Below are 71,733 nucleotides of genomic sequence, written 5' to 3' on the forward strand. Positions count from 1 at the left end.
TACCACTCTGTTGTGAGATGCTGGTCCTGGGGGAGGCTGGGTAGACAGAGGGACTTGGGAAGCATGGAGCTTCTGCTCAGTTTTGATGTGGTTTTAAAACTACTCTAAAACAAAACAAACAAACAAACAAATTCCAGTCTATGTTAAAAAACAAAACAAAACAAAACAAAACATAAGGGCAGGCTTCCAGGTCTAATGTTGGTTTCTCCTTCTGTTTACCAGGGAGTCCTTGCTTCCCAGAATGCTGAAGTATATCTCCAGAGAGGCCCATGGAGGCAAGGGGAGGGGGGACAGAGGAAGGTGATGAGCCCAGCCTAATTCCATCTTAAGATTAGGAGCCACCTCATCACAAAGACATGAAAAGGTCATTTCTGTTTTACTATAAATTACTGTGATATCTAAACTTGCTTGGAATGCCTGCCTTGCCTGGAACTCACCCATGCCTGGCTTTCCCTAACCAGATAACAACCCTCTCTGAAACCTTAGTGGGGCCTCATAAATTCTGGCGTTGGGATCTAAATTTACTCCCTAACTTGAAATGTTGAGCTATGTGCATCATTAACCTACTACCTGCCTTTGTATTATGCTTGTCAAAATCCTGTAATCTGTAAGTTTCAATACCCCCCCCCCTTTGCAACTTTTTGTGCTATAAAACCTTGTTCCTAGAGAGCTGGGGCAGTGTCCTCTAACCCATGGGTATCCAGAGAGAGTCCAGGCCGGCCAGAATTACAAGCTTGCTTTAAGTTGATTTAAAATTGGAGTTGGGGTCTTCTCTGCATCGTGGTTTAACAGAAGGCTTTATTAAAGGACAGCAGAAATGACTTCCCCCCAGAGGAAGAAGGGGACCCAAAAGGCAGAATCTGTGGAAGGGGGGGTCTCCCTTTTTTTATAGCTAAGGTCTTCTTTTAGTCCTCTCACACCCCTGTCCTTTGTTTCCCTCCATCCTGCAGTGGTGGGGGATGCAGGAGGGAAGGCCAAAAGGTGGGAAATAGGTGGAGGGATGGGCCAGGGAGGAGCAAGGGGAGGAGTGATCTGGGCAGTAAGGGCCTGGGGTGGTTTGATTAGCACCTCCCTGTTTGCTGGGAGTTACCTCCTGAACAGTTCTCTAGGATGCACCCCACACCTTGGGGACTTTAACATTCAATAACCCAGGTGTTGTTCAGGTTTCCCAGGCTCAGATTGGACACCCTCTTCTTCCATTCCCACTATGGTCTCCATTTTCTTTATGGAACTTGATATTTGACCCAATTTACCTAACTACACTAACTACCTGTCCTTAAAATCTGACTTTGCTTCTCCTCCTCCTTCCTCCTCCTCTTCTTTCTTTTCTTCTGGTAATGGGAATTGAACCCTGGGGCACTTCACATTGAGCCACATCCCCAGTCCCCTCCTTTTGAGAACTGAATTGGGGCCATTTTACCTTTGAACAACATCCCTGGTCCACCCTCTCTGCCCTGACTTTGTTGTTGTTTGTTTTAATTTTAACACAGGTTCTCTCCAACTTGTTCAGGGCCTTGCCATATTGGGGAGGTTGACTTTGAACTTGGGATCTCCCTGCCTCAGCCTCCAGAGTTGCTGGGATGACAGGCATGAGCCACCATGCCCAGGTAACATTTTACTATACTGAATGCTTATTTAAAGAAATAAATCTCACTCATTTATGTCTAAAATTATGTTTTTAAATTTTGTTTGTCTTGAGAGAACAAATCAAGTTAGACATTTATTTTAAATATCCTGCTATAGTATTTGAAAGGACTTCTTATGGTTTGGATCTAGAAATGTTCCCCTGAAAGCTCACGTTTTGAAAAAAAAAAAACAAAACACATGATCCCCAGTGCAGCAAGGTCAGAGGTGGGGCTTAGGCAGTGAGGGCTGTAACCCCTCAGTGTTTAATCTACTGGAGAACCTAACAATTTGAGTGGGTTACTGAGCTGTAACTGTAAGGGAGGGGGCGTGCCTGGAGCAGGTAGGTCACTAGGAGGCTGGCCCCTGGGGGTTGTGTCTTGTTGCTGACCTCTTTCTTGCTTCCTCTGCTTTCTGGTTTCCAGGAGCTGAGCAGCTCTGCTCCACCAGGCCCTTGGGCCATGTTGTTCTGCGTCACTCAGGGGCCAGAACAGTGGAGCTGGCTAACCCTGCCTGAGGCTCTCCAGCTGTGAGCCAAAAGAAATCTTCTGCTTTGTTTTTTTTTTTTTTTCCTGGCACTGAAGATTGAACCCAGGGGTTCCTCTACCATTGAGCTACTCCACAGTCCATTTTAATTTTATTTTTTAAATTTTGAGACAGGATTTCACTAAGGTTTCAAGCTGGCTTGGAACTTGTGATCCTCCTGCCTCAACCTTCTGGGTTCACAGATGGGCACTTTCATGCCCATTGCAATTTTTTTTTTTTTTTTTTTTTTTTTTTGTGGTGGAGATCCAGGTATTCAACTCAGGGGCACTCAGCCACTGAGTCACATCCACAGCCCTATTTTGTATTTTAGAGACAGGGTCTCACTGAGTTGCTTAGTGCCTCACTTTTACTGAGGCTGGCTTTGAAGTAGTGATCCTCCTGTCTTAGCCTCCTGAACTGCTGGGATTACAGGTGTGTGCCACCCTGCCCAGCTCTCTGTTTTAAGTTCTTTATGTCAGGCATTTTGGTTACAATAACAAAAAACTAACCCAGTACTAAATTTCTTTTACAGTTTTGAAATCAATTAATATGCACATTATTTAAATATCACAGCACAAATGTTTATACTCAAACATCATTTTACAGTACTGGGTTTTGAAAAATACCACTCAAAAATAGTCAATGATAGTTATGCTTATAAAAACTCATGCCACGACTTCTGAGCTACCAGCAGGTGGAGTGTGAAATCTACTACTTGGAAAAGTTTATCTTGAGATTACTGCAGGTAAACAGTGCTCCCCAAATCCACCCTCTTCTGGATGCTGAACACTAATTTTCCTTAAAACTTTATTTGTTTATTCCTTTTTGGTACTGGAGACTGAACCCAAGGATAGTTAATCACTGAGCCACATCCCTAGCTCTCTGTAATTTTTATTTTGAGATAAGGTCTTGCTAAATTTCTTAAGGCATCACTGAGTTGCTGAGGCTGGACCTGAACTTTGAATCCTCCTGCCTCAGCTTCCTGAGCTGCCAGGATTACAGTCATGTGTCACCATGCCCAGTCCATTTATTCATCTTTCATTCATTTTTGTGGTCCAGGGGAATGAACCCAGAGGCTCTCTACTACTGATCTATATCCCCAGCCCTTTAATTTTTACTTTTAAACAATTTTTGAAAATTTTTTTTCTTTAGATTTAACAGCACCATCTCCAAGTGTATACACAATATGATTATGACTTGGCACAGTTCTTAAAGGTGAAAAGGCTAGTTGCTAGTTCTATAATAAAAGATCTGGTACATAAAAGGAGCTGTATTCTACCTGCTACAGACTGCATTTTACACCTCCTTTTAGGACAGAAACAAGCCACAAGGAGGGAATACCCACCCAAATTAATACTGAAAAGAACTAAATTTCACTTCTTATGATGCTTATAATTGCTTCGCCTGGAATTAGAATATAAACTAAGGACAACTAACATAGTGCATCAAGCAATAAAATAATCATTTTGCTGATATTCCATAAAATCGTCAGTTTTAAGCTCAGTTCAGAGGCTATTAAAAAATATACTAGACCTAGTAAAGTGCTTCCATTCATAAAACGACACACCCAAGATTAGAGATAATTTCATAGCGACTCTAGGTCGACGTATACAGTAAATAAACAGCGTCTCTCGGCTGCCATATTCAATTAGTGAAATACACATCCAGCCTTCTTCGCAGTCCTGGATGTGTGCAAACTAGAAACACAGTCCCCCTCATCCATCCCCCTCCAAAAAAAAGAAAAAAAAAATCAGCGTCTAGTCTCAATCTGCTTGACAGAAGTACTCTGCACAGCCGATTTCATGATGTTCCAGGTTGAGCCTGTGCTGACAGCTCCGCATCTCCCCAATAAACAGGGAAAGATCTTTCGCAGAACAAAATGGAGGGCAGGCAGCGAATGCAGTAGCGTCAGGTGCCATCAGACTGGATGCAGAGCCCTCAGCGCAGCTTCCTGCCTGGCAGATTGTCCCTAGCGCCACGTGGCGGCGGACGCCCAGCTGTCGGTGCTGGCACTTTGGAGAGTGGACAATACTTGATGGTGTGCGCATTGTCGCCGCTGGCGCCATACGGGGGCACGTGTAGCGACGCAGAACCGGGCACAACACTCTCCCGTCGGGGCCCTTCAGGATGTGGGTGGTGTAGAGAGCCACCGCCTCCTTGTTGTTCCAGCAGAACACGCACACCTGCAGCTCGGGTTTGAGCAGCCGGGCAGTGGCCATCCCCGAGGTAGCTTCCAGTCGGGGCTCAGCCGCCCACGCCGGGGCCCGCTCCTCTCGCGGCGTCACCTCGAGGGTGGTGGCGTCGGCGGGCACGCAGCCCAGCAGCACCGTGGCTGCGCAACCTGCGAACGGGATCAGCTCTGTGAAGCGCTCCTCCAGCAGACCATTTTCGGCGGGGCATGCGCATAGCTCCAGCGCGGATAGCTCCAGCGAGCCCCCCAGGAAGAGGCCCCGGACCCGGCTCCTCGTTGTCGTCGTCTTCATCGTCCTAGTAGTAGTTGGCTGGCCCCAGCGCCCGGGCCCGGTCCCCGTGTGGGGGAAGCAACAGGACCAGGACGACGAAGAGGGCGGAGAGCCGCTACCGCCATTCTCGCCATGGGCGCTGCAGGAAGCGCGGTTCGCCATCCACCGCCTTGGTGATGAGCGTAGCGAGCCCCAGGTAGTCGTTCCACCAGCTGAAGGGCTGCGGGTGCGCCTGACCCTGGGCACTCACGTAGCGGGCACTGGGCACTACCTCCACGGGCGCGGGGGCGCGGCCACTGCGGGGCTAGCGGGGCGTCCAGGAAAAAGCCTCCATGGGCTGGCGGCGGGCTGCGGGCTTCACACCGCCTCCCCCGCCAGCCAGATGGAAGGGACACGCCAAGCCTGCCCGTCGGCCAGCCGCTTAAACAAATTTTTGATACTAGGGATGAAACTCAGGGGTGCTCTACCACTGAGCCACATCCCTAGCCCTCAATTTTTTTCATTTTCAGACAGGTTCTCACTAAGTTGCTGAGGGCCTGGCTAACTTATTGAGGCTGTGAATGCAGCTCAGGGGTAGTATGTTCACTTAGCCAGCAGGAAGGCCAAATTCTATTCCCACCCCAGGAAGCAGGGAATCCTTCACCTCAGTCTTTTCCCAGCTACCCTGAAGCCAGGGTTCTGTGTCCTCTGAATTTGCAGCTACATGCTAAGTTTCATCTCTAAGTGCCCAGAGGAAAGCTTTTCCTATGCATCTGACTGGGAAGGCACATAGTACCAGCACAGCTGCTTCCTGACAGGGACATGGGCCATGAAACATCCAGTTGCACCAGGTTAAAGGGCACCTGTCTACCCAGTAAGCACAGGAGGGGGCACAGATCCAGATGTTCAGGGGAGTCCTAATGTCCCTCAGTATCCCCATCAGCTTAACGCGAAGCTGGACAAACCACCAACGTGGAGAGTAGGACACTGATTGGTCTCCAGAGGGGCGGGGCACACGCTCTAGGCTTAACCGGCTCAGCCTGGCACAGTGCAGCAGGTGGTTCTCCAGGACTGACCTGGGGAGGCGCCATAGAACCTGAACATGGTGAGCTGGGAGCAGTGGCTCAGGGAAGGGAGGTGGCATGGAGCTGTGAGTCCATGACCTCACAGTCTGCAATTCCAAGGTCTGCAGAGTAGCTACGACTTTCTGTAGCAGAACTTGGAGGGGCACAAGACTTAACCTGGACAACTTTTGGAGGAAGGGGGACTGGGAATTGAACCCAGGGGTGCTCTAACACAGACCTACATCCCCAGTCCACTTCCTTTTTTATTTTGAGACAGGGTCTTGCCAAGTTGTTGAGGATCTAAGTCACTGGGGCTAGTTTGGAACTTCTGATCCTCCTACCACAGCCTTGTGAGCCACTAGGAGTAGAGGTGTTCGCCACCACACCTGGCTTTAAATTTTGATGCCACAAAGATCCATGTGATTCAGCTGACTGATATCCAGGCCCAGGGACAGATGCTTCAACTCTGATTCTAAGTACAGTGAGTTAGTAATTGAGAGGGTCTGGTGGGAATGTTGCTTAAGGAGACACCAGGCAGTTAGTTCTGAGGAGCAAAGACAAGGTGGGAGAAGACAAACTGGCCCAAGCCCAAGGTCACCCTGACCCCTGATGATGGTCAACACCCAGGATTCTGCCTGTTGCAGAATCTGCTCATTCACATCACCCATTTCAGGGTAAGCCTTACACCAGGTAGGTCCACCATCTGCAAGGCCTCCATCCCTGCTCCTCACCCTCAAGTTCAAATCACCACATGATGCTCAGAGCAGCCTTCCCCAGGGGGGGCATTGGAGGTGGCTCTCTGCTCCCTGCTGGAGAGCACAGAGCTTCCCTGTTACAAGGTGCAGGTGTGGAGACTTCCCTCCTTCAGCACCCTCCCCTCTACCCTGCTTCTCCCCATCTTTGCTGGACATGCCTCCCAGGGAAGGAACCTCACACCCACCTCACTAGCTCCTCTCCCCACCACCTGGCTTCCCAGAAGAGTTCTGCTTCCCAGACCACAGACCCCTGTTTAGCCCTCTGCTTTTGTGTGGGTGGTGATGAGTCCATTCTTCAGGACTAAACAGGGGACCAGACCCTGAGGTCACTCGGTCACTCTCCAGCATCTCCTTCTCTGACATCACCAGTGGCCTGGGTATAGCAAGTACAGTTTATTTGTTTATTTATGGTGCTGGGGATGGAACCCAGGGGTGCACTACCACTGAGTCACATTCCCAGCCCTTTTTATTTTTTGAGGCAGGGTCTCCCTAAATTGTTGCAGCTGGCCTTGAACTTATGATCCTCTTGCCTCAGCCTCCTGAGTTGCTGGGCTTTTAGTTCTGTGCCATTGTGTCCAGCAGCTCAGGCAATTGACCCTACCTCAAAATAAAATTATTAAAAGGACTGAGGTGTATTTCAGTGGTAGAGAGCCTCAGGGTTCCATCCCAAGTACTGAAAAAAACTTTTAGAGAGAAATTATAAAAGCTGGGTTACAATATCATAGAGGATTTGAATCTTAGAGATGGAAGGGAAACCTCTTAATTATCTCAGTTCTGGGTTTAGGGAGACCTGGGATGTCTTTTCTTCTTCAGGTAAGAGGGAAATTTCCTGCATAATCACAGCATAACCTAAGTAATAGAGTTTTTTCTTTATTTCTTTGTGTTTTTTTTTGGGGGGGGGTATTGGGATTTCACTCAGGGGTACTGGACCACTGAGCCACATCCCCAGCCTTATTTTGTATTTTATTTAGAGACAGGGTCTCACTGAGTTGCTTAGTGCCTCACTTTTTGCTGAGACTGGCTTTGAACCTGCTATCCCTCTGCCTCAGCCTCCTGAGCTCTGGGATTACAAGCATGTGGCACTGCTCCAGGCATAATGGATTTCTTCTTTAGAGAACTCAACTTTATCCAAGGAGGTCTTATGGCTCTCATTTGCCACCTACTGTTAAAGGTGAAGAAAAACTATTTTAGAATCCTGTGCGGTAGGAGACCATAAAACAAATCATTTGCAAATTGAGTGAGAGGCATTTCTAGGACATTATATTGTTGAGAGGTCTTGGCGTGATGCCTGAGAGGGGTGATGTGGGGTTTCAGGGCACACATGTAGATTCCCAGTCTGGGTTTATTGCTGATTTTTCAGAAGGCAACAGTGTTGGCTCTGCTTATCACCTGGGTACCAGAGACAGCAGAGTGAACGTGTCTGCTATGAACCATTTGGAGTCTGCAGGCCCATTAGATGATAGGTGCTGGGGTTTGGAATTGCAGGAAATCTTGGATTTATAATTTTATCTATTGCACCTAACTGTTGGGTACATGTCCAACCTCGCTTTAGGTTTCTTGACGGATGAGTTGTTAAATTGTACAAGGATTTAAAGTTGTATTCTATGAAGTTCTCTACAGTAGTAGGGCACCCTTGGGTTCAATCCCCAACACACACACAGACACACACACACACACACACACACACACACACACGAAGACTCAGACTATTTTTCCCTGAACCTCAGCCCTTGGGGATACAGCTGTGGTCCACTATGACCTGAATAACTCAGATGGAAGTCTTCTCAGATAAACTCCTTTGGAGAGCAGGTTAGTGTTCTCAGTTCCGTGGGCAACCACAGGCGCATTACCCCATCGAACAGCCACATGCATCAGAACGAATGTCACCCAGAGAGAAGTAAAGAATGGAGGGTATACTCAGAATGGCCCTGCACTATTGTGATGCCATGAGGTCCTCGGCTCCAGTGTCACTGATCAGCACTGGTCAGCCACTGGGTTAGCTTCCTGACCTTTAAGGTGAAACCCCTGGAGGACAGCAGAGGATCTGCCACAAGTTCCCCAAGTGGCTCATTTGCAAGTCACTCATTTGCAACCATCCATGCAGGGGTCATGCCCTGTGTACCTCTCAGCACAAATGTACTTCCAGAAATTCAGATTCCTGTTTCTGACTCCTAAGACACATGTCCCCATCGGTTCCAAGTCTCCCAATGGGAACCAAGCCTCTGTGACCCAGGCCTCCTGCATCAGCTTTTCTGTACCTACTCATGTTAAGCAGTGCCCTGGTATCCTGTTTCTAGTTCCCCTTGGAGAGACACTGGTGTCTTACCTTTATTTTCAAGTGCACAGGAGAACATTTCTCATATATGCATCCCACTAGGCAGGCAGCCAACAGTGACATGGACTGGAGGGCAGGTTATAGATAAACCAGTTGCCACATCTATGGCAGGGTTTAGTATAGAAAAGGACGTTCTTTGGCTCTCTCACATCCCTCAGTATCTCCATCAGCTCATCGATGAGTTGGAAAAGTCTCCCTGGGTGGATGGCACCCTGGGCATCATAGCTCTCCAGAGGGGCAGGATACTTCTCTAGGCTCAACAGGGTCAGCCTGGAAGTGTGAAGCAGCAGATTGCTCAGGACTGACATGGAGATGTCATTCCCATTGAAGCTCAAGACCCTGAGCTGGGAGCAGCAGCTCAGGACAGGTAGGATGGCCTGGAGCTGGGAGTTGGTGATCCCACAGTCCTGCAAGTTTAGGGTCTCAAGGGTGGCTGCAGCATTCTCTAGCAGAATTACAAGTGGCTCAGGACTGAAACTCGTCAATTTGCTGCCCCACAGCGTCAGGTGTATTAGTTGGTCGAGGTTTGGAGACCCTGACAGATCATTCCAGTCTGGATCTGAGAGTAGGCAGCCGGTTATTGAGAGGGTCTCCAGGGGGGTCTTCAGGAGCCTAAGCAAAGATCAAGCAGTTAGTTCTGAGGAGTGATGTCAAGGTAGGAGAAGACAAATTGGCCTAAGCCCAAGGTCACCCTGGCCTTCTGATGATGGTCTCCACTCAGGACTCTGCCTGTTGAAGAATCGACTCATTTGCGTCACCCTGTTTCATGCTGAGCCTTTCACCCCCACTTGACGGATCAGGTGGGTCCATCATCTCTAAGGCACCCCTCCTCACTCACAAGCAGAAAGCCACAGCTGTAGCAGAGGAGGTCAGGGTGAGACATGCACAAATAACAAACCCAGGAAAGATGGAGCCGCACAAACTGGGGTGGCCCTCCTGCGGGGCTCACACCTGTACCCTCCACCCCTGCTCCTCACCCTCCAGTCCAGAATCACCACCCAGAGCTCAGAGCAGCCTTCCCCAGGGGGGCATTGGAGGCAGCTACTCTGCTCCCCGCTGGAGAGCACAGAGCTTCTCTGTTGAAAGGTGCAGGTGTGGGGGCTTCCTTCCTCCAGCGCCCTCCCCTCTACCCTGCTTCTCCCCACCTTTGCTGGACAGGCCTCCCAAGGAAGGAACCTCACACCCACTCACTAGCTCCTCTCCCTCCACCGGGCTCCCCAGCAGAGTTCTGCTCCCCAGACCACGGACCCCTGTTTAGGATTCTGCTTCTGTGTGGGGGTTTATGTGAGACCTGACTTCACGACAGAGTGAAACAAACACTTCATTGACTTTCTAACATCTCCATCAATGTTAAGTCACCGTGGCTGGCACACAGCAGGTGCCCGCTGAAGTTTCATGTGACAAAGAGTTTGCTCTGATGTCCTAGGACAGTTCCCTCTGCTTCCTCACCTGAGCACCTGGCACAGACGGCCTTCTAGGAGGAAGATACCATCCAGGTACAGCCTCCGGAGGCTGTCCATCTTGGCAAACTGTGAGGTAATGTCATCCATCAACTGATCTTTCTCCTCCTGGGAAGCATAGGCAGACACATAGACGTGGGAGAAGAAGAGCTTCCTCAGGTTGCTCATCTGGCCCCAATAGGTAGCAAAAGTAGCCAAGGTGGACAGTCTCCAGAAACTCTGCACATCCAACTGCTGGATAAAGTCCAGATCCAACCTCTCCAAGATCCTCTCGATGCTATGGACGGGCAAAGAGCACATCTGCAGCTTCTTGCAGCACAGCTGTATCAGACCCTTCCTCTCATTAACCCAGTGAAAGAGAAAGGAGTGGAATGCATTCAGGGATCTTTGCTGAAAGCACAGGTTTACTAACACCTTCAAGGGCAGAGTGGGCCCTGTGTCTGGAGAGGCCTTCACTGTTTCCCTCTCCTTCATGACTCCTGGTGAGCAGGCATCGACCACGGCTCCAGACCATGTCCTCCAGAAGTTCCCATGAACCTTCCGCAAATCCAAACACCTGCAGTTTCCACCTCCTGCGGGGACCACAGGAGAGTCTCAGCCCTGAGGCCCCTTCCTTCACCTCTCAGCTGCTGCTCTCTGCTCCACCTCTTCCTTCTGTCTCACTTTTCTCTACCCACTTCCCTGCAATTCAGCCTGGTGCCCCCACCTGTACCAGCTGAGGGAGGGTCAGGCGCAACCTCCTTCAGGGATCATGGCAGCTGCCACAAGCACCTCCACATCTGGAAGCCCCTCCCAGGTGAGGCTCAGCATGGCCAAGGCCTCTCCACCCCTCCTTGCTGGCAGCACAGGAAGCCTCTTGAGCACACTTCAGCACCTACTCTCCCTGCCCACAGCCATCACTTCCCTGGACACCCAGGCGCTGCCTTCCAGGGTCCCCCTCACCTGGGGCAATCCTTCTGGGCAGCCAGCATGTCCAGCCCATCCAGTGCCACTCGGATCATCCCCATCTGTGGCTTCTTCATCAGGGCCCCCAGTGGCAGGCAGGTGAAGGGCCAGGCCTGCACCATTTTCTTCAGGACCTCAGTGTGTCCCCCGCTGAAGGCCTCAATGAAGAGTGGTGGGAAGAGCTGTATGGGCAGGTCCTCCAGAGCTAGGATGGCCCTGGACTTGTCCTTCAGGAGGCTGCGCCCTGCCAGCTCCTGCAGTGTGGGTGAGGTCCACTGCTCATCCTTTGGAGTCTGCATGGAAGGATCCTGGAGGATGCCCTGCCCAAACACATCAATTACAGCCAAGCTACATAGCTCTACCTAATACCCACCCCGAGGAAACCACTCAGCCAAGTGGATGCTTTGGCAATCAGTTGATCCAATTTCACTCTTTGGGTGGCAAACCAGTCCTGGTGGTTGAGGCCTATAACCCCATGGCTTGGGAGACTGAGGCAGGAGGATCACAAATTCCAGACCAGCCTAGAACTTAGTGAGACCATGTATCAAAATGAAAAATAAAATAGAGTTGGGGATGTAGCTCAGTAGTAGAGTGCCCCTGAGTTCAATCCATAGCTTCAGTAAATAAATAACTAAAGTGGGTGTCATTGGTTTTCATTTTTAAAATGAGCAATTTTTAAATTAATTTACTTACTTGTACTTTTCTTTTTTTGGTGATACTAAGGATTGAAGCAAGGGATAGCTTATCACTGAGCTACACCCTTACCCCTTTTGGTTTGTATTTATTCACTTTGTGCCACAGGATTAAATCAGGGTGCTTTGCCTCTGAGCTACATCCCCAGCCCTGTTTGTTTTTGATACCAAAGATTGAACTCAGTGTACTTAACCACTGAACCACATCCTCAGCTCTTTATTGAGGCTGCTTAGGGCCTTGCTAATTTGCTGTGGCTGGCTTTGAACTTTCGATCCTTCTGCCTCAGCCTCCCAAGCTACTGGTATGACAGACACCCATCACCACACTTGGCTCCCAACCCTGTTTTATTTTGAGACAGGATCTCATAAAGTTGTCTAGATAAGTCTCAAACTCATGATCTTCCTGCCTCAGCCTCTTGAATAGCTGGATTACAGACAGGTACCACCATGAACAGTTTAAATGTAAGCAATGCTAAAAGCCACATATAGTATTTGAGAGCATTTGGAAGTAAGAGATGGAAAATGCTAACTCTGAGATGAGGCTCAATTGTCACATATATCTTGTACATGTGACAGCATGCCACTTTGGAGTGGAGTGATGGGAAAGAAACAGATCAGAATAGAGTGCATCCTATGAAAAATATTGTGTGGTTCCAGAAAAAAAAATATTCTAAGTGAAGGCAACTAAGCCCAAGCATGAGAGTGTAAAGAAACTTTGAGGTACTGAGTGGCTGAATGTTAAATAAGAACATCAGTGCTTTGCTCTGAATAAGGCTTTCCTTACTCTTCATTCATTTAACAGATATATACTGAAATGCCTGTTCCAGTCCAGCCACCATTGAAGATGTTGTGTTGAATTATTTAAGAAGAGACTTGTCTTAAGAGTATCAGACCCAGAGAGAAGGAAGGACAATTATGTTTGGAAAACTGCAGTAGCCATTCCTTTGAGTCCCATCTACTTTTTTGAGTCTGTTTCTCTAACTGGAATCAAAGTTACCATGAAGATGCAAAGGAAGAAGTATTTTGAAATTAAAGTTGATAAATAGGTGGAAATTCATCTAAAAAAAAAAGAAAAACAGAAGAAATTTAATATGACCTAAACCAAAGCAGAAATCAAAATTATTGGGATGAAGGCAAAACTGCATTTAGAATCAAGAAATGCAGACATCTGGTCCTTTGGAGAGACAGAATGATATTCTTTTTGCCATCACAAACTACATGTCACCATTTTTTGTTTCTTTTTTGGTATTGGGGACTGAACCCAGTGGTCTTCTAACACCAAGCTACATCTCCAGCTCCTTTTATTTTTTTATTTGGAGACAGGATCTTGCTTAATTGCTGAGGCTGGTCTCCAACTTGTGCTTCTCTTGCCTCAGCCTCCAGAGTTGCTGGGTTTACAGACATGTGCTATCTCTCCTAGGCTCTAGGTCACTGGGTAAGACTGGCTGAGAGTAGACCCCATAGAGGTTCTGTTTTGAGTTCAGTTGCCCAAGCTGGTCTTGAACTCATGGGCTCAAGCAATCCTCCTGCCTCAGCCGCCCGAGTAGCTGGGACTAAAGGTGTATGCCACCAGGCAGCCTGAATGGGGTCTCCATGGGGTTTGGTGACTTACCAGAGCTGGATGATTGGCAGGGAGTTCTGAATCCTAGCATTGCCAGACAGTGACACAGGTTCCAGGCTTCTGTGCTTCTATGGCTCCTTGAATCTTTTATGGGGTCTTTCTAATTCCCCCTCCTCTTTTCAACTCCTAGCTCCAATCAGAGTTATCTGGTTAAATAGTTGAATCTCCACCCACTTAATCCCACTGAACTTCTTCTTTTTTTCCCAAAATTAACTGATTTAATCAAAAGTCCATACCTGAAAGGGAATACCTGAAGAGTAGGGCCTCAATGAAGGACACATTAATTGTTCACTCTATATTATTGATTGACTTTTATTAGTATTTGACTTTTATAGTCCTGAGTGTGATACAGGAAAGGGTTAAATCTGTTTTTGGTCTTAGGGAAAATCAACTGAATGCATCATTCTTGGGATTTCTTTGGCCATGCCCTCCTATCTGTCTCTCTATATATACACAGAAATGATTTTTTTTGGTACTGGGGATTGAACCTTGGGACACTTTACCACTGATCTTCATCTCCAGCTCCTCGTATTTTTTTCCTGGAAACAGGGTCTCACTCAGTTGCCAAGGCTGTCCTTGAACCTGCCATCCTCTTGCCTCAGTCTCCTGAGTTATCAGGATTATAGGCATGCCCCACCATCCCAATGGGCCACATTGAATTTACACACATATGTCAGAGTTACTCAGTGTACTAACTGTCACATGGGTTTTATGTTTCCTAACATACCAGTTCATGTGCCCACTCAGGCAGGGAGAGAGGAACCCCTGAGGATACGACTGATCTTCAAAACTTGAGTCTAGAGGATTAGGCCACAGCTATAATGGGAGCAGAGCTGGGGCCTGGGCTGCTGAGGCTGCTGTGTGTGGACGCTGGAACTCTGGATCACCAAGGCAGTGGGAAGTACATGCAGCTATTTTTTGGTGCCTGCCTGGGGCTTTGTTTTGACATGGTGCAGTTCTCTTGGGTGGTGAGCGTGGAAAGATTAAAATATCTGTTTTTGAAAGATTAAAATATCTGTTTTAGAAGGAGTTTAGAGGTCAGAAGGGAAGGAGCTACAAGAGGGACAACAGAGACCCTTCAATCTCAGTGCTGTCCTTGAGGTCAGGGAGGGAGATGCCTTCTTAGATTCCCCAAGAAAGAAAAGGGGAGTCTCCATTAGGGATCAGCACAGTCAACCTGCTGGACAAGATTACCTCCAAAAAAGTGAATTGACACAGAAAGCCAGAGAACAGGTTAAGGGTCAGAACCAGGGGTTGAGAGTCTAGACAAAAATCCACTGAGAGCCAGGCATAGTGACCCACACCTGTAATTCCAGCAACTCAGGAGGCCGAGACAGGAGAATTGTGTTTGAGGCCAGCCTGGGCAGCTTAGAAAGGTTGTGCCTCAAGATAAAAAATGAAAGGGACTGGGCATGGAGCTCAGTGGTAGAGCACTAACCTAGAGATCCTGGGTTCCATCCCCTGTACTGAGACAGGCAGGAAGGAAGGAAAGAAAGATAGACCTGAGTGAACACCAGGAGTGAATGGGGGGCTCTTAGGAACACGAGATGGCTCTGGTTAGCAGGCAGTTGTGGTCCAGGATGCCCACTTCCTAGCACCCTGTCAGCCTGTTGTGTTGGAATGGTGTCATTTTGATGGAAAACTTTCACCATTAGCTTCACCTGTAAGTACACAGGAGTTCACGGCTGATAGACATCCTCAGCAAGGACAAAACAGTGTTGGTTTTCTTGAGTTGTCTGGAACTGATGGCAGTAGTTTGGAGTGTGTATGATTGTAGGAAAGTGTTTAAAACTCTTTAAAACCAGGAAACAATCATGGGAACTATAAAAGGACCACTGGCCAGTGGCCTAGGGATAGGTATGCTCATCCTGCTTTCTCGCTTATTTATTTATTTTTTGTACCAAAGATTGAACCCAGGGGTGCTCTACCACTGGATGTCAAAAGTTCTGTCCTTGTCCCTGATAACAATCCAGTAACAAGGACACAGTTTTGAGAAAACCGAAAAAGAATGTTTATTACTTTGCTCACAAAGGAGGAACCCAGGGGACCTGTCCTAAAGGCTGTGATTCTTCCAATCAGCAGGAACAGGTTTTTTTAAAGAGGTTTTTCAGAGATAATGAGATTAGACAGAAACCAGGAAGGAGATCAGGGAGGACAAGGTTAGGGAGGAGATTTGGGAAAAAAAAATATATAAGTTTCAAAGCCACAAGGGATATAGTCAAAGCGTCAAGGGAACCCCTGTTCTGCACAGAACCACATCTCCAAATCCCACATTTTGGAGGAACTGGGGGTTGGATGCAGGGTTGTTGGACCACTGAGCCACATCCCCAGCCCTTTTCATGTTTTAATTTCAGACAGTGTCTCGCTAACTTGCCCAGGCTGTCCTTGAACTTGCAATCCACCTGCTCAGCTCCTGAGTTGGTGGATTTAGGGTGTGTGCCACTGTGTCCACTACAATCCACATTTTTTAACCCCCCACAAATTTTGTTCAGTAAAAGAACAAAGTACCACTCATCAGTTTTTCTTTTTCTTTTCTTTTTTTTTTTTTTTTTTTTTTTTGGTACCAGGTGATGAACCCAGGGACAGTGAACTGCTGAGCCACATTTCCAGCCTTTTTTTTTTCCTTTCTTTCTTTTCATTCAATAAATACAACCTAAAGGAAAAAAAATAGTTTAATTATAGAGTGTGATAGGCAATTAGGCCTCTCCTATTATTCAGTCCCCTGATTTCTGAAGCTTATTGCTTTGAGGTAAGATGAAACATTGGACTGATCCATTGAAAAATTAATAGAGACACAATTCCCTGCATTACTGAAACCTAGGCACCGAATGAACTTTACCAGCTTCATTCTTACTAACTTATTTCTCAGAAATGTCCTTAGTGGCCCCAGGGGTGTAGGTCTCTCTATGCCGACACCAAGCAGATGGCAGACCTGTGGTACTTCTAATTCTCGAGGCTGCTCTTCCTGGTTCTTTGTCGTCTTCTGTAACTGATGTCTCTGTTTGCTTCTGCTCTGCTCACACTTCCATGCTACTGCATCTCTCATCTGGGCTCTGAGGCTGTAGGGTCTGAATCCTTGGACTCAATCAGCCTTGCATTGAACATGGTTGAAAATAAGTGCATCTGGGCTGAATGTGTAGAGACTTTTTCTTGTCATTATTCTCTAAGCACATTGTAAACCGCTATGTAATTTGCCCATTGTATGCAGTGACATAAGGAAGGCTGAGGTGACTTAAAGCACACAGGAGCATGTGCATAGGTTAGGTCCATAGCAGGAGGAACCCCCGGGCAGTTACAAAGCATGGGGATTCTTCAGCGTGCTCCCCAACAACCAATGGGTCATTGAGGAAATCAAAAAGAAAGTGTAAAATGCCTGCAGACCAATGAACAGGGCCACACAAGATATTCAAACCTGTGGACACAACAAAAGTAATTCTAAGTGGGAAGTTTCCAGCAAGAAATACCTACATTAGGAAAAAATCTCAAATAAATGGCCCAGTACTGCATGTCAAGGGACTGGAAAATATAAGCACGGACTATGCCCCCAATTAGTAAAATTGGGAGAAGATACGAGTTAATTAACTTTACAAGTAGCTGAATTCCAGACATGTGCCACTTGAACCAGATTTTCCTACTTGTTATTGTCTTGGGGACCAGGCATTGCACCCAAGGGTGCTTTGCCACTGAGCCACACCCTCAGAAGGCATTTTGAGACAGGGTCTCACAAACTTGCTTACAACCTCACTAAATTGATGAGGCTGGCTTTGAACTCACCACCCTCCTGCCTCAGCCTCCTGGGCTGCTGGAAATACAGCTGAGTACCACCAAGCCGGTTTTTGCAGTTGTTTTTGGAAAAGAATCTTTGAGGACATCAATTTGACCTACCTGTCCAGACCAATTAAAGAATGCATTCCATTGTTTTCATGTGGGTTCTGGTTCTTTCTTTTTGAATATTTCTACCAGGTGGATAGCTCTATTCCAATTAAACCTTCCCAATATGGTCACATCATTTTTGGATTTATTTATTTGTTTACTTATTTCTGTGATGCCTTGGATGGAACCCAGGCCCTTCCACATGCTAGCAAGTGCTCTGCCACGGAGCAATGTTGCCAGCTCCCTGAATTAGCTTTGATGAAGTTCACTCATTTCTCTAGAAAAGCATGGGTTCTGGGTTCCTAGACTGTACAGGTGAAATTGGCCAGTGTTCCAGAAGGGGTTCTATACTGTTTTGATGCAGATGCACAAAGGACTCTGCATCTTTCAGTAGCCGCTCCAAGTGTTATAGTTAAAGAATCCCCCTGGGGTTTCACAGATTGACTTCTAGACCACTCACATGTAATTGAATCAAGCCTTTATTGAAGCACACAGATGGTGACTGACCACAACATAAAGCTGTTCCCCTGATCAGCCCCTAACAATTGCAAGGTTGCTCTTTATAAGCCTGAAAACCACAAAAGGGGTGTTTGGGGGTCCAGTCAATGCAAGCAAGCCAAGTTATAGAAGCGGGAAAGTGCAGTCAGGTGGAGGGATGCTCAGCCAATCACAATTAGCCCAGTCACCCCAGTTACAGAAACAGAGTCCCGTTTTCCTAGTTACAGAAACAATGCCCCTATAGGTAGTTCTGTGTTCTTATAGCCAAAGGAAAAGAACATCTTGCCTTGGTCACGAGTCTTCTACTTGTTTTACTTGTTTTACTTGTTGTTTTACAAGATGGAGTCACAAAACAATATGGAGTCACTTTGGCTGGACTATCACACAAGGAGTGGAACCCAGTCCCATCTGCCTGACCCGACCACGCTTAAACACGCGGTCCTGTTTGTCATGATGTCCTACATTTGTGTGCTGTCTCACAGCACAAATAAACCTAGAGTCAAAAATGAGCAGCTCAAAGAGAGGTGAGTGCTTTATCCCCAGGGCTCTGGGAAGACTAAGAGCCCTCACAGCCCTTCCAGTGTTCAAGGGATCTGGAGACACCAGAATATCTTCAAGTCTCTTTTTAGTCATGATAATTCTTAAAAGAATAAATGATGACAGATCTCATTTTGCAGATCTTTGGCTTTATTTGAACCTAGAGTCCAGCAGCAGTGCAGAAGAAATGCCGCTCAGAACCTTCCTCCCGCCACCACGTGTGCAAGTTAGACTTAGAGCCACAGAAAAGGAACTTCCATGAATAGGAGGTGAGGCACATAGTTCGATGTTTGGGGGACAGATGAGCTGGTGTGCATGGCCCAGACTCTGCTACCAGTTCCAAGAGTGAGCTGCAGTCTGCTTACACATCCAAGTGGGTTCCAGTTCACTATGTGTGGAGAGTTATTCAAGCCATAATTAAAACGTGTTCACAGGCAGCTTTAGAACACCTCAAATGAAGACTGGGGGGGACCTCATTCTCATCCTTGGATGGGAAGCTAAGACTAAGGTCGCTGCACAACCCCATCAGCCCAGTCCTCAGCGGAGGGAAGTGTTAGGGGAAGGTCTGTCAGTTATGTGCAACCCTCGCCCCACCAGAGCTTGTAATTTATTCAGTTTAATTTTTAAATATTTGCAAGTGTTATCTACCTATATGATTCTACTATTTTGCTGAAAGAGAATTTGGATACCTTCAATGGGCACCAATAGTTTGAGGACAGACTACCTAGGTGGATGACAGGCAACGTTTGGTGAGGCCCAGAGGCTCTGATCAAAGTACAGCATGGACACCTCCTGCAGGCACTGGGAGCCGGACACTGGGGCCTGTCGTATGCACAGATGCCCTTGCCCAGCGCATCCAGAGACAGGGACCTGAGGTTTCTGGGTCTACATGGAGGAAGGGGCAGTGTGGAATGTCTGGGTGGCACTGAGGTCCCCTGAGAAGAGGTTTTCTTGCCTTGAGTCATGTTCAGTACCTACATAGAATGTTCCAGGCCACCTGTGTGCACCCGCATGTGTTAAGCCACAGAGTAGCCACACATCATGACCAGATTTCAGTTTGATCCCTTGACTTCCTGGGGCTGAAACTCATTGTTCACCAAGTACCCAGGGCCGTCTTTCTCCATCAGCACCTGGAGAATCCCAAGGTTTCCTCAGAAAGCCAGGTAAACCCATCACAGAGGACATGAGAAGACTAACCTTGAGATTCCATTCATTCCTGACTATTTATGGACCAGCCATGAAACACAATAGCTTCTTCCTGTGCCCATCAAGCCTGAATCCCATTCTAGAGATCCAGGTCCCTATGTATGTCTCTATGAAGACACATGTCCTGAAGGTCCTGTCCTCGGGGGGCTTCCCTCTGATGCAGCCCCCTGCTGCACTTTCCTTTCCCATCCACACCTCAGGGAGTATCTGAAATGGTGGGCTCTGTGTTCCCTCTAAGGTGACACTACATCCTGGTTATACCTCCAATTACCCAGAAGTACGCTTTTAAAACACACCCAACTAGGCAGCTGTTGGACACGAGTAGTGAAGGAGGCTCTGGTTGTAGAGGAACATGCTACCACATTGAGGACATGGGACAGTACAGAACACAAGGACCTTTGGCTGCCTAAAGTCCCTCACTATTGCTGTGAGCTCAGCACAGAGTTGGGAACATCTCCCTGGGTGGATGGCACCCTGGGCATCATAGCTCTCCAGAGGGGCAGGGTACAGCTCTATGCTCAACTGGCTCAGCCTGGCAGTGTGAAGCAGCAGGTCCCTCCAGGCTGACATGGAGATGCGGTTTCCATGGAAGCTCAAAACCCTGAGCTGGGAGCAGTGGCTCAGGGCAGGCAGCAGGGCCTGGAGCTGGGAGTCAGTGATCCTACAAGTTTCCAAGTCCAGGCTCTTCAGGGTAGCTGCAACAGTCTCCAGCAGAATTTGGAGGGGCTCTGGACTAAAATTGGTCAGTTTGATGACCCTCAGTTCCAGGTGTCTGAGCTTTCTGGTGTTTGGAAATCAGGAAAGATAATTCCAGTCGGAATCTGACAGCTGGCAGTTGGTTATTGAGAGAGTCTTTAGGGGGGTCTTCAGGTGTCTAAGGAGAAACCAGACAGTTAGTTCTGAGGAGCAATGTCAAAAGGCAATTCTGCCTTTTGCAGAATCTGGTCATTCACATCACCCCCATGTCAGGGCGAGGTTCACCATCACTCCTGTGACCAGATGGGTGCACATCTCTATGGCTCCCCTCCTCACTGCAAAGCAGAAGGGCACAGCTCTCTCCACAGAAGGTCAGGGGGAGTCATCTACAAAGGATAAACTCAGGCAAGATGAAGGAAACCCACTGGAATTGTCCACCTGTGAGGCTCACACCCTGTACCCTCCATCCCTGCTCCTCACCCTCAACACCAGAATCACCATCTGAGGCTCAGAGCAGCCTTCCCCAGAGGGGCATTAGAAGCAGCTCCTCTGCTCCCCTCTGGAGAGCACAGAGCTTCCCTGTTGCAAGGTGTAGGTGAGGGGGCTTCCCTCCTTCAGCGCCCTCTCCTCTACCCTGTCTCCCACCACTTCGCTGAATAGGCCTCCCAGAAAAGGAACCTCACCTACCTCACTAGCTCCTGTCCCCTGTCCACCTGTGGCTGGCACACAGTAGGAGCCCTTTCATAGTTACTGATACTGGTCTGCAGAGGATGCTCTCCCCCCTTACTCACCTCAGCACCTGCTCCAGATGGCCCTCTTGGAGGAGGACAGCATCCACACAGAACTTCTGCAGGAAGTCCATCCTGAGGAACTGCGAGGTGAGCTTCGAGAGCAGCCACTCCTGGTCCTCTGGGGAGGTGTGGGCAGGCACACGGACCTGGGAGACAAGCAGCTTCCTCAGGGTCCTCATCTGGCCCAAGAAAGGAGCACAAGCAGCCAAGGTGGAGGGCGCCCAGGTGCATTGCACTTCCACCTTCTGGACAGAGTCCAGCTGCAGCAGTCTCAGGACCTTCCTGGTGTGGCTGGTGGGTTTCCCAAAGATCTTCAGCCTATTGCAACACAGGTGCAACACAGCCTGTCCCTTCTCTGTGTGACCCACAGGAACAAGTGGGTCAGGTATTCATCCGGGGGCCTTTCTGTGAGGCACAAGTCTATGACTACCTTCAAGGGTGGCTTAGCTGCCATTGCTGGACCATATTTCAATTTTCAATTCTTCTTCATGGACTCTGGTGAGCGGGCATCGACCACCGCTCCAGACCACATCCTCCAGAAGTTGTGGGGAACATTTCCAAATCCAGCACCTGCAGTTTCCACCTCCTGCAGGGAGGACAGCAGAGTCTCAGCCCTGAGGCCCCTTCCTTCCCCTCTCAGCTGCTGCTCTCTGCTCCACCTCTTCCTCTGTCTCACTTTTCTCCACCCACTTCCCTCCAATTCAGCCCAGTGCCCCCACCTGTACCAGCTGAGTTAAAAGCAGGTGCAGCCTCCTTCATGGGTCCCCCCAGCTGCCACAAGCACCTCCACATCCAGAAGCCACTTCCAGGTGGGGCTCAGCATGGCCAAGGCCTCTCCACCCCTCCTTGCTGGCAGCACAGGAAGCCTGTGGAGCACACTTCAGCACCAACTCTCCCTGCCTATACCCATCCCTTCCCTGGCACCGAGGGTGCTCCCTTCCAGGCCACCTGGGTCCCCCTCACCTGGGGCGATCCTGCTGGGCAAGCAGCATGTCCAGCCCATCCAGTGCCACTCGGATCATCTCAGGCTGTGGCTGCCTCATCAGGGCCCCCAGGGGCAGGCAGGTGAAGGGCCAGGCCTGCACCATTTTCTTCAGGACCTCAGTGTGTCCCCTGCTGAAGGCCTCCACAAAGAGTGGTGGGAAGAGCTCTATGGGCAGGTCCTCCAGATCCAGGACAGCCCTGGACTTGTCACTCAGCAGGCTGCGCCCTGCCAGCTCCAGCAGCGTGGGTGGGGACTGGATGCTCATCCTGGGGAGTCTGAAAGAAGAAGGATCCTGTAAAATGGTCCAGGGAAAAGGCCACTATCCCATCCATTGCCAGCCACTGGGAAGGGGGTATTGGGGAGTCTAAAAGCTCACATCACCCTCATGGGGGAAAGCCTTTGATTATTATTTTGTCCTAATACATAGGGAGTTGGAGTGTCATGTGACCTAATGCAGTGGTGGGCTCCTCAGATTCAGCAATTACCATGGCTGGAAAAGGACATGTCCTCACATGGATGACATTAGTTTGTTTGTTTGATTGTTTGTTTGTTTTGTTTATAGATGGACACAACACAATGCTTTGTGTGTGTGTGTGTGTGTGTGTGTGTGTGGTGCTGAGAATTGAACCCAGGTCCCACATGTGCTAGGCAAGTACTGTACTGATGAGCCACAATCTTATCCCGGGTGACATTAGTTTTAATTTTAAAATCATTAAATGAGCAATTGTAATAGCACGTGCCCATATTATAAAATATTTGGAAATTACAACAGAGTCCCATGGATATCTGTTACCTATGAGAGATTCTGCCACCTTAGGGGGGAGTTGAAGAGAACAAATAGATCAGAACAGAGTCTGTGAAGTGTTGCATGAAATAGTTTTAAGCTTTTGTGTAATTTGTTTAAACACTAAAATGTCAAAACCACGTAGGCCATAAGGTATAATTTTGGGGACTGGGACTGGGTATTGAACTCAGAGCACTCAACCACTGAGCCACATCTCCAGCCATATTTTGTATTTTAGTTAGATACAGGGCCTCACTGAGTTGCTTAGAGCCTCACTGTTGCTGAGGCTGGCTTTGAACAGCAATCCTCCTGCCTCCTCAGCCTCCTGAGCAGATTGGATTACAGGCACATGCCATCTCACCTGGCAATAAAGTTTCATTTTAAGGGCACACAAAGTAAATATCTTAAATGTCAAATAACAGAATTCCAATCAATTATAATGATATAGAATTCCAATCATTCTCCTTGGGTAAGAAATATTAAAGTGGCTTTGGCTGAAACTCAGTAGTGAATTGGTCACCTAGCATGTGTGAGGCCCTGGGTTTGATTCTCAGCAGCACATAAAAATAAATAAATAATGGACTGGGGATATAACTCAGTGCGTAGAGTGCTTGCCTCACATGCACAAGGCCCTGGCTTTATTCCCCAGCACCACCAAATATATAGATAGATTCAAAAATGTGTTGTGTCCCTCTCAACTAAAAACAAAAACAAAACAGAAGAAGATTTGGGCCTTTTGCAAATGCCTGTGATTCTAGCAGCTGGGAAAGCTGAGACAGGAGGGTCACAGTGGGTTCAAGGCCAGCCTCAGAAGAGGAGGTGCTAAGCAACTCAGTGTGACCCTGTCTCTAAATGAAATACAGAATAGGCCTGGCAATGTGGCTGAGTGGTTGAGTGCCCTCAGTTCAATCTTTGGAGCAAAAGGAGAGAAAGAAAGAAAATTGAAAGCAACATAAACTAAAGTGCAAATCCTAATGTTCAGCATAAAGGTAAAATCGCACTGAGAGGCAAAATCTAAGTCTTAAATTGGTGCATAAGAAAAAATCAAATACAAACTTGTTCCTGCCTCTGCACAGATGAGGCTGGAACCAGATAATTCTCAGTGAGGTGATTGCCTTACAGGATCTGGGCAGATATATTGGGATCCTCAGCAGGCCAGGGTTGGACTCCTGGGCTCCAGGACTCTTGTGTTTCTCCTCTGGCTCTGAAAGAGCTTTTATTGACCTCCCTTACCACACCCCCAACTCCACCTTTTGACTAGCATGCAATCAGAAAGAATTATCTGATCACATTCCCAGTCTCCACTCATGTAACCCTGATTGGATTTTCTTTCTCCAGATTATCTGATTGAGTCAGATTTTCATGCATGAGCACAAAATCAGGGAGAGTGAGGGTCAGGGATGCCTCTGTCCATGCCATGGACTGAATTTTACACATATGTGACCCTCCTGTTCCTGCCTATCAGTCAGAAAAGCCCTTAATCCCTAAACTAAGAAAAACTAAAACTCCAAAATATATTGTAAGGGAAACCTTAGCCCTATCAAAATTATTTAAAAAATAATTTTAAAAAATTCCAGAGAGAAAACATGTTTTTGAAGACAGTAGCATCACCAGTGAAGAAAACAGAATGACCACCAAATATCCAACTGCCAACAGTCACATAGGTATCCAGTTACTGTACAGCACATGTAGGCCCACTCAGAGAGGAGGCATGCACAAGGATGGTTGAGTCAGTCTTCAAGGCTTAGGAAAAGACTTCTTTAGTTTGTCTCTTTGTACTGGGGATTAAACCCATTGGTGCTCTTCCACTGAGCCACATCCCCAGCCCTTTCTATTTTTTTTTTTAATTTAAAGACAGGTTCTCACTGAATTGCTTAGTTCCTCACTAAGTTGCTGAGGCTGGCCTCAAACTTGCCATCCTCCTGCCTCAGTCTCCTTTTAATATTTTAAAACAATGTAGGTACTGACTTTATTTTTCTTTTTATTTGGCACTAGGGATGGAACCTAGGGGAGCTGTACCACTGGGCTACATCCCCAGTCCTTTTCATTTCATTTCAATTAATTAAATTATTCATTTATGTAGTTTTGGTACTGAGGATTGAACCCACAGGCACTGTACCGCTGAGCTACACTGCCAGCCTATTTTATTTTTATTTTGAGACAGGTTCTTGCTAAATTGCTGGCACTGGCCTCGAATTTGAGGTCTTCTGGCCTTAGCCTCCTAAGTAGATGGGATAACAAGTGTATACTATCACACCCCATTTCAAATTAAAAGTTTCAAAAGGTATAGCATTTGTCTAGCATGTACAAGGCCCTGGGTTTGATCCATAGCACCAAAAATAAATAAACCTATAAATCCAAAACCTGTGTTCAAGTATAGTTGTTAGAGGTTGTTTGTTTATTTGTTTTTTCCATGAATTTGATTATAGTTACTTTTAGGAAAAAATCCAAATGGTGACTCATATGATAAATACTTTGAAGAGCCATGATTAAAAATCTGTTGGTAATATGATGTAACCATCTATTAACAAGGTGATTTGGTTTTTTTAATATAGTGTCCAGAACTATATGTGAAAACATATTAGTTTTTTTAATTAATTTATTGCAATTTTGAAGCAAATATTAATAAACAGCCAAATAAATATAACTTGAAAAAGTTATGTCTTATTTGACAGGGTTTCTGATCATATCAAATTAGGCTACTTGGGTTAATTTCTCTCTTCTAGAAATCCCTTGAGAATTTCTGGAGCCCTCCATAATATCTCAATGTTAGCTCAAGGTCAAGTGACAATGTAGAATTTGATCCTAGAGAAGTTAGTCCACAATCTCAAAAGGTTTAAAGCACTTAGTGAAAGTAGGGTCTTAGATCATTCTAAAAGATAAGTCATTTAGCCAGAGTGATGAAAGATTTTGAAAGCTAATACAGAAAGTTATGTCATAGGAAATAGTACTTCAACTTTTATCTGAGATGACTAAGCTTTCCTTTTTTTCAAGTAAACAGAGACCTTGTTAAAACCAATATAAAACTCCAGAGGCTGAAGATTCAAAGCCAGCCTCAGCAAAAGCAAGGCACTAAGCAACTCAGTGAGACCTTGTCTCTGAAGAAAATACAAAATAGGACTGGGGATGGGGCTCAGTGGTCGAGTACACCCCTGAGTTTAATCTCCAGTTTGTGCCCCACCCTCCCCCCCAAAAATCTAATCTGAAGCATAAAATGTTACCTCCCCCTAGTACTGAGCATTGAACCAGGGGCACTCTACCACTAAGCCATGTGCCAAGTCATTTTGGTTTTATTTTGAAACAGGCTTGACAAATTGACAAGTCTTATCTGAATCTTGCCATCCTCCTGCCTCAGCCTCCTGGGAAACTGGAATTACAGGCATGGCCCACTTCCCTGTCTTGAAAGGCACTTCTTAGAGTGCAGCTCTTTGACAGCTGTTCATCTGGAACATTCACATGAAAGCCATCACAATTTTTAATTATGGTTGGTATCATTTGCCCACCAATTTCAAAATGTGTTTGAGAATGAACCATAATAGTCTCAGCTGGAGTGCAGAAGAAAGTCTCTTCTGGAGTTCCTTGGAATTTGTGGGTCCCATTCTGTGTTTTATTAATCTCTTGAGAACCAAAGATAAAATCTTATGCTCTTGTTTGGAAAGTCAGGGGGTTGGAAGCATTTCTTTTGTATAAGGTGGTGGTTTTAGCAGAGTCCTCCTGAAAGTTCCTTTGATCAAACTATCAAGCTTAAGGACCTTCTACTGCATGGTCCCCTGAGAATGTCCAGGTATCATCCCAGTGGAAGTTCAGCATCTTGCTGGTGCCTGAGACATGCTTCTGTCCTTTTGTATCCAATAAATATCTTGGATGCAATCCTGGGTCTATCTGTCCCTAGCATTGGTTTCATGGACCCACCTTCCTTGAGAAGGTTACATAAGTTGCTTTGAGACAATTATCAAGGGCTACAAGCATCCTGGAGTGTAGTACAGGGCCACATTTCTCTGAAGTACAAAGCAGTTGGGCTTGGGAACACATGACAGACTTGTAGGACCTTCAGTTAGAGATGTCACCAGCTTTTTAAGAGGCATCTCTGGCCTTTTCAGGTAGGAGACAGGCTGAGCTACTGGGCTCGACCCACTTAGGTGGAAATTTTTATTTTAATTTTTTTTGTTGTTGTTGTCACACAAGGAGAATCATCTAGCACTCAGGAGAGAAAGGGTCAAAGTAAATACCATTATCCAACCCTTGGTGGTGGTAGGATGTCACAGTCCTTTACCACATCTGCCTCTGCACATTGACAGGAGGAGTGTGTAGTTTAAGTTAGATACAAACAAAAAATTTTTTATAAATCTGATAAAGTAAACCCTATATATCATCTCCAATTAAGCATAATTGAGTTCCTCTAAAAATATACCCTGAGCATTTATTTTGAACCCTGATGCAAAGAAAAGACCACCAACTCCAATTTTAAATTAAATTAAATTAAAGCAAGCTTGTGTTTGTGTACTTGATGAGACTGATCAGCAGCTGTCTCTCCCAACACAGGCTGAAGACCAGCCCCCCCAGTACTCCAGGAACAAGGTTTTATAGCTCAAAAAGTTGCAAAGGGGGTGTCTTGAGAACTTATGGGTAACAATATTTTGACAAATATAATACAAAGGCGGATATTAGGTTAATGTTCTACAGGGCGTGATATTTCAAAGTAGGGAGTAAATTTAAATCCCAATATTAGAATTTCTGAGGTGCCACTGAGGTTTCAGAGATGGTTGTTATCTGGTCAGGGAAGGCCAGGCATGGGTGGGTTCAATGCACAAGGCAGGAATTGCAAACAAGTTTAGAAATTACAGTAATTTATAGTAAAACACAAATGAACTTTTCATGGCTTTGTGATGAGATGGTTCTCAATCTTAAGATGGAATCAGGCTGTGTTCATCACTATCCTTCCCATACAGGAAACTATAATTTATCTTATAGAGAGAAATTCTATTTGCCTCTAGAATTTCCTTTGAACCAATGTCTAGTTGTTAGTTTTCTTATGTGTGGTTGACAATATCATGGTTCTGTTCTGATTTTATTTGTATTGTTAAATATGAGGGAGAAATGCTAATTATCAGAATATACTTGGAAAATACTTGAGTGTGCTTGGAAAATGACTAATTAATCCATTGGATGGTTTAATCCACTGATTAGATTACAGCTCTCATGATTTGATCATTTCTCCTCTTGTATTAATACAGCAGCTGTTTTTTTAAGTTTAAAAAAACTTTTATTACAGTGTATTTTTACATACTTATATACTGTAATAAATTGTTCTATTTTTGGTTATTGTTGTTTTCTTAGGGTGACTAATGTATGAATCATACTTCCTCATGGGTACTTATGTGCAGGAAAGAACTCGGGGTTGTTACTATCTGTGGTTTCAAGCATCCACTGGGGTCTTAAAGTGTCCCCTGAGGATACAGGACAGGGGCTGCTTTACTGGGATATGCCACCTCGGAAATTGTTGACAATAGGAAACCAAAGAGTTCATCCCTTGAATTCTCAAGTTTCTATCCATTTACTTAAAGAATTCACGTGGATGTGTCAATATTGTACCAGAGATATTGTGCAGGAAGACGGTGGAGGAAGGCCAGGTTTGGCTCCATAAAAACAAGCAGGAAGGAAGAGAATTCCACCGTGGGCGGGGGTAAGCCTAAATTATTTGAAGCATTTTCTTTCAGCTGGAGGCTACTTAGCGGCCTGGTGTGCTGGGGCTACAGCGGGCACATATTGTATCACTGATCCGCATCAACAGCCCTGTGCAGCACTGACCCATCAACCATGAAGAAACAGACTAGGAGAAGGCCCCCAGCCTTTCCACCATTTCCTACAGGGTTACTCCCAACCTCCTGGAGGCAAGGGGAGGGCAACCAGGACTTCTGACTCCAAAACGTTTGCTTTTTGCTAATGGCCCCTAAAATTGTAAATTTTATGTAAATTTTTTCTAATGGAGCAAAGTGAGCAAGGACTTGAGGGGAACACCCAAAGCACAGTGGGAGCAGATGCCAGTCCTTGCAGGTAGCTTTCCTCCCAGGGGCACTCCCTGTGGTGTGCCCTTGGGTTCCCCATCAGCTCTCCCTGCAGACCTGGGCATTCTGAAGTCAGAGGTGGCTTTCTGGGGCAGCTGAGGAAGTCTGTGCCTCCTGCAAGGACAGACAGCTTCCCCATCTGGACAGAAGGGCACTTCCTGGCTTTCCACCTGGTTTGCTCTGACCCCTCCCCCACCGCACCAGCTTCTGCAACTTTTTCCATGCTTCCCTAGTCAGAGGGATCCAGGGCCCTTCTAAGGTCTTGTTCCAGAAATCACAATGCACAAAAAGAGCTTGTGATGAGGTGGCTCCTGTGTTGCTTTTTGCTAATGGCTCCTCACCTCCAAGGAAGTGGGGCCCCAAGAGCAGACAGGGCAGTGCCATCCGGGGAGCCATCAATGCTGAGAGATCCCAGCGCCTAGGAGCTGCTGGAGAAGCGAATTCTAAGTCTCCTACCCGGAGCCTGTGAGAGTGGGACCCAGAAATCTTTGTTGAACAATTTCCTTGGTGGCTTTTCAGGCATGCTAAAGTTTAGGGGACCAAGGCATCTCCCTGAGGGGCTGGGCCATAGAAAGAACCTAGAATCTCCTAAATCCTCCGCCCAGGCAGGGAGAGGCTGTGAATCCTCCCCTACTAAACACTGAAGTTGCGGGGAAGGGGGGGGGAGTGGGGGTGGTGACTTAACGGGGCCTCTTAGCTTTCTCAGTGACTCCATCCTTCCCACGTAAAGGCTGAGTAACCCTTCTTAATACAGCAGCTTTTAAAGGACACCTCATATCCAAACCATGACTGGGACACATGCCTTTGACCCATGTCCACTTCTCTCCAGCTTCTCAAAGAGATTATAGCTTCCACCCTCAGTGGATTATAGAGACTGGACTTTGCCTACTAAGGTCCTCTGACAAGACTGGTTTTAGGTGGGGTAATGGCAACTCATCACCTTGAACTAGGGAGAGCAGGGAGGTGGGGCTGGAGAGGTGCCCCCAGGGAAGGGCTTGCCAAGAGCCAGTTGGCAGGCTTGCATAATGTTGCAACATGACCTGAGGTCGGTTTCATTTCCAGAAGGCTGTTGAGAGGACCAAGTTCCCCAGGATGAATTAACAAGAAATAGGGACACTATCAGAGGACTCAGTAGCACCAGGTGGGAAAGACTGGCTTGCACTTGAGTGACCTTGGGAAGCTTGGCACCCTGGGCAACTTGACTGGAGGCTGATGATTTGCACTCCACAGAGGAGTAAAGCTTCTCTTGGGTCAGGGATATTTCTGTACTGTCAAGGGTAGCAAGACTGGCCATGCAGGCAGATGGGGAGTTGAGGCCCTTGGTTCTCAGAGAGGACATGAGGCCAGGTTCTGCCTGCAGCAGGAGTCATGGGATCTCTAGTCCAGGAAAAGCAAAACCCAGCAGGAAAGCTAGATTCACCAGCAAATAGGATCCAGTTTTCCAGCTTCATCTACCCAGCGACCTCCAAGATGCCCCATATCTCAGGTGCAGAAACCAAGGCCTTGGGGCCAGCACCTTCATATCTAGCTGACAGAGACCTCAAGTGAGCCCTAAAAGACTCGAAGGCCAACATCAGATTGCATTCAAGTTCAAGCTCTCCAAGCATCAGGACACTACCCAGGTGCACCAACAGTGCTTCTTCCCCCACCACTGTGTATAATAACAAAAATAAACAAACAGAAAATCACTTTCTGGGTTGGGGGAGATCTAGTTTTGATTTATTATTTAAGGCTGCTCTCCAGAGTGAGCACCAAACACAGAAAAATGGAATCTGAAGCCAGAGCCTCCTGTAAATCAGCCACTAGGGGGCAGGCATGTTCCAGTGTGTCCCATCTCCCCCAAGCAATTTTCCACTGCTGGGTTCTAGAGCCAGATTTCATTGTGCCCAGTAGAGGGGATGGTCAGCTTGTGGGTGGACTCTGCCTCAGGTCTGGGTTGTCCGTTTGCCCTTAGCTCATTTATTTTTCTGTCCTTTCTTCTCTTCCTCCTCCTCCTTATTGTCTTCTTGCCACCCTTTCTCCTCCTCCTTCTTCATCTCCTTCTTTCTTCATACTGGGCATTGAACTCAGGGTGCCTAAACACTGAGCCACATCCCCAGCTCTTTTTAGTTTTTATTGAGGCAGGTACTCACTAAGCTGCTTAGGGCCATGGTAAGTCGCTGAGCCTGGCTTTGAACTCACTATCCTTCTGCCAGAGCCTCTCAAGCCACTGGGATTACAGACACTTGCCACCACTTTTGGCTCTCAGACATATTTTTTTTTTGAGACAGGATCTCACTAAGTTTTTCAGACTAGCCTCAACCTCATGATCCTCCTGCTCAGCCTCTTGAATAGCTGGATTATAGACAGGCACCACCATGCTCAGTTTAAATGTAAGCAATGCTAAAAGCCACATATAGTATTTGAGAGCATTTGGAAATAAGAGATGGAAAATGCTAATTCTGACATGAGGCTCAATTGTCATGTGTATCTTGTAGACATGACAGTGTGCCACTGTGGAGTGAAATCCAGGGAAAGAAATAAATCAGAAGAGTCCAGCCTATTAAAAATATTGTGTAGTACCAGGTTTGGTGACCTGCCCCTGTAATCCCAGCTACTTGGGTAGTTCAAGATGCCCTCTTCCTAGCACCTCCCTCAGCCCTGTTTTATCAGAGTTTGACATGGAGTGGTGTCATTTTGATGGAAAACTTTCACCATTAGCTCCACCTGTAAGTGCACAGGAGTTCATGGCTGATAGACATCCTCAGCAAGGACACAACCAGTTTCCTTGAGTTGTCTGAAACTGATGGTAACAATTTGGAGTGCTTGTGGTTGTAGGAAAGTGTTTAAAACCCTTTAAAGCCAGGAAGGCAAGCATGGGGACTATAAAAGGAATAATCGCCAATGACTGAGAGATAGGTATGCTCATCCTGCTTGCTTGCCTGATTATTTATTTATTTTTAGTATTGAAAATTGAACCCAGGGGCACTATATAAGGGTTAGTAAAAGGTCGGTCTCCCCAGTGTCAATCCAATAACCAGGACACAGGTTTAAGAAAAAGGAAAAAGAATGTTTGTTACTTTGCTAGCAAAGAAGGAACCCAGGGGACTCCTGTCCCAAAGGCTGTGATTCTGCCCATCAGCAGGAACAGGTTGTTTTTAAAGAGGCGTTTCAGAGAAAATGAGATTAGAGAGGAGAAACCAGGAAGGAGAAGATCAGGGAAAGGAAGTTCAGGGAGGAGAAGGTTAGGGAGAAGACTTTGGGGGAAAAATGTAAATTTCAAAGCCACAGGGGATATAGTGAGAAACTTATGTGACTCCATTTTTGAGAAACCAGCCTCTACCTCAGAGCAAAGCCTGTCCAAGGAAGGGGGCATGACCCTCGTCATTGGAAAAACCCACAGAGCACTCCTAGGCACATACCCACCCTGCTGAGTCGTTTATGTACAAATAACAGGAGAGATCTGAGGCACCAGGTGTCCCTGACTCAGTTAGCCTAGGTGAGGACCCACAGTAACCCCCTAGCAACCACCAATCAGCATGAGACAGAAAAAATACCTGGGGTGCCAGATGACCCTCCCAGTAGTTTATGGTGGTTGATAACAACGTGTTGGGAAACCTTGTAGTTCAGCAGTACTCCGCTTGTGGCTTAAAGCAATCAGTTCAAAGGAATCCCCTTCTTGTAGTAACCAATCACCCCTACCCAACTTGTTCCCACCAGTGAATGTGGTAATTATGTTTTAGAGTTGTTTTATGATTTTCCCGTGGTGTGTGATGATTTGCTAAAAGATCCTATGATGCATGTGGAGTCCCTGCCTTCCCCAAAGAGTGTATAAAACTGCTCAAACCCTGGGCTCAGGGCCTCTCAGTGTTACAAATTTCTATGTACACAGAGAACCCAGCTAGCTCGCAATAAACGCCTCTTTGCCGATTACATCGATCTCAGTCTCTGGTGGTCTTTTGGGGGTCCCGAACTGGAGCATAACAATAATAAAAGAGCGAACCCCTGTTACACATTTCCAACCCCCTCTTTTTTGGAGGAACTGGGGATTGAATGCAGGGCTGTTCGATCACTGAGCCCATCCCCGGTCCTTTATGTTTTTTATTATGAGACAAAGTCTCACTAACTTGCCCAAGCTGTCCTTAAATTGCAATCCTCCTGCCCTGTCGCGACCCCTTGCCCGCAAGGAAGACGCAACTCGGGAATCTTCTCTCAGCAGTTTATTCAGGTCCTTGATACTTTTTCTTCTCTCCCCTGGATGCCCCTCCCAGCCTTAATAAAGCACCTCAAGCCCCAATGCGAAGCTGCCACGTGGACTTTTCTCACAGGGTGCCAAGTCACAGCGTGCCAACTCATTCTGATAAGGAGTTGTTTGTCACAGACTACAGGGGAAACCAGCGCCATCTTGTAATGGCGGCCACAGTTCACAGAAACGGCTCACCACAGTTCCCCCTTTTTTGTTTTTATATGACAATACAGGCGAGAGTAGAGGTCCTATCCCACTGTGCAGAAGTGGCTGCATAGTATGGCTCAGCCCCAAGGAGGCGCCTTCCCCAGATCCGAGGCCATATCAGCCGACGCCTTTTTTCGTGGGGCGGGGCGTGGATAAGGTGGGGTAAGGAAGGACGTCAAACCCGCATGCAATAGGACATGCTCTCCTTGAGGTCCACTCCAAGGATCACTCAAGTGCAGTGCCTTGCCTCGCATCCTGTACCGTGACGATGGTGGACGGAGGGGGATAGCTGAGGCTGAACTGTGGCTGTGCACAATGACAAACAAGTTGACAGCACCCTGAAAGAAAGGCACGGACTTTAAAGCGATAGAGAAGCACTAGTGTGGAAACCCATCTGCGTGCAATGGCAGCAAGACCGGCAGAGTGCAAGGGCTTTCCAACACTAAGAGAACAGCGAGGAAAGACATGTCGATCCCAGTGCAATGTTATAATAACTTGGGGTGCAACGACCATGTCAAAGGTTTACTGTTTAAGATGCGCAAGCCAGACCTGAGGTGAATTGCCATTTTCTAAAGCTGCAAGAGCTTGTATGATCATAGCCTTATCGTGAGCATTGCGGGCCTTGAGGCGACAGAGAAACCACAAACAGAGAAACATACCAAAGCAACACATTGCATCAAAAATGCCTATTCCCACCCACTCCTTAAAAAAGGAAAAGGCAGATGACAACCAATTGGTAAATTGACCCAAGGTCACTGGATTGACATGGGTGTTATTCAAAACAGCAATCTGAGTTAGTTGAGACTGGATCAAGTTTTCTGCTTCCATGGACCAGGTTCCGGATAGATATTCTCCGATGATGCATGAGGCATTTCTGGAATCATAAAATCTGACAGAGGTTATACATAAATGTGCTCGTTGATCAATACAACCCAAATGTACTAGGTCAGACAATTTCTCAACTTGAGCTTGAAGTAACTCTATCCTTTGATTAGCAGCCAAAATCCCAGATAAAATGTGTTGATTAATTTTACTTTGAGATTTAGAAATTACTTGATTGTATTTTTACTTAAAAGCAAATTTATACTAAACACATTTATCTCAAATATCTGTAACTGAAAAAACAGAGTATCTGATAAATGTAAATATAAAACTTAAATTATAGGTTTTCTGTTGAAGAAAAACAATTAGGCAAATATATATTAACTAATTAATTAGGCATGTGCTAATTAATTTATAGATTAACAAATATAGGTTATCTAAATATCTAAAATATATATATAAAGAATAAGAACATAACTTATAATTGTATTAACTTTATGTAACCACGTGGTCTTAAAATATTTGGATCCAATTAAATTTATTTTTAGCTAGGAGTGCACTCTTCTATGTGACGTCACTTGATGTAACTGAAATAAGATCCTTGAGTATACATTTTTATTTTTATAGTTAGCAATGAAAATAAGGATTTTTTGGTCATCACAGGAACTTTGCCGGCTTGTTCCTGTGGCGAGCAAATGCATCCTCATAACCTTTAAAATTAAAAGTAAAGTAAAAAGAAGCATATTTGATATCTCTCATCAATAGAACATTATGTAGTAACACAACTATAGAGAAAAAGTCAGGTTATTTAACTTAGAACTAGCTTAAATTTAGGACTGTAACATAGAAACCTGTGGAATTAAATTTTGTCTGAAAAAGATATCTTTCATTAGCATTTACAGGTAGGCATTTTGTTGTAAAAAAAAATACAGGCTCTGAGCAGCTCCGGTAGAAACCTGAAACACAGCAGTACAGGTTAGTGGCTGGAAAGCGGGACTAGAAGTCCTGTCTGAGTGACTGTGGAAGAACCAATCAGAAGCCCGCAAAAGTGTGGGAGGTGGGACCAGGAAGCAGCTATGCCGGCCAGGCACCCCATGGTTACCATGGTGATGCAAACACCATGGAGTCTGGTGTCCATTTTTAGGGCAAAAGTTCTCCAAGTTTTTTTAGCCGATTGTATTTTGTTTGATTTTGTCTGCATTTTCCCCTGCCTGGCCAAGATCTTACTGCGGTAGCAGCTTGTTCTGTCTCTGTGACCTGCGGTTGCAGTTGTACATCCTGTACTTCCTGGCATTCCCCTAGGGAGTCTACAGATAGAAAGGGGTTGGTCCGTGGGAGGTGACGAAGTCGCCCACTCCCCGGGGTACCATTCCGTCCCTGGATTGCCCCATACACCTAGGCTTCCGGGGCCCGGGCCGGGCCCCTGTTTCCGTTTTGAGGGCAGCGGCCAGAACCTGTCCTGTAATATGAGCTCCATCAATATCCTTACAAGCTCGAATCATGTCATCAACACTCTTTGCTCTGGTAGATTTAATGGCATTTTGGCAATAGGAATTTGCATATTTAAGAGCCAATTGCTTAATGACCGGCATGGCTTGTTCCAAGTTAGGGAATATTTTTTCTGCTACCTGTATCAATCAGGCAAGGAAGTCAGAATAAGGCTCAGAGGGTCCTTGAGCAATTTTTGAAATTTTTGTTTTAGCATTTGAAATAGGTAGAGCCTTCCAAGCCTGAACGGCTGCTGCAGCTATCTGAGCATAGACCCCAGGATCGTAATCAATTTGCTGACTTATGATAGCATATAGTCCCAAGCCAGTTAACATTTTAAGGTTACGCCGTGGGAAGCAGGCGTCCTGATTGATTCGGGCTAGCTAGCGACACCTCTCTTGATTTTCACTTTTCCACAACAAAAAATCCCCTCCGGACAACACAGCCATGCAAAGCTGTTGCCAGTCACTAGGTGTCGGCTGATTGGCAGGGGTCTGTAATTAGTAACTGCCTCCTTTAGTTGTTTAATATCCTTAAAGGCTAAAGGAACATGTATTCTGGCCGGCTGTCCATCGGCATCCAAGTTTTCAATTACTGGGAAGTTTGGGCCGTCTTAGGCTGCCACTGAACACCCCCCAGCCTTCTGGGGTTGTCCTTGTCCCAATCGGGGTTACAAGGAGGGAGCATGACTGCATCGGGGCCGTAGGTGCTTTAAATCTTGACTTTTTTAATCGACCCTCCAGTTCTTCTATCTCCCTTTCCAATTCTTCCTCCTGCCAGCTGTTACCATGGAGCCCAGTTAGTAACTCCCTTATCTTAGAAATGTAGTCAGCACTGTGAAGCCCAGCTCAAGGCCAGAGGCCTTGTTACATATTTTTGTGAAAAACTAGTAAGGGAGTGTCCAGTGCCTGGAATGCTGATTTTTTCAGACAGTAGCCAAATAAAACAGGGCAACATGAAAATAGGAAGTTTATCTACATTAAACCTTTTTGTAGAGATTCTTTTGCTGAAAGTCCTAAAATAAGCCATGGTGAATATTCTGGAGAAGGTCAAATAAGACTTTTTTGTGGGCCTGATAGGGAGGGGGAAGATGAGAAGGCGGGGTTGAGAGAGGCTAGGGTGGATCTAATTCCTCAGAACTCTCCGAGCTACTTGTGTCCTTGGGAGTTTTTAACTCAGTCAAGTCCGGATAGAGCCTTCTCCTCTGTTTAACTTTAGACTCCCTTATCTGTTCACCACTCTTACTCCTAAGACTTTTTGTTACCTCGCTATGTGACCCCTCGGATTTTTCTTCATGCAACTGCTCAAGAACAGCCTGGCCCTCGCTCATAGCTTTCTGGCATTTACCATCCATTATACACCCCCTCACTAATTTCCAAAGCGGAATGGTACTGCCCCTTAAAGTTCCTTGTTTGTAAGCGAAATCCAGATCTTTCCCTAATTTGTCCCAACTAGGTATAGTAAGGCTGCCTGAAAATGCAAACCACGGCGCAGCAATATCTGTCTTCTGTAAAAATCTCTCTAAAGTACTACGTTTCACTTCCAGGCCCTTGGAACGTAACAGGTCATCTAGGGCCAGGAGGAGCGGACTTGAAGATGTGACACCCATGACACAACAACAAAAGACGCACAAAAAACAACAAGAGATACCACAAAAAACAAAAACGAGATGACACAACAAAAGAAACACAGAAAACAAAAGTGAAAGTACACAGTGCAGCTGCAATAAACATGAGGCTCTCTCTTTCTTTGCAGAGGAGCTGACCCCGCTTTGGACGCGGATCCCACTTACTGGGACTATCCCTGCTTTCATGGCAGATCCCACTTACCTGGGATTAACCGGTGCACCACCCCTGACTGACTGAAAGTTCTGGTTCCCGGGTCTCGGCGCCACTTGTCGCGACCCCTTGCCCGCAAGGAAGACGCAACTCGGGAATCTTCTCTCAGCAGTTTATTCAGGTCCTTGATACTTTTTCTTCTTCTCCCCTGGATGCCCCTCCCAGCCTTAATAAAGCACCTCAAGCCCCAATGCGAAGCTGCCACGTGGACTTTTCTCACAGGGTGCCAAGTCACAGCGTGCCAACTCATTCTGATAAGGAGTTGTTTGTCACAGACTACAGGGGAAACCAGCGCCATCTTGTAATGGCGGCCACAGTTCACAGAAACGGCTCACCACACTGCCCCAAATCTTGAGTTGGTTTGAATTACAGGTGTGTGCCAATGTGTCCACTACAACCACTTTTTTAAACACCCACCACCAAATTTTATTCAGTAAAAGAATATAACACAAGTCACTTTTTTAAGAGAGAGAGAGAGAGAGAGAGAGAGAGAATTTTTGAATATTTATTTTTTAGTTTTTGGTGACAAAAACATCTTTATTTTATTTTTATGTGATGCTGAGGATCCAACCCAGAGCCCCGCACATGCCAGGTGAGCATGCTACCTCTTGAGCCACATCCCCAGCTCACAAGTCACTTTTTCCTTTCTTTTTCTTTTTTTTTTTCTTTCTTTCTTTTTTTTTTTTTTTTTTTTTTTTTTTTTTGGTAACCAGGGGTGAACCCAGGGACACTTAACCACTGAACCATATTTCTAGTCTTTTTCAATTCAGTAAATACAACCTAATGGAAGAGATTGAAGGGTAAGTTAGAAGTGAAACACGGAGACCAGGCAAAGATACATAAGGGAGTTTACTTTTCAGACTTGACTAGGAAAGACCATCTCTCTATGGAGAGAGGGCAAAACAGCCTTGAGTTCTGGGTCCTTTATGGGGGAGGCTCAGGTAATCAGAGCTGAGCGGGTCCCAATGCTAGTGGTTAAGGGTCGGGTTGGTGTGAGGGGGTGGTGAGCCTTTCTCAGAAACACCCTTGGGTGTGAAAGTGAAGCTTTTTCCTGAAATGGCAGCTGTCAGTTAAGATGGCCATGAAGGTGCTAAACAAGGACCTTATATTCTCTCTTTTTTTGTTTTTTGATGGGCCCCATAGGGAACAGGGATGTAGGTCAATCTTCTCTAACTGTTTCCTGCTGGGAAGGGGCAGTGTTTGAATCATTGGGACAATGAGGGAGGTTGAGTGGTGGTGGAATGCTGTCCAGAGGGCCAAATTTTGGTGAGGGATTGGTATTCCTTCAGCAGAGGAGAGCTGTGTTCTCCTATGTTCAAGGTCTTGTTGGAGTTGTTTTATCTTGTCCTTTACTTACCAGATTGATTGCCATGTTAGTAGCATTCCTCCTGTAGGTTCAGACAAATCCACCTTTCTTGGCCCTAAAAAGGTCAAGGCCCCTTGGATTCTGCAGAGACACAGCAGCTAAAGAATCAAGCTGCCATTGTATGGCTAGTATGGTTTGAGCAATTTGCTATAAGTCTCCTGGACACTGGAATGGTAATCCCTGCTGGTGGCACCCCTGGGAGGTGAGTGCAGAGTGAGGGAGGAGGGCAAAAAAGAAAAAGGGAAGGATGGCACTCATGATTCTGCAGTGTCTCCATGGTCCTCAGAGACCAAAGGAATATTGGGGTTTCAACCTTGGAGAGATGCAGTTTGAGACGGCCTGTGGGTCTCACTGTATAAGGGGGCAGAGAGGACTGTTTTAAATGGGGGTTAGGAACTCGATATGGGATGCCCTCAATGTGGACCACCAAACATGTGGTAAGAATGACCTGATAGGGTCCAGTCCATTTTGCAGAGAATTGAGAGGAGGGGAGCTTATTAGGGGTGGTAAAAGTACCAGGTCACCAGGAGACAGAATGGGAGAAAGAGAAGAGGCAGAATTGGCTTTGCCAGAACAACATCCCTGTGTTGCCAAAGAAGGTTCCTAATGTATGCAAGAAGGGGGCAGAAAAGATGAGGAGCAAGGGGTAGTGGAGAATCAGAGGGTGGTGAGCTGAGCAGGGAGGTGGGCTGTCCATATAGAAGCTCAAAGGGGAGGTGTCGAGTGGCTTCTTTGGGAGGGCCTGAAACAGAGGAAGAGCCAAGGAAGGAGTTTAGTTCAGTCTAAATGTAATTCAAGGGGCAGTAGACATTGAGGGAAGCTCCCTTTGCAAAGTGAAGGCTCTGATGAGGGCAACAAGTTCAGCCTGCTGATATTGGGAGTGGAGGCTCTTACACAACCGAGGCTAGAGGGACTGTTAACACCCTGCCTGATTAATTTCCTCCTGAAGGAAGAAGGAGCCGTCTGTGAACCATGTGTATGTTGCTTGGAGTGAGGGGCCTTCCTGTGTGTGGGAGGGGTGGGGAAGGAGCTCCTCCAGAGTTTCTAAGAATGAATGGGGAAGAGGAGAAGACGTGGATGAGTTCTGAGGAGTGGAAATGAGAGTTTCAGGGTTTAAATGTGAGCAGGTGGGGAAATTAAGAGTAGGATCTTCCACCAGAAAAGCCTGTAGAGATATCTCTGCCTTCAGGGGGTAAGTAATGTAAGCCCTTGTATTTGGGGAGTTTCTTTAGGTAAGAGGGAGGCAGGATGCTGAGTGGGACCCCAAAATTGAGTTTCTTTATCTCATTAATGAGTGCAGAGGCTGCAGCCACATGGGGCCCATCTTCAAACAGTAGGGTCAAGACCCTTTAATAGGTAAATGATTCTGGGACAAAGGTTGGACCCGGCATGTGTCTAAGGACATATAGAGCAGACCTTTTTTTTTTCAACCACATAAAGGTGAAAAGGGCATGTGAGGTCGGGGAGATGGAGAGAAGGAGAAACTTTTCTTCTGTATTGTAGCTAAGGGAAATGTTAAATCGACATTTTTTTTAGTCTTAGGCCTCTTATCCAGCCAGCCAAGTCTGTCCTTCATATTTCAATGTTATCTTCAGTATGGCCTTGGCCAGGGACATTGCTTCCCAGGGCTTTACAATGTTTAATGCCAATAGAAAAAGGGAGGGGGTTTCTGGGTCCTTGTTTGTCTAGAAGGAGGGTCTCTGGAGGAATCCAGAGCTTTAGGGACTAGTAGAAACTGGGCGGAGAAGCCAGAGGAGCCCAGGAAGGTTTAGATATGACAGAGGAAAAACCTGCATAGAAGGAAATTCTTTCCATTTTCCAGAGTGTTATAAAGTTATAACAAAAGTTATAATAAAAGTTATTTTCAAAAGTTATAAAGAGTCCATAAAATATTGTGCTTCAAGTTGCCATTAAGTGATCATTGTCGAAGCCATAAAAAGGCCATGTCTGAATGGAAAGTTGAATTATTCAGGAGCCAAATAAATTGGGGCTACATGGGTGAGGGGGCAGCTGAGAGGTGAGTCAGATGGTATTCTGGACTGAGAGTTTCCCATGGCAATTTGGTTTGCTGGAGTGGCTACAGGGAGGTGTACCCAGCTCTCAGACAAACCAGCATGAGAGAGGGGACAGAGTAAAAAGGGGTCACCACCACTCAATTCTCTGGCCCCAGAGCTGAAGCCTTCCTGGGACTGAGAGAAGCAAGTCCTCACCCACTACTTCCCTAGTTCCAGGATGTGCCATAGAGAGTCTTGGTGCCTTGCCAGGGCTTTCATGAACTCCACAGAGGAGCTAAGAACCAAGACCTGAGAGTGAACTCACCAAGGGGAAGGGATGGGAATGTCAAGAATCTTGGTACTGGGCCAAGATCTAAGTTAAGTTTTGTCTCTAGAGTGGAGACTTGTCACTGCCATCTCTAGGAAGTAGACTTGTGAGAAGGAAGGTTGAGGAAGAGCAAAGTCACTTCCCCAAGGGAGGCCAGCGTGTAGTAAAGAAGAGCCCTAGGTGAATGGAAGAAGGTGTGTGGTCATTGTCCTGGGCCCTCAGGCCAGGAATCAAAGCAGCCCAAATAGCTGGATGAAAAAGCAAAGCTGTTGGAAGAATGTGATCAAGGCATCTCTGCAAAGAGAGGGACAGCATCAGCAAGGAGGGAGAGCAGGTGTTGTGATTGGGTAGAAAATGGAGGAGGTTTTGAGACAGATGTGAATGGGCTCGTAGTGTGAGGTGATAGAAGGACTGGAAACATCCACCTCAGAAGCAGGTCATTGGAAGGCACTGGCCAACAGAGTAAGGGATGGTTCTAAGGTAAGGGTGAGGGTCAGGGGAACAGCAAGTGAGTCTGCATGGAAGTGACTATGAGGGGAGAAGGACAGCATAGCCCCCAACTTTGTGAGGATGTCACTACCCATAAGAGGAATAGGACACTTTGGATTGACCAAAGAGGAATGAGTAAAAATTAGAGAGCCACAAGCACAAACAAGGCGTCTATAAGGGTTGGTAGTTGGCATCCAGAACACCTTGAGGATTGCATATGTAGCCCTAGTGTCTAGGAGGAAGGAGACGGGCCTTCCTGAAATACACAGAGTTACCCTGAAGTTATCTCTTCAACACACAGTAGTTGAAGAGATCCCTGATAACATTGGGATCTAGAGTTACCTGAGTTTCTGTGAAGTGATGGAAGTGGTTGGATGATGGGGACCTGGGTCTTGTCAATCCTTTGCAGCCAATCCAAGAGTTGAAAAGTGGAACCAGGAGGGCTGGATGTCCAGGGGCTCCTATGAGCTTGGAGACAGTCAATGGCCCTGTGTCCCTCTTGATGGCATAAGACAAAGATCCAGAGGCTTACAAGGCTTAGGACAGGTACAAGCCCAATGACCCATCTGACCACATTTAAAACAGGATCTGAGCAGACCTGAGGGACACTTCCTTTGGCCAGTGGAACCAAGCATAGATGCTGAGGCCAGATAGATGGCTTGAGCGAGCATCTGATATCTCTGATTTCAGGCCTTCTTGTCTCCCTCATTATATACCTTAAAGGTCACTTCCAGAACCTCACTTGGGGAGTTAGGGGGCTCCTCTCAATGTGTCTTAGTTTGGCCTTAATATCAGGGAAAATTTGGGAGAACAATTATATCCTCAGTACTTGTCTCCCATATGGAGCCTCAGGGTCCAGATTAATATATTGTAATAAAGCCTTGGTCAGGGGATCTAAAAATGCCGAAGTGTTTTCATTATTATCTTAGAATTCTTTTGGAGTGTTTCATAATTGAAAACCTTATGGCTGCCTTTCTAAGTGCTGCCATGAGGCAAGCAATGCATTGGTTTCTACTAGTTATTCCTCAGGAAAATTCTAATCCCAGTTGGGGTCCTGGTCAGGGACTGCTTCAATGTCAACCAGATGGGCAGGGGAGGTCTGATGTATAATGTATTCAGCATAATTTCTAGCTTGTTCCCAAACTCACCTGTGATCCTCAGGCAGGAGGGTGTTAGACAAGATCATATGGACACCATGGAAGGTCAAATTATATGATTGAGTCAGATATTGAAACCCTTTGATACATATGGTGGGGCTTGAAGTATGAACCAAGCCCACTTTTCTGTCTGGGAAACATCTGAAACAAAGAAAGTCACATGAACCCGGGTTATACCATGTACCCCAGCCACCTCGTGTATCAGACACAGAGATGTGGGTTGGGCAGTGGCAGCCTGTGAGCATGTTGCAGGAGGAGAGAAGCTGGAGGGGCCAAGGGGCCAGCTGTTGTGGTAGCTTCATCAGAAAGAGAACTGTGGCAAGGTGGGTGTCTCACCCAGTGGGTCAAAGGAGGAGGAGTCCTGGGTAGAATCTTCTGTCCCTTTGGAAGAAGGTGTAGGGGAGGTGAGGCTGAGAGGACTTGTGTGGGAGAGCAAGACCTGGAGAGAGAGGGATTAGGACATGGAAAGGAGAAGGCCTGAGCATATGACATCTCTTTCCATTTTCCCGAACACTCACAATTGTTGAAGAGTTCCCTGAAAACATTGGGCTCTAGAGTGCCCTCAAGTGGCAATTAAGAGTCATTATTCAAAGGTTATTCAAAGGATATTTAAGCCAGATGTAATTGCACAAGCAGATAAGTTTTGGGGGCTTTAGATCTGGGGTGAGAGAGACCCTAGGTTAGCCAGGAGGCAGCCTAGAGGACTCTGGGAGGGAATGGATGAGGAGCCACCCATGAGACATAGTGTGTGAATTTAAACATGGGCCATCCCCCAGACTCCGAGTGTCACCTAGTTGAGAGCATGGTTATGCTCAAGTGGTTGTCAAACCTGTGGGGTAAGTGTAAGGCCAGAAGCCCATAGAGGCACTTCAGATCCAGCCAGGACAATGTACTAGAGCCAAAAGCCTGTGTAAGGTCCGGATACCCATAGATGGGGGAAAAGTCCATAGACATTAACCCAAGGCTGAGAGGTCGTCTTACCAGGAACAGCTCCCAATCATCCTTGGTGGTTTTGTCTCTAAACCCAGGACCCAAATAAATGAACACTTATACACTGAGTCGATAGGAGGGATCAGCAGTAGCTGTGAATGTTGTGCCTGGGGGTGCCCCCAACCACATAGAGTGCCAGATGATCAACCATCACTTCCCAGGAACTGTAGGTCCTTTAGGTTGACTGGAGATGAAATGTCTGGTGGTGGGGGTAGAGAAGGCCTTCAGCAGAATGGAGAAGTGGGTTCCATGATGGAATCCAGATTGGGGCCCCAGAGAAACTCCGTGAACCTCAAAGGGGAGATTGGGCACACCAGGAACCCGATCTTGGGAGGCTCAGGAATCAGAGCCAGGTGGGTCCTAATATGGGTGGTTAGGGTTGGGTGGGAAAGCAAACTTTTTTCTTAAAATGGCTCCTGTCACTTAAAATGGCCATCCAGATACTAAGCAAGAATCTTATACTTCTCAAGCCTGTTTGCTGAGCCAATCCCCCCAAACACCCTTTACCTTGTAGGGGAACCAAAGCCTGCTTCTCTATCCCTGTCCCCAATGGTAGTGTAAGGTTTTAGGAGTCTCTGCTGTGTCTCTAACAACTCCCTTCCAATTTTTCCTTTCTTTTTAGTACCTATTGTAATGCCAGATTCATGGGACCCCATAGACAACCAGGAGCCGAATCTGATGCAATCACACAAGAGTCTTTATTGCAAGCTCGAGCCTGGACTCACAACCACTTAGGATGCAGCAGTCCCAGGGAGTGAGTCCTGGCCTTTAGTTCAGTGAGAATTTATAGGTTTTCTTGGGATACTCTATATATCACATCAGACAGCAAATCATTTCACACCGTGGGAAAATCTAACAAAAACTCTTAAGATTGATTTGCACATTCTCTGGTGGGAACAAGTTGGGTAAGGGTGATTGGTTAGATCAAGAGGTGGGTACATTTGAACTGATTGGTTTAAGCTGTGAGGCGTGTATGCGCTAAACTACGTGGTTTGCTAACATGCTATCAATCACCAAAACTACTGGGAGGGTCACCTGGCATTTTAGATATGTTCCCTGTCTCACTCTGATTGGTTGTTGCTATGGTCTGAAATTAGGTCTCAAGCATTCTTTGGTCTTGAATTGCTGAGTCAAGGCTATCTGGTCACTGCAGTTAGGGGTAGCTATGCACCTAGAAATGCTGGATCATCCCCTCCCCCCTGCTTTGGACAGGACCTGCTCTGAGGTAGAGGCTGGTTATTTCAAAAATGGAGTCACATCAGGTTCTCACTATAAGGTCCTTGCTTAGCACCTGGATGCCCATCTTAAATGACATGTGGTATATTAAGGAAAACATTTCAATATCCCACCCAAGGGCATTTCTGAGAAAGTTTCACCACTCCTCCATACCAACCCAAATCTTAACCATCTGCATGAGGACCCACTGAGCTCTGATTCCGGATCCTCTGCCATAAAAGTCCCAGAACTGAAGCCTGTTCTGCCCCCTCTCCTATAGAGAGATGGCCTTTACTTGTCAAGTGTGAAAAATCAACTCTCGTGTGTATCTCTGCCTGGTCTCTGTCTTTCATTTCTTTCTTATCTGACTCTCATTCTTCACTTTCCCTTCACCCCCAGGCTGGGTTTTCTGTTGTTTTGGAAAAGAATGTTTAAGGACATCAATTTTACATGCCTGTGCATACTAATTAAAGAATGCAATCGATTGTTTTCATGTGGGTTCTCGTTCTTTCTTTTCAAGTACTCCTCACATATAGACAATTTTCTTCAAATTAAAACTTCCCTCTGGAGTCATATCAATATTGGATTTATTTATTCATTTATTTGTTCACGTACTTTTGTGGTTCTGGGGATGGAACCCAGGCCCTTCCACATGCTAAGCAAGTGCTCTACCACCGAGCTATGTCCCCAGGCTGTCAGTTAATTTTTATGAAGTTCACTCATTTCTGTAGAAAAGCATGGGTTCTGGGTTCCTAGATTGTACAGGTGAAATTTGCCAGTATTCCAGAAGGGGATCTAGACTCTTTTGATGCAGATGCACAAAGGAATGTGCACCTTTTAGTAGCACTCCAGGGAGTGGAACCCAGTCTCCTTCTGACACAGCCACCCTTAAACACCCGGTCCTGTTTTTCATGACATCCTACAGTCATGTGCTCTCTCACAGCACACATGAACCTAGAGTCAAAAGATGAGGAGCTCAAAGAGGAATCTGGGTGCTTTATCCCCAGAGCTGTGTGAGGACATATGGACCTGGCAATCCTTACACAATTCAAGGAGTCTAGACACACCAGAATATCTTCAAGTCCCTTTTTGGTCATGAAGATCCTTAAAAGAACAAATGATGACAAATCTCATACTGAAGATCTTCCTTGCCTTTATTTGATCCTAAATCCAGCAGCAGTGCAGAATGAATGCTGTTGAACTTTCCACCTGTGTCACGTGCAAGCTAGACTTAGAGCCCTAGGAAAGCAAGTGCCATAAATAGTGGTGAAGCACAAAGATCGCTGTGTGGGGGCCAGATGGGCTGGCTGTGCTTGGCTGGGACTCTGCTACCTGTTCCTAGAGGGAGCTGCAGTCACTTACACATCAAATTAGGTTCCCATTCACTATGTGTGGAGAAAACTTCAGGTTCAAATTAAAACACACACACAGGCAACTTTAAGAAACTTCAAATAAAAATTGGGTGACTTCCTTCTCCTCAGATGGGCAGCTAAGGCTAAGGTCACTGCACAACCCCACCAGTGTGAACCCTCAGCAGTAGCCGTCACTTGGGGGATCATGGTCTCACACCAGGCAGTAAGTCAGGGTCACGCATTTCCCCAGAGCTACCCTATCCTTACTCATCCTCTCACAATCTGCTGATTAAAGAGGCCATCTTGTGTCCCTGGGTAGGGAGAGACTGGAAGTGTTCGAGGAAGATCCCTCAGTCATGAGCAGCCCCCACCTCACTGGAGGTTGTAATTTATTCAGTTTGAGTTAGGAATGTTTGCAAGTGTCATCTACATAAATGATTCTACTATTTTGCTGAAAGGTAATCTGGATACCTTTATTGGTACACATTGCTAGGTTAATTGAGGAAAGACTACCCAGCAGAATGGCAGGCAAGGTTTGGTGAGGCACAGAGGCTCTGGCCTGTTGCTGGTGCAGCCAAAGCCCAGGACCTAAGGCTTCTGGTTCTACACAGAGACCCACAAGGAGTGGCCAGTGCTGAGTGTCTAGATGGCACTGAAGTCCCCTGAGGAATGGTTTTCTTCCAATTTCACTGACCACTTAGAATGTTCCAGGCCTGCTGTGGGCACCTGTATGCCTTAAACCACAGAGTAGCCACCACAAATAATGACCAAATTTCAGTTTGATACCTTGAGTTCCCGGGACTGAACCTCATTGATCACCAAGAATCCAGGGCCATCTTTCTCCATAAGCACCTGGAGAATCCCAAGGTTTAAATTAGAAATCCAGGAAAATCCATCCCAGAGGACATGAGAAGACTAACCTTGAGATTCCGTTCATTTCTGACTATTTATTTATGGACCATCCATGAAACAAAATAGCTTCTTCATATGTGCATGAAGCCTAAGTCCCATTCTAGAAACCCAGGTCCCTAGTTATGACGCTATACAGACACATATGGCTCTATACAGAGAGTCCAATCTTCAAGGGGTTCCTTCCAATATATCCCCTCCTTCAGTTCTCTTTCCCAATCCAAATTTCAAGCAGTGTCTGAAATGCTGGGCTCTGAGTTTCCTTCACAATCATACTACATGATGGTTATACCCCCAATTGCCTAGAAAACAGCTTTTTATGCACACCCATCTAGGCAGCTGTTGGACAGGAACAGTGAATGAGCCCCTGGTTGTAGAGGAACAAGTGGCCACATTGAGGACATGAGACAGTACGAAAAATAAGGACGTTTGGCTGCCTAAAGGCCTTCAGTATTGCTGTGAGCTCAGCACAGAGTTGGGAACATCTCCCTGGGTGGATGGCACCCTGGGCATCATAGCTCTCCAGAGGGGCAGGGTACAGTTCTATGCTCAACTGACTCAGTCTGGCAGTGTGAAGCAGCAGGTCCCTCAAGACTGACATGGAGATGCGGTTCCCGAAAAAGCACAAGATCCTGAGCTTGGAGCAGTGGCTCAGGGCAGGCAGGATGGCTTGGAGCTGGGAGTCTGTCATCTCACAGGCTTCCAAGTCCAGGCTCTTCAGGGTGGCTGCAACAGTCTCCAGAAGAATTTGGAGGGGCACCGGACTGAAATTGGTCAGTGTGATGTACCTCAGATCCAGGTGTCTGAGCTGGCTGGTGTTTGGGCAGCAGGAGAGATAATTCCAGTCGGAGTCTGAGAGCGGGCAGTTGGTTATTGAGAGGGCCTCCAGGGGGGTCTTCAGGTGCCTACGGAGAAACAAGGCAGTTAGTTCTGAGGGAGAAAATGAATTGGCCTAAACCCAATGTCTCCATGGCCATCTGAATATGGTTGGAATTTTGCAGAATCTGCCCTTTCAGGTCACTGCATTTCAGTCTGAGCCTTTTCCCACCACTTTTGTGACCAGGTGGATCCACCATCTCTTAGACTCCAATCCTCAATAACAAGCAGAAAGCCACATCTCTGATCAGAGGAGGTCAAGGGGAGTCACATAGGAAGGACAAATCCAGGCAAGATGTGACAAAACCTACTGGGGTTAATCTTCGCAGAGTTCACACCTTCCACCCGCAGCAAAGCCTCCATCCCTGCTCCTCACCCTGGACTGCACAATCACTACCTGGAGCTCAGAACAACCTTCTTTACATGAGCATTAGAGGTGGGTCTCTCTGCTACCAGCTGGAGAGCACTGAGCTTCCCTGTTGGGGGTACAGGTGTAGGGACTTCCCCTCCTTCACTGCCCTCTACTCTACCCTGCTTTGCACCTCTGTTGCTAGACAGTCGTCTCAGGAAAGGAACCTCAACCAAGCTCACTAAATCCGGTCCCCATCAGCTGGTTTCCTAGCATCATGGCACCTCCCAGATCATGGACCCTGGTTTAGCCCTTTGCTCTAACACAGGTTAGAAGATGGAGCTTCAGGATACAGTAAGAACAGATGAGGTGTTATTTACCTTCCAATGTCTTGTTCACCATGAGAGTGTCAGTGGCTGGCACACAGTAGGTGCCCTTTCAGATTTCCTGTAACTGATCTGTGGAGGATGCTCACCCCCCTTACTCACCCCAGCACCTGCTCCAGGTGGCCCTCAAGGAGGACGACAGCCTCCACACAGAACTTCCGCAGGCAGTCCATCCTGAGGTACTGCGAGATGAGCTTGGCGAGCAGCTGCTCCTGCTCCTCTGGGGAGGTGTGGGCAGGCATGTGGACCTCGGAAACAAGCAGCTTCCTCAAGTTCCTCATCTGGCCCAAAAAAGGAGCATAAGCAGCCAAGGTGGAGGGTGCCCAGGTGCAGTGCACTTCGACCTTCTGGACAGAGTCCAGCTGCAACAGTCTCAGGACCTTCCTGGTGTGGCTGGTGGGTTTCCCAAAGATCTTCAGCCTATTGCAACACAGTTGCAGCCCGTCAATTCTGTGTGTGACCCACAGGAACAAAAGAGTCAGGAATACATCCATGGGCCCTTCTGTGAGGCACAAGTCTATGAATATCTTCAAGGGTGGCTTAGCTGCCATTGCTGGACCAAGTTTCAATGCTTGATTCTTCTTAATGTCCTCTGGGGAGCAGGCATCAACCACGGTTCCAGACCACGTCCTCCAGAAGTTCCGTGGAACCCTCCGCAAATCCAGCACCTGCAGTTTCCACCTCCTGCAGGGAGGACAGCAGAGTCTCAGCCCTGAGGCCCCTTCCTTCCCCTCTCAGCTACTGCTCCCTGCTCCACCTCTTCCTTCTTCTCACTTTTCTCCACCCACTTCCCTCCAATCCAGCCTGGTGCCCCACTTGTACAGTCTGAGGCAGGGGCAGGTACAGCCTCATTAATGGGTCACCACAGCTGCCACAAGCACCTCCACAACTGGAAGCCTTTCCCAGATGGGGCTCAGCATGGCCAAGGCCTCTCCACCCCTCCTTGCTGGCAGCACAGGAAGCCTGTGGAGCACACTTCAGTACCCACTCTCCTGCCTATACCCACCCCCTCCCTGGCATGGAGGGTGCTCCCTTCCAGGCCACCTGGGTCCCCCTCACCTGGGGCGATCCTGCTGGGCAAACAGCATGTCCAGCCCATCCAGTACCACTCGGATCATCTGCAGCTGTGGCTGCCTCATGAGGGCCCCCAGGGGCAGGCAGGTGAAGGGCCAGGCCTGCACCATTTTCTTCAGGACCTCAGTGTGTCCCCTGCTGAAGGCCTCCACAAAGAGTGGTGGGAAGAACTCTATGGGCAGGTCCTCTAAATCCAGGATGGCCCTGGACTTGTCCTTCAGGAGGCTGCGCCCTGCTAGCTCCAGCAGCGTGGGTGGGGACTGGATGCTCATCCTGGGGAATCTGAAAGAAGAAGGATCCTGAAAAATGGTCCAGGGAAAAGGCCACTATCCCATCCATTGCCAGCCACTGGGAAGGGGGGTACTGGGGAGTCTAAAACTCACCCCAACCTTAATGGGGGAAAGCTTTGCTTATTATTTTGTCCTTATAAAATGAAAATGGGAGTGTCATGTGACTTAATGCAGTAGGATCCTCTGTTTCAATAACTATTGTGGCTCAGAAAGAGTTTCCCTCACATGGGTGATGTTATTTTTAATTTCAAAAAGTTAAATAAGCAATTATAAAGCATGTGCCCATATTATAAAACACTTGGAAATTACAAGAGGGTCTCAAGGATGTCTGTTACACATGTGAGATTCTGCCACCTTAGGGGGGATTGAAGAGAACAAACAGATCAGAACAGAGTCTGTGAACTGTTGTATGAGGTAGTTTGAAGCTTTTTGTTTAGTTTTTTTAAACAAACTATAAAATTAGAAAACTAAATAAGCTATAAAGTATAATTTGGGTATGAGACGATATTGGCGATTGAATTCAGGACACTCAACCAGTAAATCACTGCCCACAGCCATATTGCATTTTAGTTGGAGACAAGGCCTCACTGATTTGTTATTACCTCGTGCTGCTGTGGCTGGCTTTGAACTCTAATTCTCTGGCCTCCTCAAACTCTGGAGGTGTTGGGATTACAGGTGGGTGCCACCACACCCAGCAAAACAGTATAATTTTAAGGGCACACAAAGTAAACATTTTTATTATCAGAAAATAGAATTCCAATCAATTAGAATGAAATAGGATTGCAATCCACTTCCTTGGTTAAGTAATTTTAAATTGGCTTTGCCTGGAGCTCAGTGGAAGAGCACTTTCCTAGGACATGTGAGGCACCGGGCTTGATCCCCAGCAGCACATAAAAATTATTAAATGATGGGCTGGGGACATACCTCTGTTGATAGAGTGCTTGCCTCCCATGCACAAGGCCCTGGTTCAATCACCATACCACCCCCGAGTGGTGCTCAGGGCGGTGAGGGACTTACGGGATCTGTCCAGGTGTGCAGGGTTCTCGGAGCCTCAGCAGGCCAGGCTTGTTCTCCTTGGGCTCCAGGACTCTTGTGTTTCTCTTCTGGCTCCACAGAAGATTTTATGGACCTCTCTGACCACGCCCCCACCTCCATCTGATCGACTGGCATCCAATCAGAAAGCAGTATCTGATCAGGTTCTCCAGTCTCCACCCATTTAATCCTGATTGGATTTTCTTCCTCCAGATTGATTGATTAAGTCAGATGCTCATGCGGAGCACAGAATCAGGGAGAGTGTGAGAGTCAGGGAAGCGTCCCTCCATGCACTCTAACCATGGACTCAATTTTGTCCATATGTGACCCTCCTGTTTCTCCTGTGAGACAGAAAAGCACTGAATCCCTAAGAAAAAAAAAAATACCTGAAAGTATCTTTCATAGGGGTCTTTGGCCATATCAAAATTATTTGAAAGTTTTTTTTTCCAAAAATTCCATAGTAAAAACAGCTTTTTGAAGACAGTATTGTCATCCACGAAGACCACAGAATGGAAACCATGTTTACTACAGTCACACAAGTTTCGAGTTACCTTGCAGCAAATCTGGGCACACTCAGAGAGGAAGAGCAGACAAGGAGGGTGGAATCAGTCTTCTAGACTTAGGACAAGACTTCTCCTGTTTGACTGTCTGTACTGGGATTGAACCCATTGGTGCTCTACCACCGAATCACATCCCCTGCCCTTTTTGTTTTTTGCTTTTATTTGGAGATAGGGTCTCACTAAAATGCTTGGGTCCTCACTAAGTTGCTGAGGCTGGCCTCAAATTTGCCATCCTCATGCCTCAATCTCAAGAGTTGCTGTGATTACAGGCATGGGCCATAGTGCCCCATCAGACTTGGAAAAGTCTGAAACCCACCCAGGGTGGAAACTGTGGGCAACTTGGGAATGGGAGAGAAAGACACAGGGTTGGACAGCAGGTGTTCCTGACATCAGGGAGGCCACCCACTGGAGACTCTTCCTGCAGAATCAGGGACCTGAGGGCACATCTCCCAGGAAGCCTTTGCTCTAGGCAGTTTCCAGGGCTCTTTAGGCTGTGAGAAGTTCACAGGCAAAGGAAAATTTGAAGAGCCTGAGTATAAAGTAATTCAGGAATTGAGGAAGGAGAGACGGAAAGAGAGGGAGTGCTTGGATGGTAAGCCATGTGAGGGGAGGACTTACAGGGAAGATGTAGAAGGAATGGTTTGATTGGCTGCAGTTACAGAATTGCATTTCTGCTTTGTTGTTCTGTCTTTGTGTTAGTCAGCTTTTGTACGCTGTCACTACAATACCCAACCCCAACAACTACAGAGGAGAAAAAGTTTATCTGGGGACTCATGGTTTCAGAGGTCGCAATGCACCACAGCAGATTCCATTCCTTGGGCCCTCACCTTCAAGGTGAGGCTGACCATTATGGTGGGAGATTGTGGCAGAGGGAAGGTGCTCACATTATTAGAGAACAGAGAGGGAGAGAGATGCCCCTAGCCAGATACAAAATATACACACCATATTCACACCACCAATGATCAGCTTCCTCAAGCCACACCACACCTGCCCCTTGTTGTCACTCAGTTAATTCCATTGGGAATTAACTTACTGACAAGGTTAAGGCTATAAACCAATCATGTCTCCTCCAAAACCATTGTCTCACAGGTGAGCTGTTGGGAGACAGCATCTAAACCGTGATGGTCTTCTTGGGTATCTTGTTGAAAAATACTTCTTCTCACATCACAGTTGGATACTTACAGTTGGCTGAGGTTATCTTTGGTTTCTGTTTCACATAATGACTTACCACAAATGACCCACATTTAATCTCCTTTGTGTGCAGTGAAGTAGGACTAAGGCTATTTCAAAGACCTCATTGCTTTTTAGGCTCCACAACAATTGAAATCTAGTCTCTCAACTGAATTCTAAATTTCTCTGCCATTTGTCTGTGTGTAGCCAGCTGAAAGGGTGACTTCACTCCACAGCCCTGCCTTCTCTTACCACCCTTGACTTGGTGCAGGAGGCAGTTAGATGTTACTGTCAACCTGAGTCACAACAGACAGTGGCTCTCCAAAGAACAAGTGTAATCAGACATAATAGGGCAGGAATGCAGGACACCCAGAGAAAGATGAGTCAGAGCCCCATCCAGGAGGCAAAGGGAGACAGGGTGTCAAAGGCAGCTTTGAATCAATTATCACTGGCTCCACAGACTCAGTACCAAGGGTGGCCTCAGTTCAAGGACAACAGGCAGCGACTGGCCAGGTGTCCTCCTAGAAAACATGGGGGTACAGGTTGGGGTGGATTTTATGCACAGCTGAGGTTTTGGCTGACTCACTTGTGATAGTTCCTGCTGCCAGCCAGTGCTGCCCAGGGACCTTCCCCTCATGGCCCTCTGGCTCCCCTTCATCAGGATTTGACACAAGTTACTGCCTGTTGATTTGGACACCATTTATATATCCCAGTTCTGATGAAGATCTTTTCTCCTGAAGCATCAGGGATCAACCATTCTTTCCTGTGGATTGATTGGATCTCAGTGCCACGTTGGACTTGTCCTCCTTGGTTCTGTCCCCACTAGAGGGAATTAAAGGACAAGTAGGAATATTTGTTGAAGCCCATTGAGCCACATTTGAACAGAAAGGTGGGTTTGCAGGATTCCTTTGAACTGATTGTTTTAAGCCATGAGGGGTGTATGTGCTGAACTACATAGTTTCCCAACATGTTATCAACCACCATAAACTACTGGGGGGTCATCTGGCATCCTGAGTATTTTCCCTGTCTGGGAAAATACTGATGGATGGTTTCTAGGGGGTTGCTATGGGTCCTCACCTAGCCTAACTGAGTAAGGACACCTGGTGCCTCAGATCTCTCCTGTTAATTTTAGATAAACAACTCAGCAGATGAGTATGTTCCTAGGAGTGCTCTGTGGGTTTTTCCAAGGACAAGGGTCATGCCCTCTTCCTTGGATAGGCCTTGAGGTAGAAGCTGCTGTTATTTATTTTCAAAAATGGAGTCACATCAGTTTCTCAGTGTCTACATATATTTGGTACTAAAAATTGACATATGATCTCATAAATTAAAATTTTAAAAATGGATATTAATATCTTTTGCTCATATTATTTAAAAGATTCAATTGAAATTGGGTAAATAAATAAAAATAAAAATGTCTTTAAAGTTACAATGCACAGATTTGTTTCTAGGTGGTCAAACAGTTGTTAATAAAATGTTAGTGTCTATAAAGTGTCTAATATCCATTGTCTCTAGGATTTTTCTTCAATGGGAAAAAATTACAAATGCTATTCAATGCATTTGTCTTATATCTTTTTAAAAAAATGTAAATTAGATCTGACATATATGAAATTAATCATGGATGTGCTTGTTAGAGACATCCGATTTGTTTACAAAGTTTAAATGTCAACTGTTAAATATAATATCAAGTAATCTTAACTTCTTAAATTCCATAAGGTAAAATATTTAATAACTGTTGGTTATTTCATGTATTGGTAAATTTAAAAATTTAAAATTACTTTACATCATCACAAAAACAAGGTTACTAAAAGTTAAAAGTCCCCAGTGGGTATAATTCTGTATACAAAATGTCAAGAGGTTTCAACTGCATTTCAATTAGAGTACTGTAAATATATTTCCTCTTATTAAAATGAATTAATTTATCTAAATTCAGAAATTGATAAAGGTTATTTTAAGGTATAAACAAAAAGAAGAATCCATGGATTAAAAATTATTAAAAGGTTCTAAATATAAAAATATATTTAGTAAAAAACATGTTTCCAGGTAAGAAAGTCTTTGTGTGGTAAAATATAATTATAATTCATCTAAGTAAACAATAGGGTCTAAGTAAGGAATATAAACATCTATAAATAATGGTTAAATATTAAAATGTTTCTTTATAACTAAGTTGTTTATATATGTAACACAAATGGTTAAAAGTACTCAAGGTTATTCCCTAAGAGCAAATATTAATGTGCTGATATAAATCAAAGTTTGATTTACATATTAAAATGACAAACACTTCTTAAAATATTAATTACATTGTGTCTGTTAAGTTTTATTCTCTAGAGCAACTAACTGGACAAATGAAGGTTTGGACATCTCTGGTGAAACAGCAACTGTTATTTTAGAGTATTGTTCCACATTACAGAGTCTAAAACTTGGTTAATATAAAAACATCAACAATAAAATTGTAGTACACTGCTCTTCTTTTCATATTCAATGTGCTTTTTTACATTGGCTAGACCCCCAAATCTCCCTTTTGTGGTGTTTTGGCTTAAATATGAGGCATCACTGAAGGTGGTGTGCTACTCTGACCATCTCGCTTTTAGAGAGTAGAGTGTCTGCTGCTGACCAGCAATAAAGGCTTAATTGGAATGGCAATGTGTGGTCTGAGAGTTATTTGAGGGTCTCCATATTGGTATAACATTCATCCAGAGGAATTTTGAGTCTGAGGCTATTATTCTCCTTTTAGTTATGGCACTTGTTCCCCAGTGCAATGTAATCTCTTGAGGGTTTAAATGCTCTATGTCCAGGTACCGAGGTGCACACTTACAATCCCAGTAACTCAGGAGGCCGAGGCAGGAGGATTGGAGATTCCAAGCCAGCCTGGGCAACATAGTCAGACCCTGTCTCAAATAAAAATATAAAAAGTTTTGGGGATATAGCTCAGTAGTAAAGTGCCCCAGGTACATAATCTCTGGTTCTACACCCACACACACACACACCCACACCCACACCCCCCCCACACACACACACACGGTCCAGCAGCCTCCTGCATGCCAAGTGATTGCCATCAGCTTCAGACAACTCAAGGGAGCCAATACTGACCATGTAATGGCTTAGAATATTCAGTGGCCAAAGTGTTTCAGCTGATGATGCTACTGTGAAAGATTTCAGGATCAAAATGAAACTATTTGTACAAAATCCTCACAAAAGTGGAGGGTAGGGGACCATGCAGGAGAAGGTCCTTGAGCTTGATAGTTTGATAATAGACTTCCAGGAGGACTCTGCAAAACCACAGCATTACCAAAAATTTGCTTCTAAACTCCTATCTTTCCAAATAATATTATAGGATTTTTATCATTGGCTTTCAAGAGATTGATAAAACACAGAATGGGATCTGCAAATTCCAAGAAACTCCAGGAGAGCCTTTCTTCTGCACTGCAGCAGAGTCTATCATGTTTCCTTCTCAAGCACATTTTTAAACTGGTGGGCAAATGATTCCAAAGACAATTAAAAACAGTAATGGCTTCCTCATGGAATGTTCCAGGTGAACATCTCTCAAACAGCTTCCCTTTAAGAAGTACATTTTAGGCCAGGTGAGGTGGTCCATGCCTGTAATTCCAGATTCTCAGGAGCCTGAGGCAGGAGGATGGCAAGATTCAGGCCAGACTTGGCCATTTGGTAAGCCTTTTTCAAAATAAAACAAAGAGAACTGGGCAGGTAGCTTAGTGGTAGAGTGCCCCTGGTTCAATGCTCAGTACTGGAGGAGGGGAGAGTAAGTTTATAGGGTTCAAATTGGTTTTATCAAATTCTCTGATTACTTGGGAAAGGGAAAACTGAGTCATCTGTGTTAAATATTGAAGTATTATTTCATAGGACATAACGTTCTGTATTTCGCTTTAAATATCTTTCAGCACTCTGGTTAAATGACTTATCTTTTATAATGATCTAGGACTCCAGGTGTCATTAAGTGCTTTAAAACTTTTGAGATTGTTGACTAACTTCTCTATGATCAAAGTCTACATTGTAATTTGACCTTGAACTAACATTAGGATGTTCCAGAGAACTCCATAGTTGCTTAAGGGATTTCTAGAAGAGAGACGTTAAGGCAATTATCCTAATTTGATATGATGGGAAGACTTGGCAAATATGACATAACTTTTTCAAGTTGTATTAATTTGTATATTTTATTAATATTTGCTTTAAAATGGCAAAAATTCATAAAAAAATCTCATATGTTTTCAGACATAATTCTGAACACTATATTAAAATATATGCCAATCAAATCACCTGGTTAATAGCTGGTTATAGTAAATTCCCAACAGATTTTTAACCATGACTATTCTAAATATTTATCATCAAGAGTTATCATTTGGATTTTTTTCCCTGAACATAACTAAAATAAGATTAATTGATTAAGAAGAAAAAACCTCTAACAAGTTTACTTGAACAGAGGTCTCTCATCTGTCTATCTATGTATTTATTTATCCATTTCTTTATTTATTCTTGCTAGGGATCAAACCCAGGGCCTTATGCATGCTAGGCAAATGCTCTACCTTTTCAAAATTGTAATTTAAAAAAGGTGTGATGGTGAACACTTGTAATCCCATCTGCTATGTTATGAACAGATAAATATAATCAATAAGTGTGTCAGATTAATTAAAAAAAATAGCTTATGGATATAAAATTTTGAAAAGTGAGATAAGACAATTATAAAGCAAGAACTGTCATAGGTAGGCCTGAGACTCCATTTTGCTGCCTCCTATGAACAACTGTTACAAGAGCTATTTCTGAGAAACTGAAATGAATGTTGTTTTCTTACTTTAAAATAATTGCCGTTCTGTACTTTGTACCCCACAAATTGTACCCTACTCAGGATGCAGTGGTGGTCGTGGAGAGCTACATCCTGGGTTTGAATGCTATTGTAGGTCTACATGACTTTGAAGTACATTCTCACCCTGTTGACCCCCACCCAAATTCACGATGTGACAATCTAGTACCTACTTGAACCCAGGACCTTGCTCAACTGAACTGCAAAACTAATGTGCTGGCTTGCTGACTGGAAAATTCTGGTCCTGCCTAGAGCCCAGAGGCCCCACTTATTCATGTTTTAATTTCTATGATTGGTAGCTTATATGACGATAAGCAAGTCACTGAGTTGTGGATTTTGTGCTTATATTGTTTTTGGATGGACCAGGAAGCTGCTGTCCTCTCACAGAGCTTGAGTCTCTGTGGTGGGTGACAGTCCCTAGTCAGGTAAGTAAAGCTCTCTTTTGATTTGAAATTCAGGCTGAGTACTTTCTGGAGGGACTCCCCATAACACCATCTACTTAGTAGGCTAAGGCAGAAGGATCTCAAATTCAAGGCCTGTCTCAGTAATTTAGTGAGAATCTGTCTCATAATAAAAAATTTTTTAAAATATGGGCTGGGAATGTAGCTCAGTGGTGTAGTTCCCCTGGGTTCAAACCTTGGTACCCAAACTGAATACATGAATAATTTAACTAAGTAATTAATTAATAAAAATGAAAAAAGCTGAGGATGTAGCTCAGTGGTAAAGCTCTCCTGGGTTCAATCCCAATGCAAAAAAAAAAACAAAAAATAAAAATAAATAAATTCAGGACCTAATGTTTTTTTAAAATGAACACCTGTACTCATAAAATTTCTGCAAAAGTCTAACTCTTCCTAGAATAGTAAAGGCCAGAGCTTGGAGCTGAGATAGCCAAGGCCTAATGAACAGGCAAAATTGAATTTAACAGTGACTTCCTGGTGGAGGGACACTGAGAGCCACTCCCTCCAAACCCACCTTGTTCAAATGTGGCTCAATGAGTTTCAACATTGATTCCTAGTCATCTACTAATTCGTTCCAATGGGAGATGGACCAACCAGGAAAAGTCCATCCTGGCACTGAGAGAGAATCAAACCCTAACCATTATGTGAGGCATCCAGAGAAAAAACCTTCATCCCAAGGGGAAAACATAATGGTGCTCAAATCAACAGGTAGGAACTGTGTCAAATCCTGATGAAGGGAAAGCAGGGTGCTGTGAAGGGAGGGTCCCTGGGCAGCCCTGCCTGATGGCAGGAACTATCACAAACCAGTCAGCTTCAACCTCAGCTGTGCATAAATTCCACCCAAACCCTCACCCCCCAAAGTGTAGGAGGACACCGTAGCCACCTGTGGTCCATGAACAGAGGTCACCCAAGTTATTATGGAGCCAGTGATAATTGATTCAAAGCTGCCTTTGACACCCTGTCTCCCTTTGCCTTCTGAATGGGGGCTCTGATTCATCTTTCTTTAGGTGTCCTATATTCCTGCCCTATTATGTCTGACTACACTTGTTTTATGGAGAGCCACTGTCTGGTGTGACTTAGGTTGACTGTAATTTTGACCTGCCTTGTGCACCAAATCAGGAGTAATAAGAGAAGCCAGGGCTGTGATATGAAGTCACTCTCAGCTGGTGACACACAGACAAATTCCAGAGAAACTTAAAATTAAATCAGAGAGTAAATTTCAAATTTGTAGAGCATAAAATCCAGAGAAAGGTGTTGGATAGCCTTAATCCTATATAGCTGCACACACACATGAAGTTAAATGTGTTTCATTGTGGTAAGTTCTTATGTGAAACAGAAACCAAATGTAACCTTAGCCAATTGTAAGTATCCAATTAAATGATTATGTGATGTGAGCAGGGATATTTCCCAACAAGATTCCCCAAAAGACCATCATGGTTTAGATGCTGTGTCTGCCAACAGCTCATGTGACAATGTTTTTGGAGGAGAAATGATTGGTTTATAGCCTTAACCTAGCCAGTGAATTAACCCCTGGTGGGATTCACTGGGGGATAATGGGGGCAGGTGGAGTGTGGCTGGAGGAAGCTGATCTTTGGGGTGTGAATATGGGTGAAGAGTTTGTATCTGCAAGAGGCCATGTCTCTCTCGCTCTGCTTTCTGGTAATGTGAGCCTCTTCCCTCTGTCACACGCTTCTGCCATGATGTTCAGTCTCACCTTGGAGGTGCTGTCTCTGGATTGAGGCTGCTGAAACCAAGCCACCCAAATAAATTTTCCTCCTCTTCAGTTGTTGTGGTTGGGTCTTTTAGTCACAACACCATAAAGATAGACCAAAGAAACAGAAATGGATTCTCTAAATGCCACCCATCAAACCATTCCTTCTGCATGTTCCCTGGAAGTGCTCCCCTTACATGGCTCATCCAAGCATTCCATCTCTTTCTGTCTCTCTTTCCTCAATTTTAGAATTTTATTTTACTCAGACTCTTGCAATTTTCCTTTGCTTGTGTTCTTCTTACGTTAGGGATTAAGTACTTTTCTGTCTGACACTAGAAACAGGAGGGTCACATATGGACAAAATTGAGTCCATGGTGGGGAGTGCAAGGACGGAGACCTCCCTGACTCTCACATCTCCCTGACTCTGAGCTCCTGCATGAGCATTGGATTCAATGAACTCATCTCGAGGAAGAAAATCCCAATAGAATTAAGTGGGTGGAGATTGGGGAAGGTGATCCCATACTGCTTTCTGATTGGATGCTCATCAATCAGATGGAGGTGGGGGCGTGGTCAGAGAGGTCCATAAAAGCTTCTGCAGAGCCAGAAGAGAAGCACAAGAGTCTTGTAGCCCAAGAAGACACATCCTGGCCTGCTGAAGCTCAGAGCACCTGCACACCTGGCTAGATCCCCTAATTTCCTCACTGGCCTAAGGACCAGCACATTTCCTCCTCATCTGTGCGGATTCAGGTACAATTTTGTTCCTGTCTTTTCTCATGAACAAACGTAGGACTTTGATTTTGCCTCTCAGTGTGGTTTTGCCTTTATGCTTAATATTAGAATTTCCATTTTGGTTTATGTCACTTTCAATTTTCTCTCTCTCTTCTTTTTTTTTTTTTTTGGTACCCGGTATTGAACTCAGGAGCACTCAACGACTGAGCTACATCCCCAGCCCTGTTTGGTACTTTATTTAGGGACAGAGTCTCACTGAGTTGCCTGCTCTTTCTGAGGATGGCTTTGATCCCTTGATCCTCCTCTGTCAATCTCCAGAGCCCCTGGGATTAAATGTGCACACTTGCACGCCTAACTTTTATTCATTTGATTAATTTTTGTTTTTTAAGGTTTATATGGACAATATAATTAATTAATTAATTAATTTGGTGGTATGGTGATTGAACCGAGGGCCTTGTACATGTGAGGTAAGCACTCTAATAACAGAGGCATATCCCCAGGTCACCATTATTAATTTTTATGTGCTGCTAAGGATCAAGCCCAGTTCCAGGCCCAGCCACTTTCTTCACCAAGGATATTGGATTCCTATTTCATTGTAATTGATTGGAATTCTATTTTCTAATGATGGAAATATTTATATTGTGTGCCTACAAATTATACTCTTTTGTCGGGTGTGGAGGCACACACCTATAATCCGGCCAACTCAAGAGAATGAGGAGGCAGGAGGACTAGAGTTCAAAGCCAGCCTCAGCAACACAAAGTGCTACACAAATCAGTAAGACCCTCTCCAACTAAAATACAAAATAGGGTTAGGGACTTGGCTCAGTGGTGGAGTGTCCTAAACTAAGTCGCCAATATCTGCTCCCTAAAAGAGTATACTCTATGGCCTATGTGATTTAGTACTTTTATAATTTGTTTAAACAAATTAAATCAAAAGCTTCAAACTATCTCATGGACCAGTTCACAGACTCTGTTCTGATCTGTTTGTTCTCTTCAACTCCGCCTAAGGTGGCAGAATCTCACATGTGTAACAGATATCCAAGAGACTCTGTTGTAATTTCCAAGTATGGGCACATGCTTTATAATTGCTCATTTTTTTTAATTAAAACTAACATCACCCATATGAGGGCAAGTCCATTCCCAGCCATGTAGTTGTTGAATCTAGGAGCCTACTGTTAAGGTCACATGACAGTCCAATTCCACTTTGAGAAAGACAAAATAATAATCAAAAGCTTTCCCCCATAAGGGTGAGGTGTGCTTATAGACTCCCCAGTACTCCCTTCCCAGTGGCTGGCAAATGAATGGGATAGTGGTTTTTTTCCCCTGGACCATTTTCCTCTATCCTTCTTCTTTCAGACTCCCCAGGATGAGCATCCAGTCCCCACCCATGCTGCTGGAGCTGGCAGAGAGCAGCCTGATGAGTGACAAGTTCAGGGCCATCCTGGATCTGGAGGACCTGCACATAGAGCTCTTCCCACCACTCTTTGTGAAGGCCTTCAGCAGGGGACACACTGAGGTCCTGAAGAAAATGGTGCAGGCCTGGCCCTTCACCTGCCTGCCCCTGGAGGCCCTGATTCAGAAGCCACAGCCTGAGATGCTCCGAGTGACCCTTGATGGGCTGGACATGCTGCTTGCCCAGCAGGATCGCCCCAGGTGAGGGGGACCCAGGTGGCCTGGAAGGGAGCACCCTCAGTGCCAGGGAAGGGATGGGTATAGGCAGGGAGAGTGGGTACTGAAGTGTGCTCCACAGGCTTCCTGTGCTGCCAACAAGGAGGGGTGGAGAGGCCTTGGCCATGCTGAGCCCCATCTGGGAAAGGCTTCCAGATGTGGAGGTGCTTGTGGCAGCTGTGCTGACCCATTAATGAGGCTGTACCTGCCCCTGCCTCAGACTGTACAAGTGGGGCACCAGGCTGGATTGGAGGGAAGTGGGTGGAGAAAAGTGAGACAGAAGGAAGAAGTGGAGCTGGGGGCAGCAGCTGAGAGGTGAAGGAAGGGGCCTCAGGGCTGAGACTCTGCTGTGGTCCCTGCAAGAGGTGGGAACTGCAGGTGCTGGATTTGCGGAGGGTTCCACGGAACTTCTGGAGGACGTGGTCTGGAACCGTGGTCGATGCCTGCTCACCAGAGGACATTAAGAAGAATCAAACATTTAAACTTGGTCCAGCAATGGCAGCTAAGCTGCCCTTCAAGATATTCATAGACTTGTGCCTCACAGAAAGATCCCTGGATGAATTCCAGGCCCCCTTGTTCCTGTGGGTCACACAGAGAAGGGACGTGGTACACCTGTGTTGCCAGAGGCTGAAGATCTTATGGAAACCCACCAGCCACACCAGGAAGGTCCTGAGACTGTTGCAGCTGGACTGTGTCCAGAAGGTGGAAGTGCACTGCACCTGGGCAGCCTCCACCTTGGCCGCTTGTGCTCCATTCTTGGGCCAGATGAGGAACCTGAGGAAGCTTCTTGTCTCCCAGGTCTATGTGCCTGCCTACACCTCCCAAGAGGAGCAGGAGAGGCTGCTCTCGAAGCTCACCTCGCAGTTCCTCAGGATGGACTACCTGCGGAAGTTCTATGTGGATGCTGTCCTCCTCCTAGAGGGCCACCTGGAGCAGGTGCTGAGGTGAATAAGGGGGGTGAGCACCCTCTGCAGACCAGTTACAGGAAATTTGCACCTCCCAACCACTGATACTCTCATGGTTAATAAGACACTGGAATGTAAATAACCCATCCTTTTGTTCCTCTTGGATCCTGAAGCTAGATCGCATAACCTGTGTCAGAGCAGAGTCCTAACAGGGTCCATGGTCTGGGAAGTGTCACCATGCTGGGAATCCAGTTGGGAGGGACAGGAGCTAGGGATGGGATTGATGTTCCCTTTGTGGGAGGCCAGTCCATTGAAGGTGGTGGAAAGCAGGGTAGAGAAGAGGGCTTGGAAGGAGGGAAGCCCCACACGGACACCTGTCAACAGGGAAGCTCTGTGCTCCCCAGCTGGGAACAGAGGACCTGCCTCTAATACCCACCTGGAGAAGGCTGTTCTGAGCTCCAGGTAGTGATCCTGGTGTGAGGGTGAGGAGCAGGGGTGGAAGTCTTGCTGAGGATATAGGGTGTGAGCCTCTCAGAGGGTTAACCCCCATGGATTTTGTTACATCCTGCCTGAATTTGACCTTCGTACATGACTCCCCATAAACTCCTGTGGCCAGACCTGTGACTTTCTGCTTGGCAGTGAGGAGGGGACACAGAGATGTGGACTCATCTGTTCACAGGAGATGTGGTGAAAGGCTCACCCTGACATGAGGTGATGTGAATGACCAGATTCTGCAAAAGGCAGCATCCTAAGTGTGGACCATTGTCAGATGACCAGGGTGACTTTGGGTTTGGGCCAATTTGTCTTTTCCCACCTTGACATTGCTCCTCAGAACTAACTGCCTTGTTTCTCCTTAGGCACCTGAAGACCCCCCTGAAGACCCCTCTGGAGACCCTCTCAATACAACTGCCCGCTGTCAGATTCTGACTGGAATTCTCTTTCCCGATGTCCAAACCCAGACATCTCAGCCACCTGGATCTGAGGGGCATCAAACTGACCAATTTCAGTTCAGAGCCCCTCAAAATTCTGCTGGAGACTGTTGCAGCCACCCTGAAGAGCCTGGACTTGGAAGCTTGTGGGACTCCCAGCTCCAGGCCCTGCTTCCTGTCCTGAGCCGCTGCTCCCAGCTCAGGGTTTTGAGCTTCCATGGAAACCGCATCTCCATGTCAGCCCGGAGGGACCTGCTGCTTCACACTGCCAGGCTGAGCCAGTTGAGCATAGAACTGTACCCTGCCCCTCTGGAGAGCTATGATGCCTGGGGTGCCATCCACCCAGGGAGATGTTCCCAACTCTGTGCTGAGCTCACAGCAATAGTGAGGGATTTTAGGCAGCCAAAAGTCCTTGTGTTCTGTAGTGTTCCCTGTCGTCATTGTGGCTACAAGTTCATGTATAAAGAAGGCCTCATTCACTGCTCGTGTCCAACAGCTGCCTAGTTGGGTGTGTTTCAAAAGCATACTTCTAGGCAATTGGAGGTATAACCAGGATGTTACGTCACCTAAGAGGGAACTCAGAGCCCATCATTTCAGACACTGCCTGAAGTGTTGATGGGGAAAGGAAGGTGCAGCAGGGGGCTTCCCTCCAATGGAGGGAAGCCCCCCGAGGATAGGACCTTCAGGACATGTGTCTTTATAGAGACATACATAGGGACCTGGATTTCTAGAATGGGATTCAGGCTTGATGGGCACAGGAAGAAGCTATTGTGTTTCATGGCTGGTCCATAAATAGTCAGAAATGAACAGAATCTCAGGGTTAGTCTTCTGATGTCCTCTGTGATGGATTTACCTGGCTTTCTAATGAAACCTTGGGATTCTACAGGTGCTGATAAAGAAAGACGGAACTGGGTACTTGGTGAACAATGAGGTTCAGCTCCAGGAAGTCAAGGGATCAAACTGAAATCTGGTCATGATGTGTGGCCTGGAACATTCTACGTAGGCACTGAACATGAGCCATTGCAAGAAAACCTCTTCTCAGGGGAAAACCTCTTCTTCAGTGCCACCCAGATATTTAACACTGCCCCTTCCTCTTGGGTCTCCATGTAGACCCAGAAACCTCAGGTCCCAGTCTCTGGATGTGCTGGGCAAGGGCATCTGTGCATACGACAGGCCCCATTATCCCACTCCCAGTGCCTGCAGGAGGTGTCCATGCTGCAAATTGATCAGAGCCTCTGGGTCTCTTGCCTGTCATCCACCTAGGTAGTCTGTCCTCAGTTAAACTAGTAGTTCCCCTTGAAGGTATCCAAATTCCCTTTCAGCAAAAAAATTCCCTTTCAGCACAGTACCCGGGTGTCAGGTACCTGTATGTTACAATTGCTGTCTCATGTTGCTGAATTGACCCTTGATCATTGTGTGATCCCCTTGTCTCTTTTTATTGTGTTTTAATTTCTAGTCTATTTTATCTGACAGGAGTCTAGCCATTCCTGCTCTAGGTTTGTTCCTTCATGTGGAATATCTTTTCCATCCCTTCACTGTCACTCTATGTGTGTCCTGAGGTGAAGTGACTTTCTTGTAGACAGCAGGTGACTGAGTCCATTGAAAAAGAAAATCTATTCAGTCACTTTACAGCTTGTAATTGGGGAGTTTATTCCCTTTAAATTCAAGGTTTTTTATTGAAAGATACAGAATTATTTCTGACTGGTCTTGTTTGTTTTTAGTTTCTTTTTCAAATTTCTCTTTAGTTCTTTTTCTCTCTTTTCCTCCCTACTCTCTAGTCTGTTTCTGTGGGTTGGTGTTTTCTTCTGGGATAAGTTTGCATTTCCTTCTTTGTCCTTTGTGAACATGCTGTCACTTTTGGTTTTTCCTTTGGGCTTCCTCTGGGATTTGGAAAATTTTTATAGTTACCAAAGAGCGTTTTAACCTGAACAGAACCTTCCTCTTCTCTGATTCCAGAACTCTGGATTCCGTCTTTTTTCTGTAACTTGTGCTTTGGTTGCCTTGGTTACCTTCTCCTGGTTTCGTGCATTCCTTAACCTCTTACTTAACAGTCACCATTTTCTTCTTAACTTTCCTATTAGTTATTTGAAAGTCTAACTATCCCTGTTATGTAAGCCAGGCACACTGCTGTATACATGGAATCCATCAGGAAACTGAGGCAGGAGGATTGCAAATTGAAAGCTATCCTCAGCAACTTAGCAAGGCCCTAAACAACTTAGTGAGACCTTGTCTCAAAATAAAATATAAAAAGGGCTGACTTCCCATTAGATCCAACACCTTCAAGAACCTGTACTCTCGCCGGTGGCCTGCACTGGCAAGATATGCTGTGTTCCCTTCCTGCAGAAAGCTGGCTGAGAGATACACCAAGAAACCACACAGCACAGAAAAAAATTTGAAATGCTAGTGTGGGCCAGCTCTGAGATCTTAAGAGTGCTGCTTCCACACTGGAAGGAGAGAGTGAGTGTGAGTTTTTATTTTTCTATGGGGGATACACAAAGGCTTTTCCATAGAATATGATTCACCAAATAAAGCAATGGGTGGGCTGTCCCAGCCCGACAGGTAAGACCCAAAGCCAGAGCTACAGAGCAGTCTCTACATCTCCATCACATTCCCCTTCTCTGACTCTCAGGAACTCTGGTGAGGGAGGCCAGCAGGACTCTTCAGGGGTAATAGAATAAGTTAGTGCATACACACATATAGAGATAGGTAATATGTGTTAGTTTTTGTTTGTAGCTGAGGTGTAGTTTAGTTGGCCTCTGAATGAAAGCCCTTCCTGTGTCAAGGAATTCCCCAACCAACATGGGAGTCTCCAAGTGAGGCAGGATCCACCGTCAGTTGATAGGAATGAAAAAGTCAAACGTACTTTTCTTCCTCCTGATGTGCTTTGGGGTTAATGCCTAAGGTGTGGCCTGTGCCCCCAATGTGCTATATCACCTGGCAGCAGGTCCTAATCAAGGTGTCTTTAGGGGTCCAAGCTGTGATAAAGGCTGGCTGTAAGGATGGCCATATCTTAAGAATGGCCTCAGCCTAAGTAATTCCAGTTGAAAATGAACCTGCAAGTCCACCAGGCACAGCCTCCACAGCCCTCTAGTATGAAGCAGGCACAGCTGATAAAGACAAGTCTCTGTCCACAACCCCCTTAAAATTCAGAGTGAAATCATGGTCATTTGCCTTCACCCTGATGGGAGTCAGAGGTCAGAGTTCAGGGCAAAAACTGTCAAACCAGAGGTCATGACCTCAGAATGTAAGACATCACTAAGAAACAAGGTAATAGCTGATAGGGACTGAAAGGGTGAGCAGAGCCCCAACATTAAGTAGAAATGATGGAGCAAGTGAACAGACATTCAGCCAGCTGCACTCACGGCCACATGCTGGAGAGCCCGATGAGGTCCAGCACTGACGTCCCACCTCTTCTCATCATCTGCCTGATCCTCTGCATCGTTCTCAACGCTCTCAGACTCTACAGCCACATCTCGACCCTGGTGAGAATGGCGACTTCCTCTTAAGACTGTCTCCTCAACCAGCTGTCACACACAGCCCAGGAGGAGCCTCCATCAGTTCCTGTCCTGATCACTGTGGTCTGAGTGAGTGAGCATCCGCTGGACTTCAACCCTTAGACTTGAGACTCTAAACTTAGCACTTGAGCTGAGCATGCAGAGGAAATGTCTGTAATGAGTCTGGCATGATTAAGTGTTTGCTGTGCTCAGAGTTAACTTACAATTTTTAGTTTTGAATTCATTATGTGTATTGCAGTGCCCAGCATTAAGGTTTATCATTTGCTTGATTAAGAACTATACAATGAAGTTGTATTGAGTTATTTGAGTGAATAAAGCATTGAAAAAAGCATTAGTGTGTGAATATGATTTATTTCTCCCCTCCACTGCAGATGTCACACCTTTGCCCATCCCAACACTAGCCAGCTTCCCTTGGTCCCTGCCCACTTTCACAGCACTGTGCCAACTTTCCCAGTAATCTTGTGGGCTTTACAACATGCTTAGAGTTTTCTCTCTGCTTAAATGTCTCTGAGTTAGTTTTTGATACTAAGAACCATGGTTGCCAGTCACAGCAGCACATGCCTATAATCCCTGCAGCTCAGGAGGCTGAGATAGGAGGATCACAGGTTCAAACCCAGCCTCACCAATGGCAAAGCACTAAGCTAGTCAAGGAGACCCTGTCTCTAAAATATATACACAATAGTGCTGAGGATATGGCTCAGTGGTCAAGTGCCCCTGAGTTCAGTCCCTGGTACCCACCACAAACTAATGATTGTTGATGTGTGAAAATATGTAGAATTCAAGTGACCTAGAGAGTAAATACATATGTGAAAATTATACTCCCTAGCCCAAGGCCAAGTACAGCCTTCACTCAGTATCCACAGTGAATTGATTCCAGGACCCCACCTTTGTATACCAAACTCTGCACATGTTCAAGGTCAGGTATAAATGATGCAGTGTTTGCATATAACCTATGCACATCCTCCTCTGTGCTTTAAACCATCTCAAGGTTCCTTATAGCATTTAATACAATGGGAACATTACATAGCGGTTTACACTGTGCTGTTTAGAGAATAATGAAAAGAAAATAGACTCTACACATTCAGCCCAGATGCACTTATTTTCAACCATGTTCAATCCAAGGTTGATTGAGTCCAAAGATGCAGACCCTACAGCCTCAGAGCCCAGACGAGAGACGCAGTAGCACAGAAGTGTGAGCAGAGGCAGAAGCGAACAGAGACATCAATTACAGAAGATGACAAAGAACCAGGAAGAGCAGCCTTGAGACTTTGAAGCACCGCAGTTCTGACATCTGCTTAGTGTCAGCACAAAGAGACCTACACCCCTGGGGCCACTAAGGGCATTTCTGAAAGACAAATAAGACTAGCAAAATGCAACTGGTAAATTTCATTCAGTGCCTAGGGTTCAGTAATGCAGGGAATTTTGTCTTTATTAAGTTTTCAATGGAACATTCCAATGTTTCATCTTACCTCAAAACAATAAGCTTCAGAAATCATGGAACTGAACTAATAGGAAAGACCTAATTGCCCAACATGTTGCATAATTAAACTCTTCATTTCCTATAACTTGTATTTATTGAATTTAAAAAAAATGCTAGAACTGTGGCTCAGTAGTTTAGTGTCCTTGGGTTTTACTCCTGGTACTAAAGGGGGGGAAAAAGAAGAGAAAAATAAAAAGTGACTTGGGTACCTCGTTCTTTTGCTGAATAAAATTTTGAGGTGGGGAGTTTTTAAAAATAAGCATTGTAGTGGACTCAGTGGCACAACCTCTAATTTCACCAACTCAGGAGCTGAGGCAAGAGGATTGCAAGTTCAGGGACATCCTGGGCAATTTATTGATAACCCTTCTCAAAATAAAAAATAAAATGTACTAGGGAGGTGGCTGAGTGTTAAAGTACCCCTGGGTTCAATGCCGAGTTCCTCCAGAAAAGGGGAAGTTGGGGAGGTGGTTCAGTGTGTAACAGGGGTTTGCTTGATGCTTTCACTAAATCTCTTGTGGCTTTGAATATTACATATTTTTTATTTTCCCCAATCTTCTCCCTAACTTCCTCCTCCCTGATCTTCTTGTCCCTGATGTTCTCCTTCATGATTTCTGCTCTCTAATCTAATTTCATCAGAATCACCTCTTTAAAAACAACCTGTTCAACAGTAATCTCTAGGGTATATAAAGAACTCAAAAAGCTAACCACCAAAAGAAAACCACATAATCCAATCAACAAATGGGCCAAGGACCTGAACAGACACTTCTCAGAAGAGGATATACAATCAATCAACAATATATGAAAAGATGTTCATCACCTCTAGCAATCAGAGAAATGCAACTCAAAACTACTCTAAGATATCATCTCACTCCAGTCAGAATGGCAGCTATTATGAAGACACACAACAATAACTGTTGGCAAGGATGTGGGGAAAAAGGCACACTCATACATTGCTGTTGGGACTGCAAATTGGTGCAGGCAATATGGAAAGCAGTATGGAGATTCCTTGGGTTTCCTTGTAATTTCCAAGTATTTTATAACATGGGCACATGTTTTATAAATGCTCATTTAAAAAAAATTAAAACGAATGTCATCCATATGAGGGCAAGTCTATTTCCAGCCATATAGTTGTTGAATCTAGGAGCCTACTGTTTAGGTCACCTGACACTCCAATTCCACTTTTAAAAAAAAAACAAAATAATAATCCAAAGCTTTCCCCCATAAGGGTGAGGTGTGCTTGTAGACTTCCCAGTACCCCCTTCCCAGAGGCTGGCAATGGATGGGATAGTGACCTTTTCCCTGGACCATTTTCCAGGATTTTTCTTCATTCAGACTCCCCAGGATGAGCATCCAGTCTCCACCCACGCTGCTGGAGCTGGAAGGGTGCAGTCTGTTGAGCAACAAGTCCAGGGCTGTCCTGGAACTGGAGGACCTGCACATAGAGCTCTTCCCACCACTCTTTGTGGAGGCCTTCAGCAGGGGACACACTGAGGTCCTGAAGAAAATGGTGCAGGCCTGGCCCTTCACCCGCCTGCCCCTGGGGGCCCTGATGAGAAAGCCACAACTTGAGATGATCCAAGTGGCCCTGGATGGGCTGGACATGCTGCTTGCCCAGCAGGATCGCCCCAGGTGATGGGGACCTAGGTGGCCTGTAAAGGAGCACCAGGAGTGCCAGGGAGGGGATGGGTATAGGCAGGGAGAGTGGGTGCTGAATTGTGCGCCACAGCTTCCTGTGCTGCCAGCAAGGAGGGGTGAAGAGGCCTTGGCCATGCTGAGCCCCATCTGGGAAAGGCTTCCAGATGTGGAGGTGCTTGTGGCAGCTGTGCTGACCGCTGAATGAGGCTGTACCTGCCCCTGCCTCAGTCTGTACAAGTGGGGGCACCAGGCTGGATTGGAGGGAAGTGGATGGAGAAAGGTGAGACAGAAGGAAGAGGTGGAGCAGGGGGCAGCAGCTGAGATGTGAAAAAAGGGGCCTCAGGGCTGAGATTCTGCTGTGGTCCCTGCAAGAGGTGGAAACTGCAGGTGCTGGATTTGCGGAATGTTTCCCAGAACTTCTGGAGGATGTGCTCTGGAGCCCTGGTTGATGCCTGCTCACCAGAGGACATTAAGAAGAATCGAACATTGAAACTTGGTCCAGCAATGGCAGCTAAGCCACCCTTCAAGGACTTGAGCCTCAGAAAAAGACCCCTGGATGAATACCTGACCCACTTGTTCCTGTGGGTCACACAGAGAAGGGACAGCCTGCACCTGTGTTGCAATAGGCTGAAGATCGTTGGGAAACCCACCGGCCACACCAGGAAGGTCCTGAGACTGCTGCAGCTGGACGCTTTCCAGAAGGTGGGCCTTCACCTTGGCTGCTTGTGCTCCTTTCTTGGTCCAGATGAGGATCCTGAGGAAGCTGCTTGTCTCCCGGTCTATGTGCCTGCCTACACCTCCCAAGAGGAGCAGGAGCAGCTGCTTGCCCAGCAAACCTCGCAGTTCCTCAGGATGGATTACCTGCAGAAGTTCTGTG

The 71,733-nt window shown here is 46.0% G+C and overlaps 1 protein-coding gene and 1 pseudogene across 1 annotated transcript; both read right to left on the reverse strand.

The window, feature by feature from the left end:
• Positions 1–4,086: 4,086 nt before the first annotated feature.
• On the reverse strand, positions 4,087–4,944 carry LOC144249061 (nanos homolog 1-like; annotated as a pseudogene).
• A 15,426-nt stretch (positions 4,945–20,370) lies between these two features.
• On the reverse strand, positions 20,371–50,233 carry LOC144249319 (PRAME family member 12-like). Its single transcript, XM_077791575.1, has 6 exons — positions 49,947–50,233; positions 49,376–49,571; positions 48,990–49,105; positions 47,781–48,181; positions 21,063–21,180; positions 20,371–20,449 (listed from the first exon to the last, which is right to left on the reverse strand). The coding sequence occupies exons 1-6, from the start codon at positions 50,231–50,233 to the stop codon at positions 20,371–20,373; spliced, it is 1,197 nt and encodes a 398-aa protein (XP_077647701.1).
• Between the last annotated feature and the right edge of the window lie 21,500 nt (positions 50,234–71,733).

Source organism: Urocitellus parryii, chromosome 11 (genome assembly GCF_045843805.1).
Source record: "Urocitellus parryii isolate mUroPar1 chromosome 11, mUroPar1.hap1, whole genome shotgun sequence".
Lineage (NCBI taxonomy): Eukaryota > Metazoa > Chordata > Mammalia > Rodentia > Sciuridae > Urocitellus > Urocitellus parryii.

Bases quoted from the DNA above. Each gene is read 5' to 3' on its own strand.
- LOC144249319 (XM_077791575.1), bottom strand. From the start codon at position 50,233: ATGAGCATCCAGTCCCCACCCACGCTGCTGGAGCTAGCAGGGCGCAGC. The intron at 48,182-48,989 runs GTGAGTAAGGGG...GTTTCTCCGTAG, and splicing joins CACCTGGAGCAGGTGCTGGG to GCACCTGAAGACCCCCCTGG. The intron at 21,181-47,780 runs GTGCCATCCACC...ACACCTCCCCAG, and splicing joins GGAGAGCTATGATGCCCAGG to AGGACCAGGAGTGGCTGCTC.